We start from the raw sequence: 72,089 nt of genomic DNA, 5'->3' as shown, positions 1-72,089 counted from the left end.
AGCTCAACTCTAGAAATTATGGTCAAAGGCATTTCAAAGGCCTGAAAAAATGAACCCTTTAGTTCTTTTAAGACAGACCTTTCACTTTCTACCAGCACTAAGTATATTTTATAAGGAAAGACTGACAGCAGGAACAATGGCTGCGTAAGCTTGTCCACGTTACCTTGCCAATGTACCTGAGCAATCTTTAAGTGAGGGAAACTCAGGATGAATTGAGAAAGATTTCTTGAAAGAAAATTGCCGAGATGCCAGTCAAAATCACCAGCTGCGTAGCCAATCATTTGCATACAGAGATCATAATACATGCAGTGTTTGGAGATGTAAGAAGCTGCCGATTTCAGGAACTGGAAGATTCTAGATGCAAGCATGTTGTAAAAGAAACAGCGGAAACTCTTAGGAAGCTGTGAATTGCAACAGCAAGGACTGGAGTAGCTACTATTCTCCATTTGTGTAGTGACTAGCACAATGGGGACCCATTCTCCAATGGTTCCTAGGCATTACTGTAGTAAACACAAAAACAAACAACAATAGTAATAAATAATTCTAATACCGTTTCAGGGAATTAAGAACTGAGTGAACTATGATTATGGTACAAGTGCCAATCAGGGAAGATTATCTCTATAGAAAAATTGTGCATCTCATGATAAAACATTTTAGTGTGGAACTTTGTAATTTTACTTGATTATTTTTACTTTCTACACTTTTCCTATTATTAATGTTCATGTTTAAGGTGTAGGATTCCTTCTCTGATTTTAGTCACAAAGGAAATTTGAGCACTACCAGAAAAAAACACTAAGTCAAGGAGAAAGAGACTACAAACTGCTGGAGGGGTAAAGTTCAAATAGAAAAAAGATCTTTGAAATTAAAAAAAATATGAAAAAATATATTCATATTAGATTAAATAAAACCCCATTGCCTTTTATTCTGTTACCCCACAAAACCTATATTTTAGGATTGTACTATTTTATAGTGTGACTGAGTCAGATAGAATTGTGTTCCTCCATCAAAGAAAGTTGCAAAGTTAAAAACTGACTGTATTACACTTGGTCACTTTTGTTTGGTTCAGTTTCACTAAAATCTACCCTAAGTAATGAAAGGGCTGTAGCTCCTACTTCAGTGCAGGCAGTGAATACATTTTCATAGCTTACAGAGATAATAATAAATCATCTTAAAGTCCAGGTTTATTAGAAATGACTGAAATACATTACAGGCAGCAATAACTTCAATGGTTGGTTTACCAACCAGTGGGGTGGAATTAAAAATGCATTAAAATTTATACAAAGGAAAGTAAATAGCAGAGAGTTTAGATTGTCTTTGACATAGTTAAATGAACCATTATTTCTCTTTTTGTGGCTAATAAAATAAAACCCTATAAAATAGGAGAAACATTCCATTTTGGAAGCTGAGAGGTCCAAAAATCCATTATTAATTAAGTTTACTACTTGTTCCCACCACTGCACATCAGTGATGCATTTCAGAAAGAAGAGTCAGTGAAAGGTTCTTCTTTCTGCTCCCCTAGAAAATTAGCTACTCCCCTGGATTTCAGCAAATAGATTTTGTTCAGCCTTTTTAGGAGCAAGTGTAAAACAAAGAAACTCATCTGCACAGGAAAATGAGTTGACATACTGTAATAATAATGACATCTCACAATTATATAGCTCTTTGATTCCCGGAGGATTCCAAAGTGTGTTTCAAACCACGGGCCAAATTCTCTTTCACAGCCAGAGGTGCATAAGACAGAATGTAGAGAATGAACTGAAGGAGTCAGAGATATTTTGACTGTTTAGGGGAAATATGTTAACGAACACTGGGGACAAACTATTGCTCTCTAATAAACCTTTAAGTCCTAATCATCCTATTAGGCAAAGGCCCATATTGGAGGTGAAACTACACCATCTTTTGGGATAATTATGGGATTCATTGTAGCTCAGAGAGGAACAATGCCTCCAATAGCTGCTCAGCATATAGAGGGAGCATATTAGTGTGCCACTCCTTAGGAGGCTGTAGCATGCACTCTTTACTCCTTCGGAGGTGCCTTGCAACTCAGAGATGCTATAAGACAGTATATTGGCTGCCTCATGTATGGGTATTGTGATGGAGCAAGGCCGGATGGCTACAGGAAAGTACTCAGGAACAGGTATGTTAGCCCCAGGCTAAGCAAATCCCTAGTACCATGGGAACCAAAATGGCAGTTGCTCCAGGGTAATTAAGGCACCTGGGGCCAATTAAGAACTTTCTAGAAGGCACCGGAGAGAGCTACATTGATTGGAGCACCTGCAGCCAATCAGGGCAGGCTAATCTGGGCACCTGGTATAAAAAGGGGAGCTCAATCCAGTCAAGCAGGAAGAGCCAGAGGAGAGAAGTGTGTGTGAGGAGCTGGGAGCAAGAGGCATAAGGAGCTGAGACTGAGAGGGTGTGCTGCTGGAGGATTGAGGAATTATCATACAATCAAGCATTATCAGACACCAGGAGGAAGGACCTGTGGTGAGGATAAAGAAGGTGTTTGGAGGAGGCCATGGGGAAGTAGCCCAGGGAACTGTAGCTGTCATGCAGCTGTTATAAGAGGCACTATAGACAGCTGCATTCCACAGGGCCCTGGGCTGGAACCCGGAGTAGAGGGTGGGCCTGGGTTCCCCCCAAACCTCCCAACTCCTGATCAGACACAGGAGGAGTTGATCCAGACTGTGGGTTCCAACAGAGGGGAAGATCACTGAGGTGAGCAAATCCGCCAAGAAGCGCAGGACCCACCAAGGTAGAAGAGGGACTTTGTCACAACTGGTGTCAGGAGTGGGATATTTGGTGTGCACAGCGCGGCGGAAGAAGGAGGGTGATTTAAAAAACACACACACACAAAAAAAAAAGAGGGTGCATTTTTTTTGTGTCACCACAATGGATGACGTAGTGCGGGCACTGATACAAGCCACGGTGGCCCAGCAGGAGGCTACCCGTGTCCAGGCAGCCACCCAGCAAGAAGCAGTGCGGCTGCAGAAAGAGACTAATCGCCTGCTGATGGACCAAGCTGCTCAAGACCGAGCTATGTTGCAGGAACTGGTAAGCCAGGTAAAGACCCTTACAGAGCTGAACCGTGGCCATGATGGGACGCGGCTCATACGGGCTAGCCATTGGCTGCAGAAAATGACGCGGGAGGATGATGTAGAGGCATACCTTCTGGCCTTTGAGAGGACAGCCCTACGGGAGGCCTGGCCTCGAGATCAGTGGTCTAGCATCCTTGCCCCATTCCTGTATGGGGAGGCCCAGAAGGCCTACCATGATCTGCCTGAAGACGCTGCAGCAGACTACTCCCAGTTGAAGGCAGAGATCCTGGCCAGATCTGGGGTAACGACCGCAGTGCGGGCCCAGCGGTATCATGAGTGGAGGTACCAGGAAGACAAAACCCCACGGTCCCAATTGTATGACCTCATCCATCTCACATGAAAGTGGTTGCAAACAGAATCCCGGAGTCCGGAAGAGATACTAGAGGTTCTGGTCATCGACCGGTACATGAGGGCCCTGCCACCAGATCTCCGCAAATGGGTAGGCCAGAACGATCCATACACCTATGACGAGATGATCATGCTGGTAGAAAGACGCATGACAGCCAGAGAATTGACCCAACTACGCAAGGAAAGCCCCTTCCGTAGCAAACACCCAACCCCAACCTGGGAAGGAGGGACAGCCAAACCCCTGGGGAGTCCTAGGTGGAGGAAGAGGGGGGCTGAAAACCCACAGAGACTCCAGAAGGAAGGGATTGGCCTGAGTGGAGGAAACCCTGGGACTAAACCCCCTAGCCCACATGATGGGAGACTGACTAGAAACAGTTATAGATGTTATGCATGTGGGGAGTGGGGACACCTAGCAGCACAGTGTCCCAGCACCGAAGAACCTATGCAATGCAACTTGGGGGATTGGGAGGTCCCATGCTCCCTTATCCACCTTGCGGGCGTTGCATTAGCCCCACATAACTACACCAGGCCAGTGAAGATAAATGGAACAGAGACTACAGCACTGGTGGACTCAGGGAGTGCTATCACCCTTATATTGGGTAAGCTAGTAAAAAGTAGCCAGCTGCTACAAGCCAAACGTGTAGCAGTGACATGTGTGCATGGGGCCATGAGCCAATACTCCACCATCCCAGTGGAGATAGAGGTTCAGGGGAACCCCATTGAGGTGACAGTGGGCATTGTTCCTAAACTCCCATATCCTGTAGTTATTGGGAGAGACTATCCAGGGTTTGATAATTTACTTCCGCCGGAGAGGCTGCAGGGAAGTGGAGACCCTGTTGGCAGCGACTCATCATTGGGAGAATGTCAACCCCCCATGTTTTCTGAGTTTTCTCAGGATCTTTTCTCAGCCCCCCAAAAGGCCCGGAAGACAAAAAAAGAAAGGAGGGCTTTGGGAACCCAGATCCTGACCCAGGGCCAAAAGACTGCGCTAGTAGGCGGATGGGCACGAGCAGCCAACAGAGAAACTACCAACATGGAAGGTGAGCCAGAGGCTGGCCCCAGCCATGATGGCGACAGGCCATTGGAAGAAGCAGAAGCCGGCCCCTGGGAGCTCAGGCAGGGTAGTCCTGGGAGAGAGACATTTGGATGGGACCAGGCAGAGGACCCCAGATATGATAAAGTCAGGAAAGAGGTGGCTGAGATAGATGGGATAGCAGTGGAGGGGAAGGTCCGAGGTCCAGGACCCTACTTTATAGTGAAGAAAGATCTCCTGTACCGTGTGGTGCAAATGCAGGAGCAGGAGATACATCAACTTCTGATGCCACGAAAACATCAAAAAGCCATATTGAGCCTCGCCCACAGTCACCTGTTTGGAGGACACTTAGGGGTAGAGAAAACCCAGGCCAGGATCCTGCGGAGGTTCTTCTGGCCAGGAGTACATGAAGATGTCAGGCAATACTGCACCTCTTGTCCAGAGTGTCAGCTACATAGCCCTCGCCCACACTTACGGGCCCCTTTGATACCTCTTCCAATAATAGAGGTACCATTTGAACGCATAGCCATGGATCTGATTAGGCCCCTAGAGAAGACAGCCCGGGGCCACCAACATGTGCTGGTTGTACTAGACTATGCTACCCAATACCCAGAAGCCGTCCCCCTACGCAACACAGCTTCCAAGACAATAGCTAAGGAGCTAGTACAGATCTTTTCCCGGGTTGGGCTACCCAAGGAGATACTGACTGATCAAGGGACACCTTTCGTGTCTAAGTTGATGAAAGATCTCTGTTCATTGCTCCATGTACAAGCCCTACGGACCTCTGTATACCACCCACAAACAGACGGCCTTGTGGAAAGGTTCAATAGGACCCTCAAGGCCATGATCAGAAAAGTGGTGAGCCGGGATGGGAAAGACTGGGATACCCTATTGCCTTACCTCATGTTCGCCATCCGGTAAGTTCCACAAGCCTCCACAGGCTTCTCTCCATTCGAACTACTATATGGGTGCCACCCCCGAGGCATATTGGATATAGCCAGAGAAGCCTGGGAAGAGGAGCCAAATCCCGGAAGGAACATAGTCGAGCATGTAATACAGATGAGGGATCGGATAGCCCGAGTTACACCCATTGTACGAGAACATTTGGAGAAAGCACAGGAGACCCAACGGACCCATTATAACCACCAAGCAAAGCTTCGACGGTTCCAACCAGGGGATCGAGTAATGGTCCTGGTGCCCACAGCAGAAAGCAAGCTGTTGGCCCAGTGGCAGGGACCCTATGAAGTGATTGAAGCCGTGGGAGAGGTAAACTATAAGGTGCGGCAGCCAGGCCGCAGGAAACTGGAGCAAATTTACCACATCAATCTTCTAAAACCTTGGCATGATCAAGAGGCATGCTTAGTCACCCAGGAGACCCTTCCCCAGGAGGATAACTTACATGAGCAAGTGAAGATATCACCCGACTTGACGCCAATCCAAAAGATTGAGGCAGCCAACATGATTAATCGCAATTAAGATGTGTTCTCTACAAAACCGGGGCGGACGACTGAGACCTATCACCATATCCGCACGATCCCTGGAGCCAAGGTAACACTGAGACCCTACCGAATCCCAGCAGCCAAAAGAGAAGAAATCAAGGCCGAAGTAAAGAAAATGTTAGAATTAGGCGTTATTGAAGAATCCTACAGTCAGTGGTGCAGTCCAATCGTTCTAGTGCCCAAACCTGATGGTACCACGAGATTCTGTAATGACTTTCGCCGACTGAATGAAGTATCCCAATTTGATGCATACCCCATACCATGCATCGACAAACTGGTTGACCAACTGGGTAGTGCCCGATTCTTGACTACACTGGATCTGACAAAAGGGTATTGGCAGATTCCCCTGACCAAAGAAGCTAAAGAAAAGACAGCGTTCTCCACCCCTGACGGGCTATTCCAGTACACTGTTCTCCCTTTTGGGTTACACGGGGCCCCAGCCACATTTCAGCGCCTCATGGATAAGCTGCTGCGCCCCCATACTAGTTATGCAGCTGCATACCTAGATGATGTCATCATCCATACGCCAGACTGGGGAACCCACTTGGAGAAAGTTGAGGCAGTGCTACGCACCTTAAGGCGGGCTGGCCTCACCGCTAATCCTGCTAAGTGTGCCATAGGACTAGCAGAGGCTAGGTACCTGGGATATATTGTAGGAAGAGGTATAGTGAAGCCCCAAACTAATAAACTAGAAGCGATTCATTTGGCCCCGGCCGACCCGAAAGAAGCAGGTCCGTGCATTCCTAGGCGTGGTAGGCTACTACCGACGGTTTATTCCCCACTTCGCCAGTAGGGCAAGTCCTCTAACGGATCTGGTGAAGGCTCGAGGTCCAGACATGGTGAAGTGGACTGACGCTGCAGAAGGGGTGTTTGTAGACCTTCGGACAGCCCTCTGTAATGACCCCGTACTCATAGCCCCGGACTTTACCAAGGAATTTATTTTACAGACAGATGCCTCTGAGGTGGGGTTGGGGGCAGTTCTGTCCCAAATGATTGGAGAAGAAGAACACCCGATTCTCTACCTAAGCAGAAAGCTGCTCCCACGAGAACGGAAGTATGCAGTAGTTGAGAGAGAATGCCTTGCTGTCAAATGGGCCATGGAGACACTGCATTATTACCTCTTAGGCCGACGGTTTACTCTTGTGACGGACCATGCACCCCTTCAATGGATGCAGAGAAATAGGGAGAAGAATGCAAGGGTAACCAGGTGGTTCTTATCCCTCCAACCATTCCAGTTCCGCATACGGCATAGGGCTGGATGCCACCACGGCAATGCTGATGGTCTTTCGCGAGCACACTGCCTGGCGTCCCAAGTTGCCCAACCCTATGGTGTTGAGCAGAGGGGGGGGATATGTGATGGAGCAAGGCTGGATGGCTACAGGAAAGTACTCAGGAACAGGTATGTTAGCCCCAGGCTAAGCAAATCCCTAGTACCATGGGAACCAAAATGGCAGTTGCTCCAGGGTAATTAAGGCACCTGGGGCCAATTAAGAACTTTCTAGAAGGCACTGGAGAGAGCTACATTGATTGGAGCACCTGCAGCCAATCAGGGCAGGCTAATCAGGGCACCTGGTATAAAAAGGGGAGCTCACTCCAATCAAGCAGGAAGAGCCAGAGGAGAGAAGTGCGTGTGAGGAGCTGGGAGCAAGAGGCACAAGGAGCTGAGACTGAGAGGGTGTGCTGCTGGAGGATTGAGGAATTATCATACAATCAAGCATTATCAGACACCAGGGGGAAGGACCTGTGGTGAGGATAAAGAAGGTGTTTGGAGGAGGCCATGGGGAAGTAGCCCAGGGAATTGTAGCTGTCATGCAGCTGTTATAAGAGGCACTATAGACAGCTGCATTCCACAGGGCCCTGGGCTGGAACCCGGAGTAGCGGGTGGGTCCGGGTTCCCCCCAAACCTCCCAACTCCTGATCAGACACAGGAGGAGTTGATCCAGACTGTGGGTTCCACCAGAGGGGAAGATCACTGAGGTGAGCAAATCCGCCAAGAAGCGCAGGACCCACCAAGGTAGAAGAGGGACTTTGTCACAGTATGCTATATGTGGGGGAAAGAAGCCATCTCTCCTCCACTGGAGCATCTGCACATGGGTAGCACACCTCAGCTCATTAGATTTTTAGGAATTGTTTCAGCTGCCTCTGGGGTAGAACATGGAAACTGTTTAACACTGCACATCAGACAGCACTTAGGATAGAAAATGTGGGCCTGATTCTTCATTACCCTGCACCTAACACAGTCACTTACACCAATGCAATGGTAAAACACTACTGTTCTGATCTGGTAGCATTTCCACACTCACTTTGCACTGTGTAAATGAGTACACAAAGTGCAGGGCAACAGAGAATCAGGCTCACTATATACAGTGGAAACAGCAGGGCAATTCAGAGCAGCAGGATGTTATTAGCCAACTCAAATTTGGCCAGTATACTAAGGCTAATACCCTGACTTTTACAAAAAGCACCAGTGGATCTGTAATGACCAAAAGTTGTCAAGACCTTCTCTAACTTCATTTCCAGCTGCACAATACATTCTACCAATACGCTGGTGAATTAGCTCATACGGACTCAAAAGGAAAAATGTTACCTACAACATCACCATTACCATGTCTTCTAACAACCTGGAAACCTCCCATACAAGAATTGTTGAGGCTTGTGCCTATTTTGCTTGCGAGATTAGGCCTGGTGTATAAGAAAGCAATGTCTTCACTTTTGATAGTACCATAAGCCTGTATGAAAAACAGATTGCCAAATAATCAATTATACACCATTTCCAACAAAAGTTATCCAGAGATGTATCAAACCCTTCTTGCAGGTGAAGAAATTGTTACAACTCAGTATAATAATACATCTGTCAAAACTAGATCAGCCATTACTACTTAGTGGAGCCCCTTCTAACCCAAGTCAACACATGATCGTCCTCCAGGTTTCTGTAGCCCAGGCTCACTCAGGAGGCTGTAGACAACAGCTCAATTAGGTGAGTTAAAAGGGAAGTGCCTTGCACTGCCTGGATTAATAAAAGCTATGCTGTCAAGCTTGTCAACAGTACTAAAGAGCATGGGATGCTCTTACCAAGGGTCTGCCCTCCATAGAGTCCAATATATTTTCATTTTGTATCTCAGCTTAGATTCCAAATAGAGCAACTCCCATCCTTAGCACCAAATAGCAACACTTATATATTCCATATTAATATCTAATGGGTGACTCACTGATTTTTTTCCTCCCACACCCTCTCTGACTTTCCTTTGGCAAACAAGCAAACACGGACAGTTGTGAAAATTCTGACACAAAACAAGGCCTGTACCTTCCACTAATAAAACCAGTCTCATTGACACAGAGGACAGTGTTTGATCAAGAGAAGCTGTGATGTGAATACTGATGGGCTGGAAGATAGGATCTTTCACCCAGAGAAAGAGTAATGGATGAGGTGAAAGCCTGAACTACTGTACACACACCTACATAAATTAATGCACACACACCAGTACACACAAGCATTCATTCTCTTCACTACTGGAATACATCTACATAGTAGTGCCCAAATAAATTCAAATGAGGCATGAAATACTGCTACTGGTCAGCAGTACCCAGATCCTTAGAGATTGATTTAACATTGGAAATATAATCAAAAATAGTCACTGCATGTTTGTGTTGTTTTTGTTTAATTTCTTTGCAAAATCTGTAAGTATAGCAATAATAAAAAGGTTATATTTATGAGACAATTTATAGTTTCCCTGCAGAATTCAATCCACTGAAACAGATCTGCCAAACAAGGATTCTGAATGGAATGTTTATAAGAAACAAATAATTTTAAGACTTCTCATATGCCTGTAGCCATACTAACTAAGACAGTGGTAAGGGTCTTCTGGCCACTGTTGGAAGACTGGATACTCGGCTAGATGGATGATAGCTCTGACCCAAAATGGCCATTCTTATATTCTTAGGAGTAACTCATGTTTCAGGACATAAACTGATTAATCTGAGGAACTGTCTCAGATTGATATGTCAATAGAGGAGGTTTTGGAACAAATAAATAAATTCAACAGTAATAAGTCACCAGGACCAGATGGTATTCATCCAAGATTTCTGAACAAACTCAAATATGAAATTGCAGAAATACTAACTGTAGTATGTAACCTATCGTTTAAATTAGTTTCTATTTCAGATAACTGGAGGGTAGCTAATGTGACACCATTTAAAAAAAAAAAAGGCTCCAGGGGCAATCCTAGCAATTACAGGCCAGTAAGGATAATTTGAGTACCAGGCAAAACAGTTGAAACTATAGTAAAGAACAGAATTATCAGAAACATAGATTAACATGTTATGTTGGGGAAGAGTCAACACAGCTTTTGTAAAGGAAAATCATGCCTCACCAATCTATTAGAATTCTTTAAGGTTATCAACAAGCATGTGGGCAAGGGTGATCCAATGGATATAGTGCACTTGAAGAAAGTCCCTCACCAAATGCTTTAAAGCAAACTAAGCAATCATGGGGTAAGAGGGAAGGTCCTCTTATGAATCAGCAACTGGTTAGAAGACAGAATGGAGAAAGGTAAACAATGGTGTCCCCCAGGGATCTGTATTGGGATCAGTATTGTTCAATATATTCACTAATGATCTGGAAAAGGGGTAAATGGTGAGGTGTCAACATTTGCAGATGATACAAAATTACTCAAGAAAAATTAAGTCCAAAGCTGACTGCGAAGAGTTGCAAAAGGAGCTCACAAAACTGGATGAGTGGGCAACAAAATGGCAGATGAAATTCAATGTTGATAAATGCAAAGTAATGCACATTGGAAAATATAATTCCAACTATATATACAAAACGATGTGGTCTAAATTAGCTGTCATCACTCAAGAAAGGGATCTTGGAGTCATTGTGGATAATTGTCCGAAAACATTCACTCAATGTGCAGCAGCAGTAAAAAAAGCAAAAGAAATGTTAGGAACCATTAGGAAAGGGATAAATAAGAAGACAGAAAATATCATAATGTCACTATATAAGTCCATGGTACACCCACACCTTGAGTGCTGCATATAGTTGTGATCACCCCATCTCAAAAAAAAAAGATATATTATAATTGGAAAAGGTACACAGAAGGGCAAAAAAAATATTAAGGTTATGGAACAGCTTCTGTATGAGGAGAGATTAAAAAATTGGGACTTTTCTGCTTAGAAAAGAGAGGACTAAGAGGGTATATGATAGAGATCTATAATATCGTGACTGGTCTGGAGAAAGTGAATAAGGAAGTGTTATTTACTCCTTCCCATAACAAAAGAACCAGGGTCACCTAATGAAATTAATAGACAGCAGGTATTAAAGAAATAAAAGGAAGTACTTCTTCACACAAAGCACAGTCAACTTGTGGAACTCATTGCCAAGTGATGTTGTGAAGGCCAAAACTATAACAGGGTTAAAAAAGAACTAGATAGGTTCATTGAGGATGGGTCCATAAATGGCTATTAGCCAAAATGGTCAGGGATACAATCCCATGCTCTGGGCTAGATTGCTAGAAGCTGGGAATGGACAAAAGCAAGGGACTGGATGACACGATTCCTTGTTCTGTTCATTCCCTCAGAAGCACCTGGCATTGGTCACTGTCGGAAGACAGGATACTGGGCTAGATGGACCATTGGTCTGACTGAGTGTGGTCATTCTAATGTTTATGATTTTTATTAAATTAATTGATAGTTTTAATCCAGTTGCATCTTAGCAGACATCCACAAGGCATCCAGCACTTTTATGGGCAGTGTCAGAAGGCAGGGCTACCACTGAAATGGTCATGAAGTCCCTAAGAGGTGGCTCCTCCAGGCCATAACTGAGGCTCATTTTTTTTTATTTGGCCCTTTTAACAATATCAATGTCTTTTTCACAAGAGTGATTTTTCCATCTCCCTCTCTCAGCATCCTTAATATTCCCAAATAAAAATGAGCATTTAACTTTTGATTGAACAGCAAGGTCAGAAAGAATAAATGACTCTGTGAATAGTCATTACATTTTCTGTTATTGGACCAATTAAGATTTCCAGCTGTCAGTGTGTAATGTTGCTGCTATAGTAAAAAAAAAAAATGGATACTGAGTTGCACTGATCTGTGTCAGAACTATTTCAGAGGGGAAAAAATGGGAAGAAATTATGATAATTGTCATAGAATATCAAAGCATTAAATAAAAATATAAAAGGAGGAAAAGTTAAGAACATCCCCCAGTCAGAGTTGCCTTTCTACACTATGAGACCTCATTAAAGCTAAACAAGCTAACTGTTGCATTCACCTTCTATTACCTAGACCTCTGACCAAGTAACCCATCTTTGATCAGAAAAGGAAGACTTTGTAGAATAGCTAGAGAGCTCACAAATACTCCACCAAACCAAATGACTAAAAGGATCTGGATGCAATGATGGTACACAGGAAGGTGGGTTTTTTCCCTTTTACATTGTTTGAACAGAGACAAAGACAACAAACAAGCAAAAAAACCCAACACTGGAGAGTTGTTTAAAAAACTGCTTGAAAATGTAAACTAGAAAATACTCTGAGGGATTGGGAGTTGAGGGTACGCTGCATTGTCCAGAATTAAGCAATAATAGATTATACAGATAAAATACCTAGGTAAAGTTCCCTCTGGAATCTTGCAATAAAATGTGTAGGACTTTTATATTTCATTTTATTCTGCAAACTTTGCAATTCACCTTTAAAAGGACACCAGCTTAAAAATCACATCTCTGTGAAATTATTATTAGTAAACCTAAAATTATGTAGACAACCATTAAAAAAAATACTAGTTGCTTTCCTTTTCAGCTTGCTTAATTTGTGTATTTGATAGCATAATTTGTGTATTTTTTGTGTTGTCAGTTTCACCCCCTTCTCCCCTCCCCATATGTCAGTCGGTTGGTGAGTTCCCTCGTTGTTTATATGGAGTTTTCACACTGCTACGGGGAAAAGAAAGACAGGAGAATGTGGTTGTAAAACCATAAAAATGGTCCAGAAAACTTGGATGCAAGTAATCACTTAACTGTAATTACTGATTTACATAAAGACAATAGCGTCTTTTTAATATTGGAAATAAAAACATTTTAAATCAAACTAGATTAAGAGCATGCCCAAGTCCTCAACTCACAGGTCTTTGTTTCCCCTATAACAGTTGATGACATCACTACACCCAATTCAGAGCAGCACTCTTCAGTTTCCTTGCATTCCTTAGCTACATAGTGAACAATGTTTGGGCAGGGTGAGAACTGAGAATGCTACTTTTTACATGAAACATCTGCATTGTACTATAACTTCCTCCTTCCATGCATAATCTGAAGTTTGTTTGTTTTGGTGCGTCTTGTCATAAACCTGATTTATGAACTCTCTGATGCAGGGACTCACTTTCTATTATTTGTTTGTATAGTGTGAGGCACAAGGAGTCCCTGATCTTTGATTGAGGCCCCTAGGTACTACTATAATGCAAATACAAAAAAATAAATCTTGCATTCATTTAGCTGACTTTAAGAGTTAATGGTAGCAACAATAGAAGACACTCAGAAAGCTAAACTCCAGTCTTGCCAAGGGTAAACTTCTTGCACTTCAACTTAATTGAAATGGGAATAAGTGTTCAAATCATTGTTGTGACTTTAAATCAGAAAGAAAGAATTATTTCTGAGTACATTAAACAGTCTGAACATTAAAACATTCAGTCCTAATTAATATTGTCTATTTTCTCTTTTGGGGAAAAAACCTGAAAATAGAAAGAGAACAATCATCATGATCAGTTATTGGAGTGTCATTGACACAGCTGAAATAATAGATTTTCCATGTCTCCCTCTCAATAGAATTTTTATGCTGAGACTGTAATAATAATAAAAAAGCTGATAATTAAACCAAAATGTCCCTGAGAACAAACTGTGTTTAAAATCTATTTTGCTAATGCATTCTGACTGCATTCCTTCACTCCAGGGATAAGCAGCTAAGGAAATATTCTTCTAAGCAATCCTTTGATGAATACAGTAAAGTAAATCTTCAGTATTGGATGGGAACTGTCTGAAGGACTCTATCTTTGGTGAAAATGTATTAAAAGTTTAGCCCTTTATTGGCCATGACAATTACGGTGAAGAACAATCTTCCCAAGGTTTAGAGTTCCAATAACCTAAGGAAATGGGACTGTCTACACCCAGAGCTCAAGCAAAAGGACTTCTTGCAGACAAGGGGTAAACATTTCAAAAGTGCTTCAGTGACTTAGGAACATGAGTCCTATTTTCAAACCTGACTTAGACACTGAAGCGACTAAGACCCATTGACTTTCAGTAAGACTTGGGCTGAACTAAGTGACTAAGGACCAGATTTACAAAGTTTTTTAGACACCTACAGATGCAAAGGCATTTAGTGGGATTAACAAAAGCTCCAAAGAAGGTTAGGTATCTACCTCCCATTGAAAGTCAATGGGAGTTAGATGCTTAACTGATGTTTTTGAAAAATCTACTAGGAACCTATATGCATTTTTAGGCCTCTCAATACTTATGTAACTCTGGCCCTAAGTCATTTCTGAAAACAACTTAAGCTTCTAAATAACTTAGGTACTTCTGAATTCCTCCCTCCCCCGAAATTTGGACTTTTCACAGCCAGGATTTACTCAAAGTCTATAATTGCTCCTCACAGCCTACATTTATTTCCTCTCTTCTTGGTTGGGTCTAGCTTAGTTTGACCCACATCACAAGTTTTTGCCTATTGATCAGTAAAGCACTGGAAACCCCTCGAAGGCTATGCTAATTGTAATAACAAACAAATATGAATCCTGACACAGAATGTAGAGCATGTATTCAAAGTTTGTTGGATATACTTTATTAAGAGAGGACAGGTAATTTCCTGCTATGCCATAGTATTTTCTATTACTTCAGGATAGGTATCCTGACTCTACTGTCAAAATAATAAGCTACAATGTACTGAGACTTTGTATCCTCATGTTTCTGCAATAGTTACCAAAGAGAAATTATTTTATCATGTTAGATGCATGCTATACTTCACTTTAATGAGACAGATTTGAGAAGCATTGGGAGCTTAACCCAGAATTCCAATGGGTGGCGGAGACTGCGGAAACCGTGGGATAGCTACCCCAGTGCACCACTCTGTAAGTCGATGCTAGCCACGGTAGTGAGGATGCACTCTGCCGACTTAATGTGCTTAGTGTGGACATATGCAAACGACTGTATAAAATCGATTTCTAAAAATCAACCTCTATAAAATTGACCTAATTGCATAGTGTAGACATACTCTAAGTGACTAAGCTACAAACTTACAATCCCCCATTTTCACAAACATTTAAGTAAATGTCTGTCACTTTCTGTTCCTTATTTGGCAGAATGGTCCTTTAATGAACCACTAATAATCCCTTGCTAAGGAAATATTCTGTAATTTGTCCCTCCAAAAGCAGCAGCACCATCAAGCACTGGCAGAGGTGACATATCTTCACTTCAAGTGAATTGCAACTCAATACGCTTAGCAACCAAACAAGCAGAAGCCCTGCAGTGTACACCTCTTTTCTCACCTGCCATATATTTCCTCATCAGTAATGTTAGATATTTCAATACGCCTGCAAACATTGAATATTTAAAGTCTTTCTCCTGAAATCCAAGATATGAAGTAAAAATAATTTCTGCTTCCATTCAGTCATTGCCAGTTGGACTTCAGTTTCTTAGCAAGTATGAAGATGGCAGCCAAGCTGAAATCAGATTTGGAAGACCTGATCTGGTAAAAAAAAAATCACATCTTCATGGTAATATTACTATTCTATGTAGACATGCCACAACATATTCAATTCACTGTGATAAACCTAGAAGACTTGGTTATCTGACAGCAGGCTTTCTTTCATCATGATTAGATTTAGTGCTGGTTGGGAATTTTTCAACTTTTTTTTTTTTTTGTTAAAAATGTCTTGTTAAAAACTCACCCCAGAATAGCCTGGTGGTTAGGATACTTAATGGAGGTGAAGAAGATCCAGGTTCAAGTTGTTGCTTTGTCCGATTTGGAGCAGGCACTTGAACTCTGGTCTCTCATATCCCTGGTGAGTGCTCTAGCCACGAGGCTGTGCAGTCAGTCTCTCTTTTTCAATTTTCCTGTTGGAGTTGATCCACTTTGTATAATTAATTAAACATTTATTAGGCAAGAAACACTGACCTTGTAGCCTGGTAGTTAGGATCCTCATCTGGGATACAGAAGACCTGGATTCAAGTCCCTACTTCAAATCAGGCAAAGAGACTTGAAACTGGGTCTCAACATCCTAGGTGAGTGCCCTAGTAGCTTTTGACTAGTCTATGGGTCTGTCTCTCTGTTTCCTTCACAAAAATTCTGAAAGGGCTTGTGTCATAAGTAGTTAGTTAAGGGTTAAGTTCTACCTGTAAAGGGTTAACACAGACCTGGTGAAACACCTGACCAAAGGACCAATCAGGGAAGAGAATTTGAAAATCCCAGAGAGCGGGAACTTGGGTCTCTGTGTTCTTTGTTCTGAGTTCTTAGCCGTCTGGACCTACACCAGCCCAGACGCTTAACCAAGTCTGCTCATCTTTCTGAACTAATTTCTTCTATTCAAGCTAGTGAGTATTAGAAGAACTGGGTAATTTCATATAAGAATCCTGTGTCTGCAATTCTGTGTGTTTGCATTGATTATTCGTAATTTTGCCTGTATTGTTTGTACTGAGGAAAAGGGAGAAATTTCTCCAGGGATTAATAAGATTAGACCCTATGAATGTCTATCTTGGATTCATAGAGATTGTGTATTTTTTCTCTTCTTTCTTTTATTCTTTTAATAAACTCTTTTAAGTTCAGGACTTGGTTAAGTTCCTTACCTGTGGATTCAGGGGAAGGAAGCTAGGTGCCACTCTGTGGAGACAAGAGTTGTCTCCAAGCAGAGAGAGAGCAGGAGAGGGAGGGGGGAAGTGGGCTGCTTCCCTGTGGGTAGAGATTCAAGGGATTTGAATCTGGGTTCCCCAGGGGAAGCTTGGGGGACAGGCAGTGCGTCAGACACGTTAACCTGACTGGTGGCAGCGAGAAGGAATCCTACCCTAAGGGTTAGGGTGGGGGGAGAATACCTGCGGGTCCCCTCTTTGAACCCACAAGCTCAAAGTGGGGGTGAGATCCCATGACATGGTGGCAGCGGAGTTTCGAACCCATTGTTAGAAGAAATCTTCAGCCAGGTTGGCTGGAGGGAATTGAGTTTCCAGCAGGCTTTGTTGAAAGCAGTTTTCTTTCGGGTGGCATAGAAAAGCACCTTGGAGGAAAAGAAAGTGTGTGCATTCCTTAGGTGGGGGGAAGTGCCCTCACAGGTTTGCTGGGCAGATAAAGAATCTCAAGACAGAGGTTTTTAGCTCTGGTTGCAAGGAGGTGTGTCCCTTCTTTGTGTGATCAGGATTCCTTGGGTGGGGGGAGTGCTCCTCGGAGCTCATCCCGTCCAACAAGGAAAACAGGTTTGGCGAGGAGAGAAAGCTCCTGAAGCCAGTTTTTTTTTCCTGTGACTTTTGAAATGCAGAAGCCAGGAAGCCAGTGAGATTTTCACTAGTCTTTTCTCACAGAGAGTTTTTTAGATTTTCCCTGTTGCTCAGTACAGAACAATAGAGAGTTGCAACACACAATTTGCTATACACAGGATTAATTACCCTTTCTCTACTCAAGTTATCATAAACAGGGAGGGGTGTGGCCAGCACCCCAAGGCACAGATATGACGGAAACAAGTGACCAACTAGAGCTTGCTCGATTGCAAATAAAAATCCTGGAAGCCAAAGAGAGACAACACAAGATGGCCATGGCAGCCATGGAGGCAGAGCAGAAAGCCAGAGAGGCAGACCACATCAGACAAATGGAATTAAGAGAGAAAGATCTGGAAATCCAGAGGCAGGCTCTGGAAGTAGAACAGGCTAAGCAGCATAATCCACCACCCCATCCACCTACTGATCAAACTTTTCGGAAAAAATTTCCCGCCTACAAGGCAGGGGATGATGTTGAGGCCTTTTTAGAAAACTTTGAGAGGGCCTGTATTGGATACCGTCTTCCTAAAGACCAATACATGATGGAGCTGAGGTCACAGCTCAGCGGACAATTATCCCTTGTGGCAGCTGAAATGCCTAGAGACCAGATGGACGACTTTCCACTGTTCCTAACCAAGGCCAGACTCAGAATGGGCATCACCCTGATCACGCCCGTCAGCGTTTCAGAGCCCAGAAATGGAAACCAGAGATGTCATTTCCAGAGCACGCTGCTTACCTGGAAAAACACTATTTCTCATGGATATCAGGATCCAAGGTTAAGGAGCTAGACGACCTACACCTCCTGATGATGATGGAGCAGTTCCTAGATGGTGTTCCTGAGAACATTAGACGCTACATCCAAGATGGTAAACCAAAAACTCTCACTGAGGCAGGAGAGATTGGAGCCAGATGGATGGCATCGGTAGACAACACGAAAGCTACTGCCAAAGGGAGCGAATCACACAAGGTACCCACCGAGACTAAACCTTACCATCGAGGGCCAATCAAGCCCACACCTACAACCCAAGCACAGTCACACCCTACCTCTTCTTCTACCTCACCAGTTTCCAGTAAACCAACACAACCCCGTGACCCATCAAGTGGGCGATGTTTTGGATGCAATGAACTGGGGCATATCAAAGCCAAATGCCCAAAGAACCTGAACCGGGTCCAACTCCTTGCACCTGCACGCCAAGGAAACCCGGAATTAGATATCTCTCAAATACCCATATGCTTTAGGGAAACTTTGAGAGTGGACGGAAAGGAAGTTATCGCATGGAGAGACACTGCAGCACATGTGTCAGCTATCCACCGAACCTTCGTGGACCCCAAATTCATCAACCCGAAAACCAAAGTGACAGTTCGCCCCTTCATGTCAAAACCTGTAACATTACCTACAGTGCGTTTACCTGTCCAGTACAAGGGCTGGTCAGGGACGTGGACTTTTGCTGTCTATGACAATTATTCTGTCCCCATGATACTGGGCAACCACTTGGCCCATCACGTTGAGCCGCCAGAAACAGAGGGAGTGGTTACACGCAGCCAAGCCAGACGAGCTGCTGCACCCATCCCTGTTCCTGAGCCATCCACCAAGACCCCGTCTGTGTTACCAGAGACCCAGACAGAGGTGGTGGAACCGGATCCCAGGCCAACACCGACAGCAGCCATAGTTCATCCAGTCCCAGAACCGGAACTGGAAGGGCACCCAGCGCCAGCACCGGCGCCAGCTATTACAACTCCACCGCCAGAGGGCGACAACGGGCCTGAACTGGAAAAACCAGCAGACAACCCTACCCTAGAGGCTCAGCCGGAGCCTGAAATAACACCTCGTGGACCAGCGGAGAGCGGTTCACAGTCAACAGAAACAATCTCATCACCTACATCACTTCCAGAGGAACTGGTGTCTCCCGCCTCAAGGGAACAGTTCCAGACAGAGCAGGAAGCCGATGACAGCCTCAAGAAAGCATGGGCGGCACGCAGCAACCCACCGCCTCTCAGCTCCACTAACCGATCCCGGTTCGTTGTGGAGCAAGGACTGTTATACAAGGAAAGTCTTTATGGTGGACACCAAGAGGGCTGGCATCCTCAAAAAAGGTTGCTAGTTCCGACGAAGTACCGGGAAAAGCTCTTAAGCTTAGCCCATGATCATCCCAGTGGCCATGCTGGGGTGAACCGAAGCAAAGACAGGTTGGGAAGGTCCTTCGACTGGGAGGGGATGGGCAAGGACGTTGCCAAGTATGTCCGGTCTTGTGAGGTATGCCAAAAGGTAGGAAAACCTCAAGACCAGGTCAAGGCCCCTCTCCAGCCACTTCCCATAATTGAGGTCCCATTTCAGCGTGTAGCTGTGGATATTATGGGTCCTTTCCCAAAAAGACCCCAGAGGAAAGCAGTACATACTGACTTTTGTGGACTTTGCTACCAGATGGCCGGAAGCAGTAGCTCTAGGCAACACCAGGGCTCAAACGGTGTGCCAGGCCTTAACTGACATTTTTACCAGGGTGGGTTGGCCCTCTGAAATTCTTACAGATTCGGGAACAAATTTCCTATCAGGGACCATGAAAGACCTGGGGGAAACCCCACGGGTGCATCATTTGGTTGCCACCCCGTACCACCACCAAACTAATGGCCTAGTGGAAAGGTTTAATGGAACATTGGGGGCCATGATCCGCAAATTCGTCAATGAACACTCCAATAATTGGGATCTAGTGTTACAACAGTTGCTGTTTGCCTACAGGGCTGTTCCACATCCCAGTTTAGGATTCTCACCATTCGAGCTGGTATATGGCCATGAGGTTAAGGGGCCATTACAGCTGGTAAGCCAGCAATGGGAGGGGTTTACACCTCCTCCAGGGACTAACATTCTGGACTTTGTAAGCAACCTTCAAAACACCCTCCGAGACTCTTGGGCCCTTGCTCGAGAGAACTTAAGAGATGCTCAAGCGGAGCAAAAGGTCTGGTATGATCGACATGCCAAGGAGCGGTCCTTCAAGGTAGGAGACCAGGTCATGGTCTTGAAGGCGCAACAGGCCCATAAGATGGAAGCGTCCTGGGAAGGACCATACATGGTCCAGGAGCGCCTGGGAGCTGTTAACTACCTCATAACATTCCCTGATTCCTCTTTAAAGCCTAAAGTGTTTCATGTTAACTCTCTAAAGCCCTTTTATCCCAGAGAATTACAGGTCTGTCACTTTACAGTTCAGGAAGGAGATGACACCGAGTGGCCTGAAGGTGTCTACTACGACGGTAAACGAAATGGTGGTGTGGAAGAGGTGACCCTCACCACAACCCTGCAACGTCTGCAGCGTCAACAGATCAAGGAGCTGTGCACTCACTTCGCGCCCTTGTTCTCAGCCAACCCAGGACGGACTGAGCAAACCTGCCACTCCATTGACACAGGTAATGCTCACCCGATTAGGACCCCACCCTACAGGGTGTCACCTCATGCCAAAGTTGCTATTAAACAGGAGATTGACAACATGTTGGAGATGGGTATCATCCGCCCTTCTACCAGTGCATGGGCATCTCCAGTGGTTCTGGTTCCCAAACCAGATGGGGAAATACGCTTTTGTGTGGACTACCGTAAGCTCAATGCTGTAACTCGTCCAGACAACTATCCAATGCCACGCACTGATGAGCTATTGGAAAAGTTGGGACGTGCCCAGTTCATCTCTACCATTGATTTAACCAAGGGATACTGGCAGGTACCACTAGATGAACCCGCCAGGGAAAAATCTGCCTTCATCACCCATGCAGGGGTGTATGAGTTTACTGTGCTTCCATTCGGACTGCGGAATGCACCTGCCACCTTCCAAAGGCTGGTGGATGGTCTACTAGCAGGATTGGAAGACTGTGCAGTTGCATACCTCGATGATGTGGCCATTTTTCTGATTCATGGCCTGAACACCTAGAACATTTGAAAATGGTTTTTGAGCGCATCAGGCAGGCAGGACTAACTGTTAAGGCCAAAAAGTGTCAAATAGGCCAAAACAGAGTGACTTACTTAGGACACCAGGTGGGTCAAGGAACCATCAACCCCCTACAGGCCAAGGTGGAGGCTATCCAACAGTGGCCTGTCCCAAGGTCAAAGAAACAGGTCCAATCCTTCTTAGGTTTGGCCGGATATTACAGGCGATTTGTACCACACTACAGCCAAATCGCTGCTCCACTAACTGATCTGACCAGGAAAACCCAGCCAAATGCAGTTAAGTGGACTGATGAGTGTCAGGAAGCCTTTATCCAGCTTAAGGCGATGCTCATGTCTGACCCTGTATTAAGGGCCCCGGACTTTGACAAACCCTTCCTAGTTACCACTGATGCATCTGAACGTGGGGTAGGAGCGGTACTAATGCAGGAAGGACCGGATCACAACTTCCATCCTGTCGTGTTTCTCAGCAAGAAGCTGTCTGAGAGGGAAAGCCACTGGTCCGTCAGTGAAAAAGAGTGTTACGCCATTGTGTATGCCTTGGAAAAGCTACGCCCATACCTTTGGGGACGGCAGTTCCAGCTACAAACCGATCATGCTGCACTAAAGTGGCTTCATACTAACAAGGGAAACAACAAAAAACTTATCAGATGGAGTTTAGCTCTCCAAGACTTTGATTTTGAAATTCAACACATTTCAGGAGCTTCCAACAAAGTTGCTGATGCACTCTCTCGTGACAGTTTCCCAGAATCTAGTGGCTAAAAAGTGTTCTTTACATGTTATATGCTTAGTAGTATATGTAATAGTGCATGTCTTTATTACTCTATTGGTTTTGCAGTTTAGGAGGAAATCGCCGCCAGTGGATCCCACTGTGACGATTTGGGGGGCGTGTCATAAGTAGTTAGTTAAGGGTTAAGTTCTACCTGTAAAGGGTTAACACAGACCTGGTGAAACACCTGACCAAAGGACCAATCAGGGAAGAGAATTTGAAAATCCCAGAGAGCGGGAACTTGGGTCTCTGTGTTCTTTGTTCTGAGTTCTTAGCCGTCTGGACCTACACCAGCCCAGACGCTTAACCAAGTCTGCTCATCTTTCTGAACTAATTTCTTCTATTCAAGCTAGTGAGTATTAGAAGAACTGGGTAATTTCATATAAGAATCCTGTGTCTGCAATTCTGTGTGTTTGCATTGATTATTCGTAATTTTGCCTGTATTGTTTGTACTGAGGAAAAGGGAGAAATTTCTCCAGGGATTAATAAGATTAGACCCTATGAATGTCTATCTTGGATTCATAGAGATTGTGTATTTTTTCTCTTCTTTCTTTTATTCTTTTAATAAACTCTTTTAAGTTCAGGACTTGGTTAAGTTCCTTACCTGTGGATTCAGGGGAAGGAAGCTAGGCGCCACTCTGTGGAGACAAGAGTTGTCTCCAAGCAGAGAGAGAGCAGGAGAGGGAGGGGGGAAGTGGGCTGCTTCCCTGTGGGTAGAGATTCAAGGGATTTGAATCTGGGTTCCCCAGGGGAAGCTTGGGGGACAGGCAGTGCGTCAGACACGTTAACCTGACTGGTGGCAGCGAGAAGGAATCCTACCCTAAGGATTAGGGTGGGGGGAGAATACCTGCGGGTCCCCTCTTTGAACCCACAAGCTCAAAGTGGGGGTGAGATCCCATGACAGCTTGGTTTCGTCCTAGTGTGGAATAGTAAATAAAACTGAAATCTCAATAATTTTCATGCAACAGAAAAAACATTTCCTGGTCAGCATTAGTTGTGTTTTAAAATGCATTTAATGCTCTTAAAAAGATAGGATATTGAGTGAAAGACGCTCAGGGCACAGACTTGGTCTTCATAAAAGTCTACAAAGTGTCTAGAACTTCATTGGTGCTACACAAATAAAAATAATAAAACTGAAAAAAATAATACTAATCAAACTAATAGTTATAGATTTGGTGTAATGAACGGGTACAACATGGTTAACCATATAGGGAGCTTCTATTATGCCTCAATCCTGCCTTACATGTCTGATATTTAGAGAGTGAAAAGATCTTCCAGTATCCATGGGGTGTCTAATTCTTGGTGGTTTCTGTGAGAAAGGCAATATGGTGCCACCTACAGATGTTAGGGACAGCATCACTGGAGACAATTGGTGAATAAGTCTATTTGTTTTCTTTTTGTCCTGTTTTGGAAATCTGAACCTGATCATGGACCATCACACTGCTGCCCAACCCAACAAAAACAAACAAAAACAGACAGACAAACAAAAGACAACTAGACTAGTTGTCACATTGGAGAGGATATATGCCATACAAATTACTGTAAAAAAATATGAGGGTTGTCTATGTCTTTGTGAATGCACCGGTGGAATGTAGCACAATATAATGTATACATTTCACATAAATATAAAAAGCTGCATACTTCATTCTCCAGGTTTTTTACACATTTGTTCATTGGACAAGCTGTAAAACCCAAGTCCTGACAATTAGTAGTTTTTATAAATTCCACAGTGCCTTTGGTAAAGCACTGCAACTAATGTCCTGACTAGTTTCTAGAATTGATGGATATATTTTGATAACCTACATTCTCTCCTTCCCCTTCTATTTTTTTCAACTGGAGAAGTTATTCACTTCCCTTCCTAAATCTTGTTCTGTAGTTGAGTGGAATGTGTAATTTGTTTTACTGTGCCCAGCAGAAATAGTTCCTTGCTCCTTGCTGTGGTCTGGCCATTTTGCACAGCTCAATACCAACAAATTGACCCTGAAGCCAAATGGCTATGGGAGGATCACAACTTTTGAGGACATACCAGGCCATTCCCCGTATCCCTGCATTCTTTTGTTGCTATAAAAACCCACTGGGGCCTTTGACAGCCAGAATAAAATAAGGCACCCCCAAGGTTGCATTAATTTATACTGGTGGACCGGTCCAGTGCACAGCCAATCTAGGATCAAAGTAGTGCCTAAAGTGAACTTTGCATGATCCTAGTCTCTTGGATTATGCTCTGTGTTTTTCTTGGCTACCATGAACCCCTTTATACAGGAAATAGAAGCCCACAGCAGAGAGTCTCAGAGCTTGGATCTACAGTCCTGGACTTGTGCTCTGGCACTAAAAATAGCTTTGTAGACATTTGGGCTTGGGCTAGAGCTCAGACTCTCTGCCACAGGCTGCTGCTTGTTGTGTAGACATCACCCATACCTATAATATGTGAAAGCCTCACAGCCTTAAATGTATTTATTCTCATAATTTCCCTGTGAGGTAGGCAATATTGTTATCCACATTTTATAGAAGTGAGCCAGAGAAAGACAAAGTGATTCACCCAAGGTCATTCAGGAAGCATTTGGCAGACCATGGAATTGAATTTGGGTCTTTTAAGCCCTCAGACCCCAGCAGTTTAACCCCGGACAATCCTTCCTCTCCTCCTAGCCTGCTTGGCCTCAGCCAAGGTTCAGGGCCAGAGTCTGCCAAGTCACTCAGAATCTTCCTAGAGTAAGAGTACTATAGCAATCATTATATTATTATATCTACCAGTAATAAGTTCTATGCAATATAATGGACAGACCCGTCTTTTTTTGCTATTTGACTTCTATAACAGAGTGAATAGCCAAGTTGACTTGTGGTTTTCAGCATTTCAGGGCCTTGTTTATTGCCAGACATACTCAGCATGCCATTATGGTTCTTACTATTTTTTGAGGTGATGTGAAAACAAAAGGCAGCTGAATGATAGCGTTATTATTCAGTTTATTCATTTTTTCCACCTTCTGTAAAGGACATGAAGTGGTATCAAAGTAACCTGAAAGGATACTGACCATCTGTGCTAGTCTTTCCTCACAATTTTGCCCAAAAATAACTGTAAAAAAGCAATTGCATGAAACAGACACCTTCTTTTTATCGTACATGCTGAGCATGACAGAAGCTTTCATATCAGACGGAGATGTATTGTCCTGTGGGCACCCTGGCAGAAATCACATTAACATAAAGCGGAGTCATCTCTACACTTTGGGAGGAGAAATTTCCCTTTCAGCTTAACTGTGAGTATAAGATTGTTTTAATATAAGGGATGTTCTTTTGGGGAAAGCAAAGGAGATTTCAAAGATTATTAAAAAAAATCATTTTAAAATAGTAATAGTGTGTGTGGGGATGGGGGTGGGTTAATTTGATATACTTTGCGCCTCTTTTTTCTCAAATGCAGAGCATCTGCCACTCCCGTTGACTTCAGCTAGAGTTGTAGGTGCTCACCAACTCTGCAAATAAGTGTGCCTGGCCACTTTTGAAAATCTGGACTTTGTGCTCTTGTGGGGGAAAATTCAGTCCTGTGCAGAGGGCAAGCGTAAGAAATGCATTCCACTTAAGTCCCAGTTGTGAGTTTGAGTGGTGCATAGGCCTTGTGTGGATGGTATGGCCAAAGGTGAATTTCATCCTTTGTGACACATTTGATCCATGTGCAAATCCAAGGTAAATAATTACCTCTCTGGGCTGTGATGAAGTTTACTCCTTTAATGTAGAAGTGATTTGAGGTTCTCACATGAAACAAACTATCTAAATGCAAAGGACAATTGTTATAAATATACCTAGAAAATTAAAGCTCAGTTGTGGGTTTTGCCATGAGCCTGATGGGTGTGGCCACTGGCCCAGCAGCTGACCACCAGGTAGAGTCTGACTCAAGAGTCATGGAAGGTGTACCCTTCCTCAGCCCTAGGTGGTACAGTGTACAGCCCCCAGCTTGCCAGCCAGCCAACCAGAGCCCTAACCACATGAAAGAGGAGAGGGGGCATAGTGGAATCACAGAAGCAGCTCTCCCCACTGCACAACTACTGATGGCACAGGCAGCCACTGCAGAAGGGTAAGGTTCAGGGAGTAAGGAGGCTGGGTCACACACTGGTCCTAAACTCCTCATTGTTTCATTATTTGCAGGAAAACATCATTCAACTCTTCCGTCATTGTTCAATAATTATGTGTTTTTGTGTTTTGGAAAAAATCCCTTAAATGACTGAAATAATCATTTTAAAATCCTCAGGCTCTAAAGCTAGTGGGGCAGTGCTGTGATTCTCTCTTTCCATTCTGTTTCATCACTCGCTGCATTGGGTTATTAGTTCACATTGTTGTCATTTGAATAAGGGCTGCTGGACAGAAAAGCCACCACAGCCTTTAAATGTTTACACTTAGATGAGCCTGGGAGCACAATGCAGTATTATCTGAGCCTGGGCCTTGGTCCGTTTCTGCTCTACAGAGTAAAGATACACCCTCAAGGCAAAAGGCCTAGGATGTTGTGATAATGAGAAAAATGATAAATGTGGCTATTTATCTGTCTTCCCTTAACATTTCAAGAAAACTTGCTTTGCTTGAACTTGAGCCATGGCAATGGATCACACAGTGGCATAGGGTTTTGGTATCACCACGTATTTTTCAAGAAGGAATAAAGCACTATTGCAATATATGCCCCATGACCAGCTGGATGGACTACTGAGAGCTCACACAGGCAACAGTAGTAATAATAGCTAATAGCTGAAATAGCTAATGTACTGGGCATTCAGCTTCCAGCAATTCCTCTTACATACCAGTCTGAATTTGCATCATCCATAAAAATAATCTATAATTCTGTTTATCTTCCTTGTAAAAGAGATAAACATAATAAGGCAGGGTATTTTCTGGGGATCAGTCAGTGGGACATTGAGCTCCCAGATTGTCATTATTCTTAAGGAAAGGGCAAAGCAACACATTTTGGTTGAAGAGCCCCAGAAGCCCTTTTGTCTAATCACACATGTAGAGCTGTGTGAAATTTTTCAGTAAAGACTTTTTTTCTGCCAAAAAATGCAAATACAGGTTGTCTGAAATGATTTGCGAATTCAGGTCAAATTCACCATTTTTTGTTTGTTTGTTTATTTGTTTACATATTCCAGGACAACTGAAATGTTTTATTTTGATATTTTCAAAAGTAAATGCTTTGACTTTTCAGTTCACTTTTTGTTTAGAATTTTACTGGTTTTATTTTAAAAAACCTGTAAAAACATTGAAAACAAAATTAAAAGTTTTGCTTCAGTTTGAACAAAATGTTTTGTTAACTCAAAACTATTTTTTCAAACTTTTTTTCCAGTTTGCAAATAAATTTAAAAAAAAATTCAGGTTGACCCCAAACAATTTTTATTATTTTTACTTTTTTGTTTGCCCATCACACCAAAATAAGAATTATTCACACAATCTACTCATCAAGACTATCACAATCTTGTTGGGGTGCAGAGTTCCTGCTTCCAGCTTCCACCCCTGTGTCTTCACCCTACATACACATCCAGGTGGAGATCATGCTTTGCCTTTCCAAAAGTTGTTGAGACTATTACTCGGATGTGTTCCCCCCTGGAATTATTTTTTGTTAAAAATAATCTTTGAAAATTCAAAGGTGGCTTATTATATTTTAGTAAAAAGTGTATCCTTCCTCCAGTATCTCATTCTCATACCACCCTCATATCAGTAATGAATTCTTGGCTGCATCCATGATCATCAGTGGGGATAGAAATCAGGATCTGTTGCCCCAGGATCACAAGCACTTGAGCTAAAGGACATTCACCATAACACCATTTACTAGCTATCATAGTTCTAGGGCTTATATCATCTATGTACTGCAGCCACTACAGGGCATTATGATTTGATAGTGTTACTTCTACTTTAATTTCCTGGGCTCTGTGTTGCTCCCAATCCTCTTCAGTATGATATTCTTCACCATGCTTACAGATGCTTTTTTTTGACTCTGACACTGAGATTGGCATCAGATACCAGACTGATGGTCAGCTCTTCAATTTGAGGAGACTACAGGCAAAGACAAGGCACAGGAAGTGACTGTTCATGATCTTCTCTTTGCTGATGACTGTTACCTGAATGCCAAACCTGAGTCTGTCAGGCAGTGGAGTATTGACTATTTCTCTTCAATTTGTGACAACTTTGGTCTCACAACCATAGGCACCAACTTCTAATGGTGCCAGTGGGTGCTCAACTCCCCTCTGCCACCGGCCCCACCCTGACTCCACCCCTTCCCCGCCTCCTCTCATCCCCATTCAACCCCTCTCAACCCCGCCCCCTCCCTGCCCCTATTCGACTCCTTCCCTAAATCCCCGCCCCGGCCGTGCCTCCTCTCCTGAGCGCGCCATGTTCCCGCTCCTCCCCCATGTCTCTCGGAGCTTGCTACAGCTGTTTGGTGGTGGCAAGCACTGGGAGGTAGGTGGAGGAGCTGAGACGCAGCGCGCTCACGGGAGGAGATGGAGGCGGAGATGAGGTGAAGCAGGGCGGAGAGCTTGGCTGCCGGTGGGCACTGAGCATCCACTAATTTTTCCATGTGGCTGCTCCAGCCCTGGAGCACCCACGGAGTCAACACCTATGCTCACAACTAACATCAAGGTGACAGAAGTGATGTACCAACCTGCACCAGGAAAACTTTGTGTAGAGCCTACTGTCACAGTGAATGGTCAAACCCTCCAAGCAGTGGGTAAGTTTACCTACTTTGGCAATACACTGTCACATTCAGTTCACATTGATGATGAAACCAATGCCAGAATTGCCAAAGCAAGTGCGCCTTTTGGCAGACTATGTGCAAATGTGTGGGAGAGTAGAGGCATTAGTCATCAACAAAACTGAAGGTCTAAAACACCATTGTGTTGTCAACTCTGATGTGTACATGCAAAATGAGGATGCATACAGACGCTAGGCTATGAAGCTGAATCACTTTGACCCAGAGTTTTGGGAGAATCTCGCTAATGATCGTTCTACCTGGTGAAGCCTCCTCCATACTGGAACTACAATTTATGAGCAGAGAAGAACTGCCGAGGCAGTGGAGAGATACGAGCAGCGTAAAACTCACAACAACAGTATATCTGCTGTTAATCAAGTAACCCATAACGGCATCTCTTGTTCAGTGTGCTACAGACAGTTCAAAACTGAAATTGTCCTGATCAGCCACTCACGTGTTCACAGAAATCAAACCAACCAGTGATGTCATAGTCATCTTTGAACTTGAAGGACAAACAATAATTCATTTTACACTGGTAGAAAGGATTGCAAAAAGTGTAACCCAATAGAGATTAGGGTATGCAAAACCCCTTCTGGAGAGACAAGGGTTGAGGAACTGCTCTGGGCTCAGGCAGTCCTGTTCTGCCACATCTGCAGTGCATGCACTGACTGAAGAGGAGCTTAATAGGAGAAAAGAGTAGCTCATTTGTAGGCAGCCAGTGGATATGCTCAGATTTATGCTCTAAAGCTCTGCAAAAGGAGCACTATGGGAGGCCCAAATGCTGGGGCATTGATTATTGATGATCGACCAGACCTGCTAAGGGAAAAAGACTCTGGACTTTTGCAAGGCTGGAGACTCATTCTTTGATTTATTTTGTTTACATGCCTTTGCTGTTCTTTCTTGTACAGGGAGGGCAGAAGGAAGTGATCTAGGGAGACAGCTGCATAGCACTTCAAGGTACAAGACTTAGCTGCCTACCCTTTGGGCCTTGGATTGGAATCCAATGGAGAGGGTGGGCCTAGGTTCCCCTACCCACGTCCTGATAAGATGAAAAGCCTATACCTGATATCAGAGACCCAGGTCTAGGAAGACCCCATAGCATAGAGAGTGCTGACATTGGAACTTTGGCCAGGTGAGGCCTGAAACCCCTTGCCAGACAATGGAACTAGCCTTGGCTGGATTCTTTGGGTACCCTTCAATGGGTGGATGCAACTCATGGCTCAGCTGAAGGGCTGAGTCACAGAAAATGGGACAGACCACTGCAGGGCAGGAATGACTGTAAACTAGTGGCACTAATAATGAAGAGCACCTAACACTTCCTTCCCTGATCACTTAGTGGTGCCAGAAGCCCTCCCCGTCCTTCACAGCCAAACTCCACCAAAGTTAAAATACAGGCCAAACTTGGTGAACAGCACACAGCAACACTGACAGTTAAGGACAGAAAATGAAGCCACATAGGTTTCCCACTTGAAAAAACAGAAGAAATTTTTGAAGGGAGTCAGAATATAACTATTAACCAAGATGGAATTTGGCCAGGACAATGGCATTAACATTATTAAAAACACCATAAAATCTTTAACGTGCTAAGATGGTGGTTCAAGGGCTTGGTTTTATGTCCCATCCAGAAGACACACATTTACTAATATTTAAAAGAGAAATGATTTAATAAAACCACAGAATATTTATTTTTAGTCTTGTAATTTAACATTCCAGAGCATCAAATATGAATCAAACCTGCTTGATGTCATGAATCTTCCACAGAATCTCATATTCTTGAAGGAAGGGCTGAATCAGAACTAATTTTCTGGCTAAAATATAAATTAAAATCTGAATACCTAGCAATCCAACACCATATGTTGTAACAAAATGTCAAGGCCCATCAATCACCAACCAGCTTTATTTATTCAGCACAGTAATGAACAACTTCACTGTGGCCAGGCAGCAGATCAGCAACATATGTTGCCACATTGATGCCATGACAGAACATGGCATGCATATATACATGTAAGCTGGGTCTGATCTACTGATCAATGTCATTAACTGATTAAGGTCACAGGGTATTTTAAAAAGGAAATTCTTCCACTTCTTATATGGAAACCTGCAACTTTTTTCTGTCTTTTTTTTTGGGGGGGGAGGGTGGAATGTATCTTATGGCTCTCACAGATCACTATTTAACCTCTTGCATACTTTGAGGAATATACCATAGGCATTGTTCCTTTAAAAAAATAAAGGATGATCCTGGATGTGAAACAGAGCATGATGCTTATGTGCCTGATTTTGTAGCAGCCCCTCTCTGGTATCATGATTAACCCGATGTTTTTTTAATTATTATTATTTCTACAGAACAACATTTTCCTGCCTGAACAGTTAAGTGCATGCTTTCAGCATGTTTGGTGTTGTAAAAAAGCAAAGAAGACATTGAAGACTTGGGGACCTCAGAGAGGTCACAGGGCTAACGTTTGTGGCCATCTTGTAAAAGATAAGCTTTGAGGTGTAGGAGAGAGCATAGATGACAGAGTAAAGATAAGAGTGAGAAGGAGACTCAGAGGTCATATTTGCCCTCTTGAAAAATGTAGCATTGGAGGTGGTAAGAAACTGGGATATTGTCATTTTTGAGCAAGGATGTCTAAGTTACAATTGAGACTTTACCAACACAAGTAATAGCATCTAGGCCAATTAGATAAGAGAATAATAGAAAAATTGAAACAATTAATCTAATCTAATTCTGAACACAAATTTGTTCTCAAATGTAGGAATCTAAATCCTGTTGCAGCTAAAGGAGGGTAAAACATGAATGGAAGGGGCAGGGCATGAGGAGTCAGGAACTAAAAATGGTATTTTTTTTCCTAATAGCTCAATGAAGCTAAGAGAAGAGGACAAGACAAATTTTAAAGTATGGTCATAGCCCATAAAATGACATTGAGTCTGATCCAGTTCCCATAGGAGTCAATGGAAAGCTTTCAATAGGAGCTCAGTCAATCCCACTGTGAGCTTCCATATTATAAGTATTCTCTCCCAATGACACCCACTGAAAAGTCTGCTCAGTTTTCAAGTGGGAAGGTGATTTTTCTATCTGTAGTCATTACAAATCCCGCCTACGGTCTGAAAATCTGTGTTCACCTGTGTTCTTTCTACTATGTACTACTTCCCTTGCAGCAAATATTCTGCAATGTGAATTTAATGGATACTTTTCTTAGTGCATGAGACAGAATAGAGCCCAGTTCACTGTCAAATAACTATTTGCTATGCAGAACTAGCAAGAATGAACACTTGCATCAGTAAAATGCTGACAAATAAAGATGACTTCAAGATGCACTTGGAACAGTTTAGTTAAGCTGAGCATTTTTACATATTTTTTAACAATAACCATATTTCACTTGGCTCCATTCTTTTAGCATCAAAAAGGTGGAGGAACAGCACGGACAAAGCTATGTATTGTTCACAACCTTCCTCCATAGTCTCCAGTTACATAAGAACATAAAAAAGGCCGTACCGGGTCAGACCAAAGGTCCATCTAGCCCAGTATCTGTCTACCGACAGTGGCCAATGCCAGGTGCTCCTTAGGGAGTGAACCTAACAGGCAATGATCAAGTGATCTCTCTCCTGCCATCCATCTCCATCCTCTGACGAACAGAGGCTAGAGACACCATTCTTACCCATCCTGGTTAATAGCCATTTATGGACTTAGCCACCATGAATTTATCCAGTCCCCTTTTAAACATTGTTATAGTCCTAGCCTTCACAACCTCCTCAGGTAAGGAGTTTGACAAGTTGACTGTGCGCTGCGTGAAGAAGAACTTCCTTTTATTTGTTTTAATCCTGCTGCCTATTCATTTCATTTGGTGACGCCTAGTTCTTGTATTATGGGAATAAGTAAATAACTTTTCCTTATCCACTTTCTCAACATCACTCATGATTTTATATACCTCTATCATGTCCCCCCTTAGTCTTCTCTTTTCCAAACTGAAGAGTCCTAGCCTCTTTAATCTTGCCTCATATGGGACCCTCTCTAAACCCCTAATCATTTTAGTTGCTCTTTTCTGAACCTTTTCTAGTGCTAGAATATCTTTTGAGTATTTCCTCAGTTTGGCTTGTATTGAATTTACTGAAATGGAGTTAATCTGTATATACCTTTAATATGGTCTTTCAGATTTGAACAAGATGTGCTAGATGAGGGAAACATGTTTCAAACCAAAATGGGCTGCCCCATCAAAAAGCAATTTCCCCGTCTGTTTATTACAAACTTGTTTTCAACAACATTTCCAACACAAGAAAATGTCCTGAGTCTGACCAAGTGGAAGTTGTTCTTTAACAACATGTACAACACCTGACTATCATTAATTCCCCAATACCATTACAAAGAATCATCAAAGGCTACACAACTCATTATTATCCTACAAAGGAGTGCTGGAATTACTCTGATTTTAAAGATGCTGGAAAAATAACAAATAATTCTGGATTTATAGTTTTTAGACTTTTATATAATTTCTTCCAGGATATATCCTATGTCTTCCCTGAGCCTCAATAGAAGCCCATAGCTAGGATATTTTGTACAATGTTTTGGGGGTGATACATGCTTGTCTAACATATTTTAAACTGTTAATCTGTGGAGTAAAACATCCCAGAATCAGCACTATTTATCTGAGGGATTCCCAACCAGATCCAATACTCTTGTCTCTGACATGCTATTGAAGTGGACTTGCTGAGCCACTTGAAACAGTCATCCTCAGAATAACTTATCTCCTCGTAAATCAATTCACCAGGTCCTACAAAAGATTCCTAGGAAATACTGCAGGAAGTAATGGTAAGGGTTCTGAGGTCACTCTGAAGAGGAGCTGATTGTAAGTGGTTAAAGTTCATGCCTTGGAATGAAAAAGTTTATGAACCTTTAAGTCAATAGCATTAGGACTCAATAGTAGCTCAGGCTCCATGTGTATGAAATAGGCTCCCTTATTTTGGGGGTAATAGAGGCCAAACAAGGACTTGGTAAGATTCAGAGCCAAAATAAGAAGGTGCAAAAGAAAAAAAATGTTACAAATACACACACTGAATATTGTATACATGCAAGAGAATGTGTCACTTCCACATTGACCAGAACTAACTGAAAAAGGAGGTAGAAGGCATAGCTTTCTACTAAAAAGAAGCGCAGTAATGGTAGATGACTTGCATTAACATATGATTTTCATCTGAACTCTAGAATGTCCTGCTGAACCAGTTGATTTGAAATGTTCTTCCTGCCTTCAATCTAGCACTGACATCAAAGAAAAGGGCAACAACCTTTAGTGTAAAGAAGATGACATCCTGATAAAAGATCTTGGCTGCTCCTTGGATTCAAGTTCCCTTTTTAGACAGACAGTACAGAATGCCATGAGTCCCCCCTGGAGAGACACTTTGGCCTACCACAACATTGTTATGCAGTAAGGTTATCCCTCCAGTTAGCAGAGAGTAAAGGAGAGAAAGGAAACCTGAGAGGGGAAAAACGTTATGAGAACTTTAGCTTCCTTTCCTCCAGGAAACTTCTCCTTAGTTCCCCATCAAAGAAACTGGAGCATAACTAGCTGCATAGTTTTGAGGTCTGTTAGATGGCCAAACACAGTACAAAGGAGACCAACATTTACACTAAGCTGCCAAGATAAAGGAGGGATAAGCTGAAAAAAACATTCTGCTTTACTCCTGTGGGGATGGCAGAGTAATAATAGGGCCTATTAATAATTCAGCAGGTCTCTTGTGCTATTTAGTAGCTGGCTACATCTCTGCTAGTTTCCAAGGCTCATTCTCTTTCCCACACAGGTCCTTGAGTATCAAGACTGCTTCAATTTTCTCTATTCCAACATCATTAAAACAAGATAAATCTTTCAGGGGAAACAAAATCTAAATCCAAGCATATTAGATCTTTGCAGTGAAAATTAGACCAACAAGTTTATTGTTGACTTACTGATAGCTAGTCTAAGTATATAGGTGTGTATATACATGGCAGAATACAAGGTGAATACAAATGACCACCACAGTTTTGTTTTTAACTAGCACAGAGGAAAGCTTCAGGCTGGACAGACTGAAGACCTCCTGTACATCAACTACATGGATACGGTACAGACAGTTACAGTGCCTCCTTTAGGGACAAGAAACTTTATTCATTATCCATGGATCAATCAATCCAGGCCTGTTTAATGATAATGACAAGAAGGGTGCCAGTTATGACTGAAGTGTGTGTTTGTGTGTGCTTTTTTTGTTTTGTTTTGTTTTAATATTGCAACATGGATACCAGTTCACTACAAACTAAACTACAATCACCAAATCATTACACATACTATACGACATGAGTTCATGGGACTTTTCCTGTCTACCTGGCCAGTGCATCTAAGTTGAGAGCGCTATCCAGAGCGGAGCGGAGCAGAGCGGAGCACTCTGGGATAGCTCCTGGAGGCCAATACCATCAAATTGCATCCACACTACCCCAAATTCAACCCGGCAAGGCCGATTTCAGACTAATCCCCTTGTTGGAGGTGGAGTAAAGAAATCAATTTTAAGAGCCCTTTCAGTCATAAAAAGGGCTTTGTCGTGTGGATGGGTGCAGGGTTAAATCGAGGTAATGCTGCTAAATTCGACCTAAAATCATAGTGTAGACCAGGCCTTAGAGCAGGGATCCCCACGCGGTGCCCGCATCTAAATGCACCCGCATCCTGGCCGGCGGTTGAGCATGCTCCGAAATGCCACTGAAATTTGGCGGCATTTCGGTGGTGACACCTCTGGATGACGCCGCTTGCCGTTGACAAGCGACGTCATCCAGAGGCGTTGCCGCCGAAATGCCGCTATTTCGGTGGCATTTTGGTGGATGCTTGACCGCCGCCACGGTCCTTAGTCTGGCGCCCGCCAGATGAAAAAGGTTGGGAACCACTGCCTTAGAGACTATCACTTTTCCTGTTACAGAGATTGAGTGAGGAATTTGTTATTAATTAGAAATGTGATCTGAAATATTTAGTGCAATGTCCCTGACTGTGTGCCCCATCAGAGTCATCAGAATCAATTTGTTTATTTTCAGAGTTTTTCATGAGGCACATCTTTCTGGTTTTACTATGACTCATGGCTAAGGACAGGCCATAAGTAGCACTGTTTATTTGGGGGATTTCAATTGTTACATTTTTATGATTTAAAGTGGTGATTAAAGTATTGAAATGGATTCTAAATATACAGTAACAGAAGGTAAACCAAGAGGTTTTGAACATGTGGCTTTCTCCCGAAAAGATCCTTTAAGGAAAAAAGTTATAGAAGAGGTTTTCAATTGCTGGGTTATATTCTACTGACAGAGAATCCTAAAATGAAAAACACATTTTCTTACTTTCTTGTACCATATTACCTGATACAGACACTGTACTTTTGTGCCTGGGGATCCTAGTTACTACCACAATATAAAAAAAAATCATTATAATAATCTTAGAAACCATCCTTATTTCTACTTTAACTGCTTCTAAAAGCTTATTCTAAAATGAAAAGGATGACAAAATAAATGAAGAACAATGGTTATGTAGAAGACGTGATGAGTTCCATAATGTGATGAGAGTCAGGCCCAGAGAACCCTCATAATGAAGAATCTAGCTACAATTATTAGCTTTTTCAAATCCCAGTTTTCAGTATAACATTATGTCCTATTAACTGTGAGAAGTGTGCACTTGTGATTATCATCACCTCTGAGCTATAATTCCATGCCACTGGATTCTGGACAAGGGACACAGCTACAAGGTAAACCAATGAGCACCAAGTTTAGTGATGTATTTACATGCTCCTCAGGGAATTCTGTGCCAAAAAAATAAAAATTCTGTGCTAAAAAAATAAAAATTATGTGTACAATATTTTAAAATTCTGCAAAATTCTGCAAATGTTATTTGTCAATAAACAAATGTGGCTCCAGCACAGTAGTAGTGAGCACAGGCCACTGACTGCATTGAGGTGGGAGATCACCATGAAGCCCCCCACCTCACCCAGTACAGGGACTCGGCAATGAGGCTGCACCTGACCCTGACACAGGCTGGTCTTGCCCCAGAAACACCCTGTAGCCCTGCCCCTCTGCACCAGGTGCACCAGATGTGGGTGGGCAGGCTCAGCCCAACAGGATCCAAGTATGGAGAGGTTTAGTGTTGGGGGGATGCAGGTGTGGGGTGAGAGTTTTCTATGTGGGGCAATCTGGGTGCAGGCAGCTCAGTGGGAGATCTGGATGCACAGGAGCTCATGGGGGGGGTGGTTCCAGGTGCAGAGGCAATGGGACTCTGCAGGGGATCCAGATAAAGGTGGTTCGGGCTCAGCAGTGGGGGTATCTGGGTTGTCTGGGTGCTGGGGGAGTGGGGCTTGATGGGGTGAGGGTCCAGGTGCAGTTGACTGGGGATCAGTGGGGTGGGAGTCTGGGTGTGGAGGGCTCGTCAGAAGGGTCCAGGTGTAGGTGGGTAGGGTTTGTCAGGGTGAGGGTTTGATGGGCCTGCTTAACAGGGGAGCCTCAGCTGCTGCCGAGGGGACACTGCATGCTGTGCTCCCACTTCCCCCCATGATTCTCCTATCCTCTTTTCATCTCCATCCCCTCCCCTCACTCCACATTCCTCTCCCTCTGTTCTATTCCACCATTTTCCTTCCCCACTGCCTCTTCCCCACCCCACCCCCTTCCCTCATTTCCTCTGCCCCCCTTTACCCAGCCCCACTGCGGGCACTCACTGTTGCACCAAAAACAGGAAGGCTCTCAGCACAGAAGGGGAACACGACTAGCACTAGGACCCAGGAAGCAGCGTTCAGCTGCAGAGTCAGCAGAGCCCAGAAGCAGCCTCCTTCAGCTGGTCAGCTCTGCACTTGCAGAAATGGGGGTGGGTGGGGCAGTAGCATGTAACCCTATGTGCCCCACATGCCTCACCTCTGTTGCCCCCCCCCAAACAACAACAAACTGCACCCATGGTCGTCGTCCCCGCTTAACTTCCCTTTGCTTCCCTTCTGTTTTATGTAGAGAAGCACAGGAATTTTGTGGCGTGGGGAGGCAGTCTCTGTGGGCAGAATCATGCAGAGTTCCCCCAGGAGTAATTTAGGCCATTCTTTACAGGAAATAAGAGGGGTTTTAGTTATTCTCTGTCTCCAGCTGATTTGTTTTGTTTGAGGGATGAATGACATTCAGCTGATGTTGACTACTCTTTAGAGACTCCCAAGTAAAAGAGAGGGTTATCAACAGGCTATTTAATGTGTGTACCCCACATATCACCTGCTAAATTCTTCTTGGCATAATTAACAGACATCATCTTCTGCAGTGATATCCATGATTTAGCAATAATATTCAGGCACTTTTGTGGAATCATCTTCACTCACCAGCTGAGCATCCAGATCTGCAGCCATTTCCAAGAGGGAACTAGGCACTATGAAAATGAATGTCTGGGCAAATACTTCAGGACCTACAGAGTAGGGCAATCTGATCAAACAGAACATTGCCATGTAACGTACATGCTTAAGGAAATGAATCACACACATTCTGAAAGTTCTGCTAATGTTGATTATCTCAAGGGATCTATTCTTGGAGATTGTGAAACCCATGCCTACTCTCTGCTGGATTAATTATCTCAGGCCCTTGCTGAACTCTGGTTATCATGTCTAAGTGCTTTTTTTTTTTTTTTTTTTTTAAGTGAGCTCCCCGCCGCCTTTCCCAAGCTTGTATTGAAGAAAATGCATAGTGCACCAGGAACAAGAGGATCCAGGACTATGGGGATGAGAAACAATCGTTATTGTCTACCAATCCTTCCCTCCATCTTGACACACACTGCCACCCCAATAGTGCTGTTCCATATAGTGCGTCACTTAGCAACCAGTTCACCCAAGACTATATCAAGATAGATGAATATGGGAAGAATCAATGTGCCTCTTCAAATTAATGAACTGTCTGCGTGGGAAGTGTTTTCATTCTTAGAAAGTTTCAGAGGAAATCCTGTCATCCCCCATACTAGGCCATCATTAGGCCTCATACTAAACTACAGTAGTATCACTGTTTTCAACAGATTCATTCTTCAGGTAGCAGCTGCTGTGTTTAAATATTCATCAGAACTTTCTATGAGTTCCATCTGAAACTCCTCTTAGAAACCTTTTCTCTTTGAAATGGCAGTGCTCTTTCCTCAGACCTGTAATTGAAATAAATAGTGCAGAACTATACTTGGGGTGTATTTTTTGTCTCTGCTGGCCAATTCATTTAATCTGCAAATTTAAAGCAGGATAGTGATGAATATTAATGGTACTATTAGTATGTAGAGGTGGCACTGATATTGATGCATGGATAAATGTATAGAATAAGGAGGGTGGGATTTTCCATCTCTTCTGTTAATTCCATTCTTTGAATACCCAATTATCCCCCCCCCCACACACACACATAGAGTGACCAGATGTCCCGGTTTTATAAGGACAGTCCTGATATTTGGGGCTTTTTTTTAATATGGAATCCTATTACCTCCCCACCCCCTGTCCCGATTTTTCACACTTGCTATCTGGTCACCCTACTCCCACACACACTGTTTTGGATCTATGTCCTTATTTTTATAAGTGGCTTGGTATCTATTAAATCTATACTATGACAATTCACTATAGCATGCTAGCTAATCCTTAGAGTACATATCTTGACATCCTTCACTCTGTAGGCATGTATGACCTGAGGAGCAAGGTGAGTGATTTGGGTTGTTTGTTTCATGTGGTAGATTTTACACATTATATACAAGTTTATTTTGTGCTGGTAATTCAGGGCATATTATGTTATTAAATGGACCACCTAACTGGCATATTTTAGTTTGGCTGAGAGCACTTGCATTTTTAATTTAATTGTTTTCAGGATTGAGGATATTGTTCCTGCTTGTGATTTAAAATTTTTACTATGTCCAGAGCTCAGATAGACATTAGATTTTATTTAAAGAAATAAAATTTGCATGTCTACCTGCCACCCCCATTCCTCAAATTCAGGGGTGGCTCCAGGCATTAGCACGCCAAGCGCGTGCTTGGGGCAGCAAGCCACTGGGGGCGCTCTGCCGGTCGCCGCGAGGGCGGCAGGCAGGCTGCCTTTGGCAGCTTGCCTGTGGAGGGTCCGCTGGTCCCGCGGCTTTGGCAGACCTCCTGCAGGCGTGCCTGCAGAGGATCCTCTGGTCCCGCGGCTTTGGCAGGAGGTCCGCCGAAGCCGCAGGACCAGCGGACCCTCCGCAGGCAAGCCGCCGAAGGCAGCCTGCCTGCCGTGCTTGGGGCAGCAAAATGCCTAGAGCCGCCCCTGCTCAAATTACATCATGCAAGGTACACCATCTTCATTTTGTTAGTTCTGTATTAGTTGAATGCAGCATCTTTTTCAGAGGCATAGGAGATCGTTCCACATATAATTATTATACCTTTCTCATTTAAATGCATGTGAAATAATTTTGCTGGGAAAGAGAAGTGGCATCTGATAGGGAGATTATTTACACTAACAACATTTCATTTATATACCCTTCTTATGACTATAAAATAGAGATACCATTTGACTGCCTATGCATGTACTTAGAAGAATTCAAGATGTCCCCTTATCTTTTATATGGCAATCTCTTAAAAGCTGCTAGCTGAGTGAATACTATCTAGGCAGGTTCAGAGGATGATTTCTTTTTTCAGTGTCTCCAAAAGAATCCCTAACCATATGTAATTGGATATAAGTTATGGTGCTAATACAGAATTGTTTGATAAATGGATTAGCAAGCATAGACTTGGAGTGTACTACTCTTTATGAGTGGTGACTGGAAGTCAGGACTCCTGGGTTCTGTTTTCAACTTTATTACTAACTTACTACAAAGCCTCAGGGAAGATACTCATGTATGCCTCAGTTTCCCCAATTTACAAACAGGATAAGCACTTTATCATTCTCACACACGTTTTGACTAGAAATTGTAAATCAGTTCAAGGTCTTTGCATGAAAGGTAGCAAACAAATGCAAAGCACCATTAACAGTAGTAAAGGCCAATATGTTCTAGGTGACCACTGTTTTTTGGGTGCTCAACATGAGACACCTGGGACTTGAACATCCGAGGAGCTCAGCATTCTCAGTTCCCGGTGATTTCTTCTACAATTGAGCTCATCTCTGAAAAAAGGGACCAAGGCAGCTAAAGTTAGACACTCAAAGTTAGTGGCTACTTTAGGCCAAATTGGTCACAACTCTTTATCGGTAGTTAGATACACCCTTCTCTTTTATATTTTCCCCATTTCAAATTGTGATACCTGCCTGTTGGCTGAGAGAGAGAATCTTTAATCAGATTAAAATAGTCAATTACATCCCTTTAGAAAATGTCATGGAATTGACTTTAAATGTCTGCCATTTTTATTGACACAAGATTGAAGCATAATTCTGTTCATCCTCATTTACCCAAATGTTGATTGTCATTTCTCAGAAACAATCATTCTTGTTCAGTTTCCCAGGCTTTGTCAGAAATGACAAAAGGAAGCATGATGTCTCATTAAAACACGTTACAAATGGCACTTTCCTCTAAATCTATAATTTAAATTAACTTAAAAATAAGACAAGTAATGGCTTCCCGTGGCTTTTCAAGCACCTTCCTATTTATACATAATCATAAGCAAGCCAGTGGTGGCATTTTTACAGCCATCCACAATGGAATAAATAAATCTCTCGACACTTAGAAATAGATCACAGACAACTATAGGACCCAATCCTGCAACAGACTCACCGGGGTGGACTCCTCTGCTCACATGGATACTACACTGCAGTCAGTGGGGATCTGCACTGGTGTAACAGTCTCAGAGATCCTTGTGCAGGATTGGGACATTAGGGACAAAGTGAATAGATATCTAAAGCAGATTGCAGAACAAGACATTTTACATTAAAGGGAGTCTAGCCATAGTTTATTTTCTCAACTAGCAGACAAGGAATCCCACAAAAAACTACCCCACCACAATTATCTCCCTTGAGAGCAGTGACTTGGTTGGGAAATTATGACCCAACAAAACTCAAGCAAAGGAAGTGATTTTTTCTAACATTTTTGTGATTTTTCCCAATCCCTGACCCATTTTCTAACCAGCTCAGTTTGACACTCAGTTAAAGGAAATTAGGCACTCTCTACCCCTGCACACACTATCCACACTTATGCTGTATATATACTTCAAGTACATACACACTCAGGGTACGTCTACACTACGGGATTATTCTGAATTTACATAAACCGGTTTAACAAAACAGACTGTATAAAATCGAGTGTGCGCGGCCACATTAAACACATTAAATCGGTGGTGTGCGTCCACGGTCCGAGGCTAGTGTCGATTTCTGGAGCATTGCACTGTGGGTAGCTATTCCGTAGCTATCCCATAGTTCCCGCAGCCTCCCCCGCCCCTTGGAATTTCCGGGTTGAGATCCCAGTGCCTGATGCGGCAAAAATCATTGTCGCGAGTGGTTCTGGGTAAATGTCGTCAGTCACTCCTTCCGCTGGGAAAGCAACGGCAGACAAGCATTTCGTGCCTTTTTTCCCTGGATTGCCCTGGCAGATGCCATAGCATGGCAATCATGGAGCCTGTTTAGCCTTTTGTGACTGTCACCGTATGTGTACTAGATGCCGCTCACAGAGGCGATTCAGCAGCGCTACACAGCAGCATGCTTTTGCTTTTGCATGATAGCAGAGATGGTTACCAGCCATATTGTACCATCTACCATGCCATAAATTGGTAATAAGATGATCGTGACTACCAGTCCTTTTGCACTGCACCATCTGTTGCTGTCATAAGTGCCCCTGGCTGTTCTTAGCCAGGGGCGCAAAAGCCAAAATGGGAATGACTCCCTGAGTCAATCCCTCCTTTTTGGTATCTAAAAATAGAATCAGTCCTGCCTAGAATATGGGCAAGTGCACTAGAGAACCACTGTATCATAGAACCAGAGAGCACAGCTGCTCTGTGTCAGATCCTGCAGAAATTATGAGCTGTATTCTATTCACAGGGGGTGCTCCTGCAACAACCCCACCTGTTGATTCCATTCTTCCCCCAGCCTTCCTGGGCTACCGTAGCATTGTCCCCCCACTTGTGTGATGAAGTAATAAAGAATGCAGGAATAAGACACAGTGACTTGTTAGTGAGATATGAGTGGAAGGCAGCCTCCAGCTGCTATGATAGTCCAGACAGGACAGTAAGGAGTGTGTAGGAGAGGAGCCCAGCATCCCTCTGCTAGTCCAGGGGCAATTGAATCTTTTCTTTACACATGAAGGGTGGGGGCTGATGGAGCTCAGCCCCCTGTTGCTATGATGACGATGGTTATCAGCCATACTGTACCATCTACCAGGAAAAATTAGGGCCAGGCGCCCTTGATCGACCTAACAGATGCTAGTCAGCATGGTTACCAGTCCTTTTGCACTGCCCCATGTGCCAATAGGCTGATGATGAGGACGGATACCAGCCATATTGTACCATCAGCCATCCATAGCGTGGGGGGAGCAAGGATGTTGGTGTTGAGTGCTGCACCATCGCGTCTATCTGCAGCATTCAGTAAAGATAGGGTGACATGTAAAAGAGTCAAGAGAGGATTGTTTTCCCTTTCACTTCTGGAGGTGGGGGGGGGGTGCGTAAATTGCTGAGCTATGCCCTGACCCACCGCGGACACTGTGTTTGACCCTAGAAGCATTTGGAGCTCAGCCAAGAATGCAAATGCTTTTCAGAGACTGCAGGAACTGTGGGATAGCTTGAATCCTCCAGTCCATGAGCGTCCATTTGATTCTTTGGCTTTCCGTTACGCTTGTCATGCAGCAGTGCGCTGACTCCCTGCTATGGCGTCTGTCTGGAGATTTTTTAGAAATGATTTTGAATTTCGTCTTCTGTAATGGAGCGCTGATAGAACAGATTTGCCTGCCCTTACAGCGATCACGTCCGCATCGTCCATGCGGGAGCTCTTTCTTTATTTTGATTTTTAATTGCATCACCACACGTGCTGATCGGAGCTCCACGCTGGGCAAACAGGAAATATTCAAAAGTTCGCGGGGCTTTTCCTGTCTACCTGGCCACTGCATCCGAGTTCAGATTGCTGTCCAGAGCGGTCAGTGGTTCACTGTGGGATACCGCCCGGAGGGCAATACCGTCGATCTGCGGCCACACTAACCCCAATCCGATATAGTAATACCGATATTAGCGCTACTCCTCTCGTTAGGGAGGAGTACAGAAACCGGTTTAAAGAGCCCTTTATACCGATATAAAGGGCCTCTTAGTGTGGACGGGTGTGGCGTTAAATCGGTTTTACGCTCCTAAAACTGGTTTAAACGCCTAGTGTAGACCAGGCTTCACTCACAGCATGTATACACACAGGTATTTCCAGCTTTACTGCATAGGAAGAGTGGAATGGTTATGAGAACTTCAGACAGGCTGTTGGATAACTGGAAGTGGTGAAAGTTGGAGCAGTTTTCCTACTCTGACTTGAGGAGTAAGAGTGCTGTGTGAGGAACATTCAGTCTGGATTCCCTCTGAGGACTGCCCCAATCATATCAAGAAGCTGATGTGGGAGAAACTACCAGCCCTGATCCCCACAGGGGGATTGTCTCATTTTTCTAGTTGCAGCTCCCACTCTCTTCACTTGGGTCATTGAAGCTTGTCCTGGGATGGTAAGCACTGGCGCTCACTTGGACGTGGATAGTATTTCCTACTCTATGCACTCTGGCCTCCTGCCTGGTATTGGGAACCCCACACCTCAGGGCCATCTGCAGCAGTACAGATTGCAAGAGGCAGCAAAAAGCATAATAACTGATAATGCTTTGGTTCTCATCTCCTCTCATGACTCAGTGCACTTTGGGCAGCTTTTTTCTTCAGACTCTACTGCTGCCGCCACGAGCTACACAGCAGGGGGTTACAGTGAAAAAAGACATCTTATGGGCCACCCAGTTGCCCATGGAATGGACTGGCAAACTGGGCAGTTGCCTGTCAGCCCAATCCAGACCTCCCCTTCCTTCCCTTCTTGATCTCTCCTATTCAGCATTGCCACACTTTCAAAAATTACATGATAGGTCCCCCCCAAGACTACGAGATTATCTTAAAAATCATGAATTTTTAAAAATAAACTTCAGGTTCTTTTTAATTTTGTTTTGGTTTTGAGCCTTTAGGATACATTCACCTCACATTTTCAAGCTTTTCCTTGCAACCACAAGGACCAGAATCTTACGTCAACAAAATCCAACTAAACCCATGAGCTCTTATCTAATCACTTGACTCCTGGAGTTGCGCCTCTAAGAAAGAACGCCAAATATCACAAAACTAGCAATAAAAATAACAAGAACTAGTAACACTGCTTACTTCTGTGTCTGTGTTCCTCCATCTAAACCTTTTCATCCACTTTCTCTCTCTCCATGTTAGATTTTTTACTACACTGTAGAAAAAGTCATGAAGTCCCCCCTCCCACCCTTATCAACCCAACTCCTAAACTACTGAGCCAGATTTCTATAAGACAATCATTTTGTATGTGTTTGTTGTATCCTGCTTCACTCAGATGCTGTGAGGAGCCTCACACATCTCAATCTTTCCCTTAGACCTTTTATCTACTCCTACTCTTTTCATCTGGGAGAGCAAATCATGGACTTGACCTGGGATCACTATCAATGTTTCACCACCAGTGCGGGAAGGATGAAAGACCTCCTCATGTCCTCAGGATCATTTTCATGTAATCTATGGACACATTTATTAAAGCTATTTATGTGCCTGAGGAGATAGGCACCTTCAAAAATCCCAGTGGGCACCTAACGCCCATAGATTTTAATAGGTGCATTGGTGTTTTTGAAAAACCCACTATCTGCCTCTTGGGACACATAAATAGCATTAAAAACCTGCCCCCTAGTGCCAAACTTAATCCCAATCTAGTGTTCCTGCGCCTTGCATTCTGAAGGCCTCCTGCTATGCAACATGACAAGATGACTTTATTTCTGTATACAACATTCCTTGCTCTTTTCCTCCTACCCCCAGATTTTCCTCTCTTTTGCACTGTAACTCTTTCAAGTCACAACCCTGAAAGTGTCATATTTAATTTACCTAATACACATATGATAATTTATGTCTTCATAGTCTTCCCTGTTGCTTGATGGAGCATTAACAGTCAGATAGAATCACATCAGCTGCAATTTGTTTTCAAGGAAAAGATAGTCCAGCCTTGTAGTTATTGAGGAAACTCACAGCACATTCATGAGCACGGCATCTCCAAGGCAGTGAGATGCATTTCTAACTTCTACTTTGGAAAGTCCTCCCATTTATTTGAATCAGCAGCTTTGCAGACACAAAGCACAAAAGTTATTATGAAATAATATGGGGTAGTTCCGTCTCTGTGTGTGGTATTTTCACCATATTTTCACAGGTAATAAATGAACCTGAAAAGGCATAAATAGGGTAGTTTATGTAAATTATGAAACAGTGAACACACTGCTGGTGTACTGCACCTTTCCATTTCTAAGGATTCTGCCTGCCTGCAGAGACAGGAACTGTTTTGATCATGAAGTTACTGCAGTCTTTTACGGAGAAGACACAGATACACACTGCTCTCTTATGGAGATTTTGCTTTGCTTGTCTCTTTTTTGTTGTTTTCCTTAATATAAAATAAAATTGATTGCGCGTAAAAATAGGTGGTTGTGATTTGTGTATGGAAACTATAATAAGCTAAGTACATGGAAAGTTCAGATGTTTATCTGAACTGCTTCAGTCTAGAAATACAAAGTTGGAAATCACATGAAAACAGACCTTTCCATGTGAGATTTATGGTACTTTCTGCTCTGGACAGAACAAAATACTATGAATATATCTTGTCCTGGTGTTACATTGCTTCCACTCTCATTCCTCTCTGGTACCCGTAAGTGGAGAAGAGTAAGAAAAGGAAAAAAATACTGAGGGTAAATTTAGCTAGTTTGACATTTTAGAGGTTGTATTCTAGAAATGGTCAAAGTCTTCCTACCTCTAACCACATCAGAATCAAGTCAATATCACCTACAAAACCTTACATAATTTGCCTCCGCCAATGACTGTCCTCATTTTCTTCAACTTGCCCACTTACTTCCTACACTCTTCCCAGTCACTTTTGCTCTACTCTTCTCTTCAACTCCTTTCCCCACTCAGTTCTGTGTGTGCTATTGTATGATCAGTGTGTGTTACATGTGTGTGCCCAATCCACAGAGGATTGCTTGGAGCAAAGTGGCCTGATCCTTTAAGAGCCACAGGACTGGGGCTAGCCAGCCCTGGTCACTTATCACACACAGATGGAAAGACAGTATGTGATTATAAAAGTTAGCAAGTGGCTCAGTTGGGACAGGGAGTGAACTGGACTGCAGAGTGAAGACTCCAGTTTAATGAGCACTGGGACTAGTAGCTGAGAAAAAAAACCCAGCTGGAAGTTGTTTTCTGTTTGTATTCAATTGGACAATCAGACTGGTGAGGACAGCTGCCTTATCACTGTGCTACTCTTTCGTAGTCCATAGGTACAGAACCCGACTCTATTGCTCAAACTGTGAAGACTAATATACTTCCAAGGTCTCCAGTTCAATCCTGGTTTTGGCTAATATCATGGCTGTCACATAGGTGAGGGCTTGCCTGATGTGGGCCTCACATCCCTGGGAAAAGAGTCCTCTGTCCAATGGAAATAAGTAAACCACTAATCAGCTTGCTAGTAGGGGTCCTTGTCAGTGCCTGATCCACAGAGGATGTGACTGTTATAGCCCGCTAGAAAGCCTGGTGTTTAAACTGACAAAAGCTGTGTTTTTAGCTCTGAACATCCCTGTGTTGGCAACTATCACAGTACATACGTGCTTTATAAAAATAATTGATAGATACCAAGGCCAGAAGGGACCATTGTGATCATCTAGGATGAACTCCTGTAACACAGGTCATAGAACTTTCCCAGAATAATTCCTAGTGCATAGCTTTTGGGGAAAAAAAATCCAGTCATGATTTAAAAATGGACAGTGATAGAGAATCCACCACGACCCTTGGTAAATTGTTCTAAATGGTTAATTACTCTCACTGTGAAAAATTAATTTCTTATTTCCAGTCTTAACATAGATACTAGAGAGAAGGATTCTTTTTTCTGGACCAGTTTCCCTTCACTAAATTTATTGTAATTGATTAAAGAATTACACAGGGATGCCTCTACCAATCAAGTTGCGAAGAAAAATGTTTAAGCAGAGTATTACTCCATCTTCAGCATGTCCTTGAGATAGGAGAGTCAGAAATACTTCAAGCAAACTCCCAAAAAGATACAAGTAACTCAGGGATACATGGAGGAAAGTGTTTTCAGAATCATAGTGGCATGTTCCATAACAACCAATCAGGACACCTGGCAATCAGAATCATGATTCACAAATGATTCTTGTGGGTCAGAACATTTTATTCTTCTGAAGACAGATGGACCATGCTGGTCACTGAACAGGTTCCTCAAATGAAGAAAAAAAAAGGATGCCAAATATAGTACAGGAAGACAGTCTTGGATGAGTCTCAAAAAGGTGTCATCAGACCATCAAGGTCTAGAGCTGTCAGTTATATTTATACAATACCTTTCGCCTTGAAGGATCCCAAAGTACTTCATACTACAGCACCTTTAATTTAAAAAGCACTAGCCAGATATTAGTTAATCTTTGTGTAAGGACAAACACAAAGGGCCATTTTTAAGCAGCAACTAGAGACCCCTCTAGCCAAGCAGTTCTTATGTTTATTAAGTGCACCACTGCAACACGTTCTGCTCATCTATGGTAACTGTGGAGGACCAGGAACTCTATAACCACTCCACTCCACAATCCTTGAACAGTCCTGTGAGGTAGGCTCTTGTAAGTATTATTACCTCACTTTAAAGATGGGGAGACCGAGGCTTCATCTTAAAAGTTACCCCGCTATAGAAGTACAGAATCTCTCAACCAATCACTAAAATACAGCTACCTTAGAGACAAAATAATATTATTGTTTAACAATTCAGTGTGCCATACTCATCATTACTGAAGCTACACAGGAATGAAGGGAGCTAGAATACAATTATCAGGATTAGAAATTGGTCTGGAGATAGGGCACCAATACTCTCTGAAAAAGTCCCATGGTGTTTCACTCTGCAGTGACCACACATGGTCCCGAATGTGCCATCAGTTCCATTCCAACTCAGAGGGGAAAGTGACAGCTATTGAACCACCAGCAGCACTTCCTGCATCACCTGAGGTTTCCTTGGAGGTATCCCATTCAAGACCAGCAACTCAGCTGGCATGACACATAATAACTCTGTTACTACAGTACCTTCCTTTAATGCCAGTATTTTGTCTTTATGATATCATATGCCAAAACTAATAGTTTGGTTATAATGAATTGTTCTGCAGTCTCTATTCGGTATCAGCTAGGCGGTGGAGTTGGACTTTCTTATTTTTCTTTCTAACTTTTTTTTTTAAGACAAAGTTATAATCAAATGTTAACATACTACATCTTGCATTCATTACTTATTCAGGATCAGGTTAACATTCAAAGAACCTGACTAAAGATTCTGGCTTGCTGGCTGGGGAGCCATTCTCCTCTGAGTACGCTAAAGAGGGAGACCAAATTTCTAAACCTACCGTCATTCTGGTGCTTCTCTTGCATATGAATTTGGTGAGAAGGATTTCCATTACATAGCTGGTCTGACTGTTGGTTTCTTAAATATTTGGTCCTACTTAATGCTTTGGTAACATTTAACATTCTTCATTTCAATGTCCAAGTCCCATCCCAACTCTAAGAGAAGCTCAGAACGTGCATGACAGCCACCTTCCAAACATCCTATTTACAGTGTGAATTCAATTAGCGTACATCTAAGGAGTATCAATAGTCTACAGATACCCACATACGTTCCTTTTGATTCCATGCTGTTGTTTGTAGTCTAGAAAGAGTCATCACACCATTGACACAATGATCTTTGGGAGTCTTTAAATCCTTTAAGTACCTCTCCACCCAGTAGGTCTTGTTCTCCATTGCCTTGCATTATGTGGAGTCATTTATAATGGGACATAAACAATCTTATTCTCCACTCCGTTATATCAGTTTTATGCTAGTCTAATGTTATTTATTTTATAGTATTACACTAACATATGGAGTAAGTGCAAGTGCAAAATAGATGCAAATCCCTACTACTGGTGCAAATGAGTAGAGAATTTTGGTTTAGTAGCATTTTAGACTCAGTCTGCACTCACCTTGCTATGTTTAGATTACAACACATGGTGAAGTGGACAGAGATTTAGGCCCAGAATAACCATTTGAGATAGAAAGATCTAGTGGTTATGGCAGAAGTCTGGGAGTGAGTCCTATTCCTCATTCTACCACAAATTCAGGGTGATGACTTCAGCAACTTATGAAGCCTCTCCATGACTAAGTTTTCCTATTCCTATATGTAAATGGAGATAATATCATCTACTTTGCAGGAGTATTTTAAGTCTTAATTAAGCATTTCAAAATCAGTGCAGAAAAGATGCCAAATATGTGCAGGCCAGATGTGTAATAGGCATAAAGCCTACTGGTGAACCAAACTCCCAAGATGCTTTTAAGAAGGCTGTTGATTGCTGTAGGATGTGGAAATGCCAGATTGTGAAACCTTTAGTCCAGTATCATGTTGTTTGAGTTACAAAATGATTTTGCAAGGAATGTACTAATCACAAAAACAAACAGAAAGGCACAAATAATAATTATAACCTTTACCGTTAGTGTAAGCAACAGATGTGTGATCACGAACTTGGAAATTTATGATATGTACCAGGCAAACATATATTTTTATTCTTATGACAGCAAAGAGGAAGTTGTAAATTGTAAACAAGTTAGCTGTAAGTAGTCCAAGAAATATGTAAACAGCGGAACTAGACAGAACTGAGATCAGTCTGTCATCTTTGTCATTGTCTACAAGTTTTGGTTCCACAGACTTGGTAACGTATATATCTTTCTGTTATGTTCTGTACTAATAATTGATGAATAAATACCATTCACGTGTAGGTATTGGAGGTCTCCTTAATTATTAAACCAGATTAAACCTGAATTGGTAACAAATTGGCACCCTGAGTGGGCCTCATATCCATGCTATTGACTGAAACCTGACAGAGCAGGGTTGCAAACTACCTATCGGGGGAAAAGCTAACAGTGTTAGAGGTCTAGACTCTGTCTGGCACAGTTCAGCTGTACAAAGCACCACAGAGCCCTTGCAGCATGGAGCCTTTGGGGTGGGGGAAAGCTGGAAAATAAGAATGTTAAAAAAGAAAGCTTGAATAAGAAATGCAAGAACAAAAAGAGAAAAATACTACTGAATAAGGAATATAAGAAAAAATATAATAAATTGAAATGCTAATTAGACTAAATACCATAAAGAATAAAATACTAGCTAATAGGAGTAATACTAATAAATAAATAATAAAGAGAGTATTGAATTGTTTGTAAATATACAGTTGAACAATGAAGGGGTTCAATTGTGCTGGTCAGGGTCCAAGACTCTGACCTGTGGAGTCATATGTGTTTATTGTTTGCATCCAAGGTAGGAAAAAAGTCAAAGACAAAGATAAAAGGTATGACTGTACAATGTTGGTTTATTGCCTTTAAAGCCTTAGATTATACAGTTACAGATATGGAAAAAGGTCTCAAGAAAGTAAAGGAGAACCTTGAAAGGGAGAAAGGACAGAATGTGGAATTAAGATTATAGTTTGAAAATACAAGTAGGTTAAATGCATCTCTAGCACATAGCTTAAAAGAAATAAAGAAGAAAATAGTAGAGAAAATAAAGGATCCGGATCCAATACAACAAAGAGAACAGACAGAGATTGACCTGGCAGAAGCAAGCAGAAGAGTACGAAGGTGCTTACCTGGTAGCCAGGGGGGAGTTGAACAAGGCAAATCACCATACACCATGTAGAAAGGAACAGGAGATTATAAAAGAGGAGTCTCGTGCATTCAAGAGACAGATGGTGGCACTGAAGCTTGAAAATACATGGCCTTCCATGCCTCCTTATCCAAATTCCCCTTATGGGGATGACAAGGAACATGCCTATGAATGGGATGAACCCTAGTTAGATAATAAAGAGCCAAACATAGAAGAGGAAAAGGAGATTAAAATTCCTGTAGCTCTATTAAATAGGAGGCAAAGGGCAGCAATAAGTGAGGCAGAGAAAAAGAGGAGGGAACTACATGCCAGGAGGGGTACTGAAAATCCAAGAGAGGATGATAGAAATTGTCCTGACTTGGATGATGAGGCCTCCCCTCCCAAAAAAACAACAACAACAACAACAACAACAAAAACACCCACCTGACTCTGCCCCAGATAAGTAACAAGAAAAGGGAGATACACTTTCATCCACTGATATAAAGAAGTTGGGTTTAGTACCAAAAAGGGTGAGGATAATAAAAAGGGTGATCTAGTGGCAGTGCACGCGACTAGGACTGCACAACAGGCACAGATGTTTGATTTAGAGGATACAGACTTAGTTAAGGTAGTGCAGATGACAAGAGACAAACCACATGGAATGCTCTTCTTCACGTCTACAAAATAGTAGAGATGAGTTTTAGTGGCACCATATCTCAGCTCTAAAACATATTGCAGTCCGGACAAGTATGCATTACCTTAGTAGCCAAACTGAAACAAAAGCCAGGAGAAGTCCCCAGGAGTTATCATGAATAGTTGGCTTCAGTGTGGCTAAGAAATTGAATGGACAATAGAGCAAATGATATTAATTATATTATCCTGTTAGTGAAGAATTTAATTGCTGCCACAACGAACTAGGTGGAGCTGTTGTTTTGACTGGATTGCAGAGTAAATGATGTTTTGGAATTAATCACTCGGACATATCACAGCATAATAGCAGAAAAGGCCAAAGTAGAAAGAAAAAGGGTAGCGATAGCTGCTGCTGCGGTTACACTTGGAAGTCCTGGGGGAAAGATGGCAGGCATTTCCCAGCTGGGGGAAATATAGTTGTGAGAGTTGTCAAAATGAAAACTTTCAGGCTAGAAGAGAAGGATTTTTCAATTATGGCTCAAATAGAGGGCAGCAATATGATCGGTCTGGCAAAGGACCGCTATCATTCTCTAACCCTCCTTGCTACCCATGGCCAGCTCATGCACTTCCTCCTCCCTACCCCAAGTCACTGACTCCACAAGACTATCAGGAATTGGAGTGATTATCTGCCCAACTTAATGCTGTCACTTAAATAAAAAAATATTGGGAGGTAGGAGACCAGGTCATGGTTCTGTCATACGCTGTATCAGAGCATAACTTATGTCACAAATAGCTTGGTCCATGCTATATTAGGGCTAAACGAAGCTCATCAGTGTATAATATTAGAATTATGAGAAACAAAAAGGTTGATAACATCTATTATGCCAATCAAATGACTCTGTTCAAAAGACAATGTCCATATGCAGAAATCGTGTGGAGGCTTCTGCTTAGGAGCAGCATTCTCCAGTGCTGCCCAGGACAAGGCATTTTCCTACTAATTGATTAAAAGTGGAATGTCATGAAGAAGAAACAATGAATGGACAGACAAAGCAATTAAATAACCCAACTGTATTATAATGGTGTGGGGTAAGGCAAGTGACCTGTATGAATCTCAATGCTAACTGTTGCTCTACCAAATTCACGGCCATGAAAAATGCGTCATGGACACCGCCACCTCCCTCTGTGAAAACTGGTCTTTTGTGTACTTTTACAATATACTATAAAATGCCCTATACTACAGGGTACTATAGGATAAAATTATACAAAGGAACACAGGTTTTTTTTTCAAACTGGGGGTCTCCACCCGAAAGAGGGTTGCAAGACTACTGTAGAGGGGCTACAGTATTGCCATCTTGTGCTGCTGCTGGTTGAAGTGCTGCTTTCAGAGCTGGACACCTAGCCAGCAGCTGCTGCTCCCCAGCCACCTAGCTCTGAAGGCAGCACAGAAGTAAGGGTGGCAATACCATGTGCCCCCGACAATAGCCTAGTCCTTTTGGTTCAGGACCCCCAGTTTAAGAAATTCTGAGTCTTAAAGGCTTTACAAGTTTATATTTTGCCATTTTAAAATACATATTCATGTTTGTTACAACACCGTGAAATTTAAGATTTAAATATCTGAAAACATGACATTCAAAATTTGTAAAATGTCATGACTGTGAAATTGATGAAAATGGACTGTGAATTTGGTAGGGGCCTAGCTATAACATCATTATGGCCTGGAGATACACCCTAAAGAATGTTATCTGCAGGAAGATCATCCATACATATGAGTTCCTGAACTTTCCAGGCTGGTCTAAGGACACTACTCTAATTATATACGATGTCACACCCAAGCCACAAGAATTGTACCAAACACATATCAGAATGGACACTGGGGAACAAACATGATTTGTAATGTTTAAACATATATGGTAAATGTGATCTCACATGCCCAGCTGTTGAAGGGAACCTGCATAAAGGCACTGGAGTCAAGGCTAACCAGAGGGAAAAGGAGTACTACTGACCACTTTAGTAGGTTATGTGGGCAGAAATGGTACTTTAGAGGGGTAATTTTTATGTAATGTGAGACTCCAACCAATTGTATTATGGTATAGATGGCCAGGACAACAGGATAGGCTGGAGTATCACATAGTTGGAAAAGTTTTGTATAAAAAAAAGAGGTGGAAAGGATTGGGAGAATAGGAACACTGAGGTACGTGGTTGAATGGTCAAGTAAAAAGTACTGTTACCTTGATGCAGCTAAAAGTCACTGACACCAGAAACTGTGATCTGTGATTAATTTATTACTATTGTTGCAGTCGCATCTAATCACAAGCCTATGGTTCAGGTCTTAGATATATTAATTCTGGTGCTCTTTTTGCTAGCTTCATTCCATCAGTTTCTGTACTATTTCATTTCTTCTTGGATTTGAAAGGGTTGGCACAGACTTCAACACATAGAAGTGAAAGTTCACTTTATTTGACACCTATTTATAACTGTTACGGTGGAGGTTATGTCCCTCACAGCCTGCTTTTATTGCTTACTACTGGGACTGGTTTTTGATCAGGTGACTAACTGACAGTCTATCTGTCAATTTCCAGCTGATCAGCTACCTTCAACTCTGCACTATTTTAGAAAAGCCAGACCCAACTTCTAAACCAACATTGTCTGACTTCTCATACTAGATTCTCAGCTCTTGCTCTCTATTTACTGCAGACATTTTAATACACCAATTACTGTAGTATCTAGACACCAATATTTATATAGTCTTACTAGATACATCTGATGGTAAATACAATAGTACATTTTTCAGTTAAACATTACTGTAGTGTTCTTTTTATCTTTTACTTGCCTATTTGTATTCTATTTCTCTATATATATCCCTTTTATATCATATTAATTAACTAGCAATTTGGTAAACATTAACATTTGCTTTGTAGCATTAGCACCCTCTGTAATTAATACCCATTAAAAGTGGTATAACGAAACTCACTTACGTAGCCAGTAGGAGGGAGTGGTGCACATTGTGACCCTTTGTGCCATATTCTTCAGAGAGATATGCTTATGATATGAATATGAAATAACTAAGATATGCTTTATGGAAGATGGGACATGTGAGGTATTATTGAAAAGGTTATGATTTACTGCATGTGATTATCCAATTTGTATGCATGTATCATTTCTCTATCTGAAGTTAGAAATATTGACTATGTAATAATTACAACTGTGTTTTCACTAGGGGAATGCCCACCAGACAGTATGCAATCAGCCTGGAATGGGCCATTAGGAAGAACAATAGGACTTTGAAGATACTAATCTCCCTCCTTCCTGAGAATTTTCCTGGGATGCTGCTTGGACACTGCAGGGTCAGGTGCAGGGCTGCCCAGAGGATTCAGGGGGCCTGGGGCAAAGCGGGGGAGCTGCGGCGATTGTACTCACCCCGCGGCAGTCCGGGTCTTCATCAGCATTTTGGTGGCTGGGGGCCCTTCAGTCGCTACGTGTCTTTGGCAGCCCTGCTGCCAAAATGCCGCTGAAGATCTGGACTGCTGCCGGGCCAGGGCTTGCAGGGCTCTTGCGGGGCCCGGGGCAAATTGCCCCACTTGCCCCCCCCCCCCGGGCAGCCCTGGTCAAGTGATTGTGTCACCTGGTACTAGACCCCATCTTGGACGTCTAGTGTTTTTCCATTAAGAGGGAGTGGTGGGCAAACTAGAAAACAAAGGATTCCCGTCATCTGCAACTCCTATTTAAGGCTGAGAAGTGAGTTAGGCCTTGTCGACACTGCCACTTTACAGTGCTGCAACTTTCTCGCTCAGAGGTGTGCAAAAACACCCCCCTGGGTGATGCAAGTTTCAGTGCTGTAAAGTGGAAGTGTAAACAGTGCACTAGTGCTGGGAACCTACTGGTAGCTTCTACCCTCGTGGGAGTGGCTTTTTTACAGTGCTTTAACATTGGTAGTGAAGACATACCCTTAATCTTGGGTCTTCTGCACTGCATCCCTGCCCAAGAAAGAAGACTGATGAAAACACTGAAGAAACAAAGGAACTAAGCTGGGGGGAAGCAGGCAGGGGCTGAACCCAGGGGAGAAAGGTCAGCATGTGACCTGGAGATTAAAGCTGCAAGCAGTGCAGTTTACCTTCAAGAAACTCTGTAACCTGCATAAAACAACATTTACGGTAAGAAATTACTATTTGTAGCCAATTTCTTTAATGTATTAAGCCTAGTTTGCGTGTTTGTTTTATTTGCTCAGTAAGCTGCTTTAATCTGTTTGCTCTCCCTTATAATCACTTAAAATCTACCTTTTGTAGCTAATAAACTTATTTTTTGTTTATTCTAAAACCCAGTTTGTGCAATTGATAACTGGTGTGTGTGTGTGAGGGGGCGGGGGGAACTGTGCATATCTTCCTCAACATTGAGGAAGGGAGTGAATTTCATGAGCTTACACTGTATTTCTCTGTATAGAGCAAGCCAATATAATTTTGGGTTTACACTCCAGAGGGTGTGTGCACCTGAGTGCTGGGAAATTCCCTGAGCTGAGTTTTCCCACACAGAGCTGATTGTAGACTGCGTGTGATTCTACAGCTGGGTGTGTCGCTGTCTGTGCGTGTGTGTGTGAAGCAGGATGGGGTGAGGGAGCACAGGCTGGTGGAATGGGCGGGCTTAGTGGGACCCCAATACATCAGGTGGCACCCCGAAAGGGGATACAACCTGTCACACACATATACCTTGTAGGAGGAGAGAGACCCACATAGTTTACTATTACAGAGATTTTTCATATATATAGAATTCTTCACTCCAAAGGAACCAAAGCATTTAACAAATGGTATACTAGGTATACAGCATCACTGAAAAATAGCCAGTTATGAGTTGGAGGGCAGTGACTAACCACTGGTTCACACATTTAGGCAAATGAGGGTACCACATCCCACCAATTTCTTACTATCCTACTAAAATTCCCCTCTGTTGCTGCAGGATACATTAATTTTTACCCTTTATCCACTCTTCCACTCATCAGCTCCCCCATCCCATCCCCACAGTGTAACTGCACCTTTGCAAGTATCCATTGAATAGCACACAGTATAAGACTAGGGAGAAAGAGAATATTATCCTTTATGTTTACAAAAAGTGCCAAGACACCTTTAATGCCCCTGTAGAGCAGACAGAACTTCATTTTGTCACTTCTCAGAAATACCCACACTCTGGGTAGAATTTGGATTATCTACCTCAGGAGAATGAAGAGCTGCGTCTGACCTGCCTAGATTTGAACCTGTGGTTATACGGAATCTAGGGGTGAGATCCCCATGCTGCTCTGGCCTCCTTTATGTCAGATTAAAAGGCCACAGTGGTGAAAAGGGGCTCTAAAAGACCTGGAATCAAGGTGAAGGAGGATTCCCATCCCCTAACTTCTGAGGCCCCCCCCTCACAAGCCCAGAAGTAAAGAGGACATAGCAGGGACAGAGCTTAGGGTAGAGTCACAAATATAGCACTGCAGAGATTCTAGAGCCATGGACTACTAGATACAGGGACAGATCTTTCACAGGGAAATTATTGACATCAAAGGAAGCTTGAAGTAGGTGCTATAACTTAGACAGGTCCCCAGATCTGTGTAAATTCTGCTGTGGGCCCTGGAGCAGCCCAGCATCTGGAGGACACACAGATGGATTAAAGAGCCACATGAGTGCTGCCTCCCTCCCCTCAACTCCCTTCTGAGCTATGCTTCTTTGGGTACGTCTTCGCTACCCGCCGGATCGGTAGGTAGCAATCGATTTCTCGTAGTTCGATATATTGCGTCTCATCTAGACGCGATATATCGAACCCCGAACGCGCTCCCGTCGACTCCGGAACTCCACCGGAGCGAGTGGCGGTAGCGGAGTCAACGGGGGAGCTGTGGACGTCGATCCCGCGCCGTGAGGACGGGTAAGTAATTCGAGCTAAGGTACTTCGACTTCAGCTACGCTATTCACGTAGCTGAAGTTGCGTACCTTAGATCGACCCCCCCCCCCAGTGTAGACCAGGCCTTGGAGTCACAATACAGAATCTCACCCTGAGGTGGAGGCTGATGCTTTGATTGCTAAGCCTTTGCTTGTTGCTGATTTTTTTTGCTCTAACCAGCCAAAGGCATGTGGAACATTTGATGCCACTGGTAAATGGTTTAGGGGTTAAAAGAAAAAGACAAGGTTATGTAACATAGCTTTGGGTAATTTTGTTGAACTTATTGCACACTATGTGGCTTGAACCTTCATAGACTTGGGCTTCCAGCTTTACTGCCTTTTAAAACTGATGGACATACTACAGCAGGCAAGGAGTGGGCTCACGGAGAAAGAAGTTGCAGAGAAGAGCCCTGGACTCCTAAAACCTTCAGAGCTATTTTCTGCTGCCCTACTACATTCCCTTGAACATGGGAGCTAACAGTGCTGTGTGATGAGGTTGATGTTGTGTCGACAGTTCACAATTTTCTTGTGGCTATACCCTGAATACAGGCCACTTTGAATCAGTTTCCACTAACTGTTATCCCAATTTCAGATACAGAATATGTCCTACAGAGAACAACACCGAGGCTAAACTTGTGCCAACCAGAAACCACAGCCAAAAGTGTGGACTCCATCAAAATCATTGAATGTGTTTGTCCCCAGGCAACTAGCAGTTGGAGTATAATTACAGCTGGCTGCTTTCCTTGGATACAGAGTAGGAGAGATTTCCTAGCAGTTCTTTTCTATGTCACTCTTTAAAAAAATACAAAGAGGAGTGGGTTGTTTTGTTTTAGTTTTTAACAGGTTTAATCTGCATGGTTTATTTATGTAGTTAGTTTTTTATGTAGATAAGATCAGGAATGTGAACAAAATTGGAGCGAAAACGTAAATCAAAAAGATGGGGAGAGTAGAAAAAAGGATGAGAGGTAGATGCCAAAAGAGAAGAGAGAATTGAAAAGTTACAAAGACCCTCCAAACAACATTATATTTGACTGAGTTTGTAACCAGCAAGCAACATAGTCAAGTCTAAACATGTTTGTTTCTACAAACACAGTTAACGTGTTAGTATGTAAATACATAGTTTACCTGTAGTTAGTAACCATGGTGGGTAAAAATGTTTTCCCGATGCTATTAGCATAGCAAGGTATATAAATGGTTTGGCACAGTGCTTTACCACCCCCCCCCCAATATAAACAACAAATTAGACAGAACCCTAGAACAATACCTTTTACTATTTCTTCTTCCAGTGCAGCAGGACATTTCAAAGTACCCCACATGACACGTTGAATTGGGGTCAGAGTACATTACCTCTGATCACTTTATTGAGGCACTCTGAGAAACCTGGTCTGTTTTTCCCAGAGCATATTCAAACAGATTGAGGTAGTATGGTAGCTGTAGATGCACAAACATAGCTGTCACATGGCTGCACTAGGAAGAAAGATGCTGTGTGGGAAATTTTAAGAAAAGTACTAATGTGTCCAAGATCCAATTTTGTGACAAGGCTGGGCTGAAATTCTCATACAGACAGGATGGAGGCCTCTCGGCTTGGGAACCCAGATACCAAAAGTGTATAAAAATGACATATAATTTTTTAAAAAATTGAAAATGTCCAACTTCAGAAAGATTTAAGTAAATCCTTATTTCATCAAAACCACCTTGTGCATGCATTCCTACTGAAAATATGACACAATTTAGACCCTTTGTGGCTTTAAAATTCTTGACTCTCCCTGGGCCTCTAAGATGAATAGTGCTACTAAGATCCTAGTCTACATTAAAAACATGAACGAGGTTAAATTTTACCTACATGGCTACAGATACAGAATGTTTCACATAGCTCCACTGAAAACTAGCCATTTCCACATTCACCTCCCACCCAGAACTTCCATTAAGTAGTTAGTGCCTCTCCTGTGTGAAATTAGTTAGGGAAGGATGGTTTCAAACTCAGCTGCATGCTCTTTTGAAGACTGAGACCTAGTCATACACATTACAGTGGCACACTTGTGCCCTCTGATTTCTTTGTTGTTCTCATTTCTCTTTATGCTCCTATCAAGCTGTTAAGTCTTTTTTTCCAGTTTACCACAAAATGTTACTCTGCTTACTCTTTTTAGGTGTAATTTAGAGAAAACTCAAGATATTAACTAAAATCAGCCATTGAAATAGACTGTGTAGTAGTGTACTGTGTTTCTGTGCATAGATAGATAGATAACTACAATTAAGTCCTTTGATGCATCCGATCCCTGTTTGGGACCTTTATATGCTACTGTAATCATCATGATAATTGAAACTCCCTTTAAAGTCAGTGGAAAATGTGTCCATATTTGAAGGCAAAATTGAGCTCACTGTCTTTCAGAATATTTCATATGGAGGATGATTTTCAAAAGCACCATAGGGAGTTAGGAGCACAAATCCCATTGAAAGTCAGTAGAATTTGTAAACCTAAATTCTTTAGGTGCTTTTGAAAATCTCCCCATATGTGCAATGTGGGCAACTGAAAGTTATCTCTTCACTTAGATTACCTCTTTAGGGCAAAGACCATCAATTTGGTATGCTTGGACAGCACCTTGTGCAATGGAGTTGAAGGTGCTTCATGCTTCTGCAATACAAATAATAAATAATCATCAACATCATCCAAGGAGCCTTACTTTTTGCATTTCCTGACTCCTTAATGTAATGGAAACTTTTCACAAGAATAAGCTGATACATCCCAAATCCTTGCCAAAATTCACATACAGATATTAGCTGCCTATGAAGTGCAGAGTGGAGGTAGAAAGTGGCAGTACATAGCAACCTTACAGAAAACTTTTAAGAAATAAATGCAGAAGAATCCTGTATTCATCTAAAAACTATGGAAGGAATTTAGGTAGGCAGAATGTTTTACCTAAATTGGAATTTGGCAAGGATTTGAGATTAACAATTTATCCTAGTGAAAAGCTGTGCACAATGTGGGAAAATTAAAATTATCTTTTTACTTAGATTACCTCTTTGGGGCAGGGACCATCACTTTGTTATCTTCATACAGCACCTTGCACAGCAAGGTGAAAGTAGTCTGATTTCCAGAGGTGCTGAAGACTTGTACTCCTGTGAACTTCAATAAGATTTGTGGTTTCTGAGAACTTCAGAGATGTGAAGCAGGACATCCAGTATTCCCTGTCTGACTACAAAGTTTTATAGAGATATAAATGTCTTAAAATACTGCAAGTTGTCTTAACACCACCATTTTTGGACAGAAGTATGTTCTGCAATTTATTCAGCAAATAGAAATTCTTCAATCACTGCTTAGTGTAAATATAACAATAGATTTTCTTTTTTTTAATTTAAACCTTGTTGCAAAATATGATCAAATTAATGTCTCAGTACTGTAAAGAGAAATTGCTTTGCATTTAACTTTATATCATGTATCAAAGGGCTTCATTCTTCTGTCACTTACACTGGTTTTATACTGGGGTAGCTCTACTGACTTCTGTGGAGTTACTTCTGGTTTGCACCACAGTGCAAGTGAAAAGAGAATCTGATTGTGGTAAGTATTTCAAAAGTGATGAGAGTCATGACCATACTGGGATGAATCGCAAGCCAGGGTAAGAGTTTTGGAGTCACCTGAACTCATCTTCTAAGAACAAGAGGACGAAACTGAGAAAAATAAAAATAGGGTAAAATCTTGGCCACATTGAAGGCAATGGTAAAACTCACATTGATTTCAGTATGGCCAGGATGTCATCCCAAGCTTCCAAATCAGGAAAGTTTATGTTGAATATCAGGAAAAATAATGGGCAAGAATCTGTTTCCATTGGTGTAAATCATCAGTAATTCAACTGATGTCAATGGAGTTAAAATGAAGTTAAATGAGAGGAATATCAGGTGTAGATCAATCTAATTAGAATGTGGAATAGTTTCCCAAGTCATAATTCCTATTATCTGGGTGATTTAGAAGTAGACTGGGCAAAATGCTGGAGGATGTGTATTTCTATGGAGAAATCCTGTCCTAACAGGGAGATAGATTGCCTTATAAGTACAGCAAGTCAGGAATTTTCCAACAGAAATGTCCTTTTTGCAAAATTAGAGTTTTCCATGGGAAAACTGAAAGTGGAATTGACAAGAGCTACCCAGGCAGGAAGCCAAAGAGCTGCAGCTGGGCTGCAGGGCTGGGAGGCGGGCAGGCTGAGCACCCTGGCTCTCTGCCTGCTCTGCAACCCAGCTGCTTTTTCAGCAGCTGGGCTGGGCAGGAGGAGGGAAGCCTAGGTGCACAACCCACAGCAACCCAGCTGGAAGGCTCTTGTTAAATTTCAGTATCTTTCCGCAGGGAGAAAGTAAAATTGAGAAAAACCTTCCAGGAGGGCAGCCAGCAACTTGAAAAATACTGTTTTGACTCTTCTAAAATAGAATGTTTACGGAAAAGCCTTTGGGGGGAGGGCAGTGGGAGGAGGGGCATATTTGTGACTTTCCCCCCCAATTCAGGAAAGAAAAGAAAAATTAAAAATGGATTTCCCCCCCCCCTCCCACAGGAAGGGATTTCCATTTTCTGGCCAGCTCTACTTACAAATCTTCCCCATCTCTGCCTCTGCCTGATAAACATTTTATAAGAGATAGATGGTTGACTATTAATAAAATATCTTAATCATAACAATGTTACCAAGTGCCACAGTAATATAAGACCTTGACAGGTTAAAATCCTTATTAAACAATACATTCCACTTCCACTGAGAGCTAAAGACATATTTTGCATGTTGCTCTCAGCAAGCATGGTTGGAATTTTACCGTTAAAATGTGAAGAAAGAGGTTTTAGAAATGCTTTAGAAATACATCCTGAGGTCTTGTCGTTGCTGTTTCGTACTGTAACTAGAGATATGTGCACAGGTCGTATATTCATCACTAGGTACTGAAAAACTTATGTTTAAAATGACCTTACTCTTGTGTCGGATTCTATATCCACAAATAATACCACTTACAACGTAGTACGTTTGATGACAATTAAATACATAACTACCTGAATTACACTTGAAATCAGGTAGTTAGATGTCTAAATGCTACCATTTGCATTTTCTGTTAATTGTTGGTACAAAGTTGCACCCACAATAATTAAAGCTTGTTTCTGAAAAATCAGACCTTAACGGTGATGTGAAAATTTTTCTATTTGTTATGATCTGAGTTTGCGGTTATGTGTTTCTAACAGCTGTTATCAATACGCAACACTGAAAATCAGGGAAAGGGAGGTGTACACTTTACAGTGCCTTAAGTCATTAGTGATGATGTTAACCTGTTAAAGGGAAAGCAGAGAATTCTGGACTCTGCAAAGAAAAAAAGGAAGATCTGACTTTCAGCTGATTTATTTTACCCTGAAGGAAACTGCAGAGGTATCTAAAGCAGGTAATCTGCAGCACTAGATCTAGTCTGGAAATCACATCCTGTGCAATTTCCAGTACTTTCTACTTATCTTGCTTCTGACTGGGCTGTAAATACCTCTGCTATGGTATTTCAGCTGCTCTTACCCTGATCAGAGCTCAGAAGTGCAGAGGAGCAGGAGAATAAACAACACTGGGGAAACATTTACTGGATACTTTAGAGCCCATTTAAGTGTTCAGATATTGAAATGAGCAAAGTTTCTAGTGGAAATAAGGTTGTTGTTTCTTTGGAACCATTTTACCTATTCCTAATCTACATCACAATACACATCTGGCAGTTTGGGGAAAATCAGATGTGAATAAAGGATTCCAGGAAATGGCCTGTCACTCAGGCTCATCATCTGGATGTTATCATTGACTCAGCTCTCTCTATAGTTGACTGGAAGATGACAATTTTGTTTCATAGAGAGACAAGGTTGGTGAGGGAATATCTTTATTCAAGGCATCTTTATTAAATATCTTTTATTAAAGATATTACCTTATCCACCTCATCTCTCTAATATTCTGGGACCAACACAGCTACAACAGCACTGCATACAATTCTGCTTCGCTGCAACTGGAATGAAATAAAAACTTTTAGAATGTTTTCATGAAAAAGAAAATGTGTGTACGTGTCACTCTATAGCCTGGCAGTTAAGGTACTGGTCTGGGTTATGGGAGACCCACATTCAAGTTCTATCTGATTAAGAGCAGTGCTTTCATCCTAGATGACTCCAAATCAGGGGCTTGCAGCTGTCTCTCCCACATCCCACACAGTACCCTAGCTACCCAGCAATAATGTCTCCCTCTCCCTACCTTTCTCAAAATCTTCCCAACAAAAGTTTTGTGAAAAGCAATACATCTTCATGAAACATTTCAGCTTCAATGAAACAGCATACGCTGGCAAAATGTCATTTGTCAAAAATGTTTCCACTGGCTCTAGCCCTCATCCCTGGATATAAGACTGTATCTATATCTTGCTGCTTCTTCCTCTATAGCATCTCAAGATCTGGCTGTTTGTGTCTATATGGGCTACTAACACTTTTATCTAGGCCCTTATCTCACACTTTGATCACATGCATCCGACGAAGTGGGTATTCACCCACGAAAGCTCATGCTCCAATATGTCTGTTAGTCTATAAGGTGCCACAGGATTCTTTGCTGCTTTTACTTTGATCACAGTAATCTCTTCCTCTTTGAGCTGGATGCCTCCAACTTTGCCACTAAGCCCATTCAAAATGTATTCCTTCAAGAATCAACTCCCTGGCTTTTTGTTTTGACTACCTCATTCCCCCCCATCTCTGTGTACCTCCATTGTCACCTGCTTTTATACTGCATCAAGTGCAAGCTCCTCATCTTCACATTTTAGCGACCCCCCCACCATAAAGCCCTCCCTATATTTCAAATCTAATTTCTTATCACAATATCAGCACCTGATTTTACTCCCCCAATGATGCTGGCTTTAATCAAACCTTTCCCATAAACACCCTCATGCTTTTTCCCAACTCACCCTTTATACTTGGGAAAAACTCCCTCTCAGAATTCACAAAGCCACCACCTTATCCTCTTTTAAACCCTTCTTTAATACCCACCTCTGGCATGATGCCTATAGATCACTACCATCTGGCACCGCTTAGGCTGGTGCCGCTTGTGCCTATTGAGACCATTGTTATGAGTAATTTATGAATACACCCCGTCACTATTATAATTTCTTCTCCTCTTTCCTATCCACTTGTCTGTCTGTTTATTCACCCATCGTGTTTTGCCTAAATCTTAGACTGTGCGTTCTCTGGTGCAGGGACCGTTTTTTTGTGTCTGTATGGTAACCAGTAAAATGGCACCCTCATCCCTAACTGGGATTTTTAGTTAGTACCGCAATAGAAATAATAATAATGGCTCTTCTAAATTAGTTGTGAATAAGAATCTAATGCTTAATTCATCAGAATGTATTTATAATCATTAACAGCATGGAGAAAGTGAATAAGAAAATATTATTTACTCATTCACATAACACATGAACCTGGGGTCACCCAATGAAATTAATAGGAAGCAGGTTTAAAAATGAACATAAGGAAGTACTTTGTCACACAATGCACAGTCAACCAATGGAGAATAGGTCTATCTATGGCTATTAGCCAAGATGGTCAAGGATGCAACCCCTAAGCCTCTGACTGCCAGAAGGTAGGACTGGACAACAGGGGTTGGATCACTCCATAATTGCCCTGTTTCATTCACTCCATCTGACATGGGCCACTGTGGATGAGAGGATACTGGGCTAGATGACCCTGTACAGGGCTGCCGGGGGGTGAGGAGGCAAGAGGGGCAATTTGCCCCAGGCCCTGGGCCCCACAGGGGCCCCCACGAGAATATAGTATTTTATAGTATTGCAATTTTTTTTAATGGAAGGGGCCCCTGAAATTGCTTTGCCCCAGGCCCCCTGAATCCTCTGGGTGGCCCTGACCCAGTATGGCCATTCCTATGTTCTTATAGATTTAGTCTCTCTTAGGGTAGGTGCCTTCACTGCTTAGGTGATCCTTTATAAGATATGTCAATAAAAAACAGATCATAGCACTTCCAGATGGGAGGCAATTAAATGTAATAATTAATTCTGCCTGATGCCGGCATTACCAAAAATGCAAACTCTGAAACAGGTGCTGAGATTTGAAGAAACTGCAGGAATCTTCAGCTTGTTCTAGAGACTGCTTGCAAGGAAGGATTCAATAAATAGTTCCTGAGCTTATTCAACATCATCACAAGGATGAAAGGAAGAAACTGGAGTAGGGAGGAGAACCAGCCACTAAAAATGTATCCAAAGGGCTTAACTACCCCACTCTTGGGAATGATGTGGAGCTGCCCCATCCCAGGCCCCCAGAGTATGTTCACCATTCTATCCCATAGAATAGTACAGTACGTGCTCCCCTGCACATGCACCAATTCTGATATTCAGCTCTAGGATGGTGTTATGGCACCTTATCCTCCCAGCACCCTTTGGAGTGGCTAAAGGCTATGGTGATGCTGAGTGGCAGAGATAACAGGGACTGAGGCCTGGTCTACACTACGCGTTTAAACCGGTTTAAGGAGCGTAAAACCGATTTAACGCCACACCCGTCCACACTAAGAGGCCCTTTATATCGATATAAAGGGATCTTTAAATCGATTTCTGTACTCCTCCCTAACGAGAGGAGTAGCCCTAGTATCGGAATTACCATATCGGATTAGGGTTAGTGTGGCCGCAGATCGACGGTATTGGCCTCCGGGTGGTATCCCACAGTGCACCACTGACCGCTCTGGACAGCAATCTGAACTTGGATGCAGTGGCCAGGTAGACAGGAAAAGCCCCGCGAACTTTTGAATATTTCCTGTTTGCCCAGCGTGGAGCTCCGATCAGCACGTGTGGCGATGCAGTTAAAAATCAAAATAAAAAAAGAGCTCCAGCATGGACCATGCGGATGTGAACGCTGTAAGGGCAGGCAAATGTGTTCTATCAGCGCTCCGTTACAGAAGACGAAATTCAAAATCATTTTTAAAAATTCTCCACACAGTCGCCATAGCAGGGACTCAGCGCACTGCTGCGTGACAAGCATAATGGAAAGCCAAAGAATCAAATGGACGCTCATGGAGGGAGGGAGCGGGGACTGGAGGACTCAAGCAATCCCACAGTTCCTGCAGTCTCCGAAAAGCATTTGCATTCCTGGCTGAGCTCCAAATGCTTCTAGGGTCAAACACAGTGTCCGCGGTGGTTCAGGGCATAGCTCGGCAATTTACGCCCCCACCCACCCACCCAGAAGTGAAAGGAAAAACAATCCTCTCTTGACTCTTTTACATGTCACCCTATCTTTACTGAATGCTGCAGATAGACGCGATGCTGCAGCAGTCAACACCAACATCCTCACTCCCCCCCCGCCATGGGTGGCTGATGGTGCAATATGGCTGATATCCATCGTCATCATCAGCCTTTTGGCACATGGGGCAGTGCAAAAGGACTGGTAACCATGCTGACTAGCATCCAGTGAGGTCGACCATGGGGCCTGTGTAAAAAACTCTTGATTTTTTATGGTACATGGTGCAATATGGCTGGTAACTGTCTTCATCATAGCAACAGGGGGCTGAGCTCCATCAGCCCCCACCCTTCATGTGTAAAGAAAAGATTCAATTGTCCCTGGACTAGCAGCGGGATGCTGGGCTCCTCTCCCCCACACTGCTTAATGTCCTGTCTGGACTATCATAGCAGCTGGAGGCTGCCTTCCACTCATTTCTCACTAACAAGTCACTGTGTCTTATTCCTGCATTCTTTATTACTTCATCACACAAGTGGGGGGGACACTGCTACGGTAGCCCAGGAAGGCTGGGGGAGAACGGAATCAACAGGTGGGGTTGTTGCAGGATGACCCCCTGTGAATAGCATACAGCTCATAATTTCTGCGGGATCTGACACAGATCAGCTGTGCTCTCTGGTTCTATGATACACTGGTTCTCTAGTACACTTGCCCCATATTGCTTGTCTGCTGTTGCTTTCCCAGAGGAAGGAGTGACTGACGACATTTACCCAGAACCACCCGCGACAATGATTTTTGCCCCATCAGGCACTGGGATCTCAACCCGGAAATTCCAAGGGGCGGGGGAGGCTGCGGGAACTATGGGATAGCTAGGGAATAGCTACCCACAGTGCAACGCTCCAGAAATCGACGCTAGCCTCGGACCGTGGACGCACACCACCGATTTAATGTGATTAGTGTGGCCACGCGCACTCGATTTTATACAATCTGTTTTGCTAAACCGGTTTATGTAAATTTGGAATAATCCCGTAGTGTAGACGTACCCTAAGATGGTGCACTGTGGGTGCAGAAGGATGATGCAATCTTTCAAGTTTACATCCCCTTGTGTGTGGTGTGCGGTGGCTGGAGCTCAAAATGATTTCTGATCCAATGGATGCAGGAAGATCCTACTTTGACTGGAAAAAGCAAATTGTAGTTTCCTTGTATTGTATTATATCACTGCAGACTTTAGAGATGGAGAAGAGCTATTTGATCATGCAGTCCATTTCCCTGAAAATACAGGATTGTTCCCTAGTGTATATTTTAAAGTGTTTTGTTCACCTGAACACTTTTGTATTTCTTTTCTAATAGGAAAAAAAAAGAGAGAGAAAGAGAGATTCAAAATAGATCAAAGATTCAAGTCAGGAAAATGCAGCTTCGTAATACACAGTTGCGGATACATTTTTGTCTCTCTCTTTCAGCAGTGTTTGGCCAAACTCCCATTGATCTCCCGGTTATTATTAGATAAAACATTCATCTGCCTTTTCACCACTCCTACAGCCACAGGCATCACCTTAAATAAGCTGCAATTGAACATGACATTTAATGTCAAGCTCAGCACTGCTAATGCAATTGCAATTGTCTCTGGGACAACCTGTAGCCTGACCTCCTTTTCTGATGTATGTGTGCCATGCATTCCCCTTTCCATCCCCATTCTGCATTACTGTCTCAGACATTCTACATGGCTAATACTGAACATTTGTATCTCCCTTTTTCTCCCCCAAACTAGGTTTTCTTCTATTTCCTCGCCAGCTCTTTCTCCCTCTACAGTGTTTGACAGAAACAGACCACGTTTGCAGAATCTCAGGTGAGATCACCATGCACCCAGGGTGTGCTTCATCAGTTCTACTGCTGAATCCGACAACCGGGGTGAAGTTTATTGCTGGCTTGCTGAGACTTTTATTTTTTTATTTATTTATTTAAGAGAAGAATGAAGCAGACTTCATCCTGCCCCCGTGAATGCTTCATATTATATTATACACTCAGTACTATTACCAGATTGAAGTGCATTTATTTATATATAAATCTGGCAGCAATAGTACTGAATGTGTTTCAGTGCATACAAAGGAGATGGATTACACAAATGAAGAGCAAAAAGCAAAAGAATGAGTTCATTGCACAGCGGCAGCTCTACAACTCCTGTTTCACAGGCACACACAAGCAAACCTTACGGAACCAGTATCTTATTTCCGAGTGGATTTGTCTGTATGAAAATATGAACTCCATTTTGTAGTATGTGTTGAACACACGACTAAACTTGCCTGAGGACAGCTTATTGCATTGCATTCCAGAGAGTTGCCTTACCTGGGAAAGGTGCTTAAAATCTCCTCAAAAGACTGTCACAGAAAAGCCATGGAGATTGCAATTGCAAGTCATTGACTTTGATTGTCTCTCAATTACTGGCCACCTCATGGAACCATTTTTTTTCCCTACACAAGAGCCAGAACATCTGAAAGGAGCACACGTAGAGCTGGATTAACCATCACTGGCTCCTCGGCAAACATACACTTATTGGCCCCATCCTCTAATTTGAAGGAGGAGAGATGGAAGGAAAGAAGTGGAAAGATGGGGGAAAATGCATTTCAGTTATGTTCCTCCTATACTTTCCAGTGCAGCAAATCCCCATCCCAGCCTGTTCTCTTACTGCTGTTGGAGAAGAAAATGGTTTCTTTACCCAGTGTCCTCCTCTATCAGTGGCTCTGCTGGGAATGGCGAAGTGAGTCTCAGCTGGGTATGAGGACTACCTCTCCCCTTTCATCTGCTGGTGTGGATTTACACACAAACTGAAAGAACTTCTCTCATCGAGTTCGTGGCATTGCAATCTGGCACATATGATCACAGCACCACTTACATTTGGCTTAGCCACCCTACATCATGAAGGAGGGGTGTGCTGGGCAAATTTAAGGGGCATTGAAACCGTATGCACCAGATTGGAATGCAGCAATAGTACTAAAAATAAATAAATAAATAAATAATAAATAAATAATAATAATAATAAATAATAAATAATAATAAATAAATAAATAAAAATAAATAAAATAAAAATAAATAAAATGAAAATGTAGGGTCCTCCCACAAATTGGGCCCTGGACATGTGCCTCATTTGCCTATGCATTGAACCAGCCCTGAGAAAATGGAAAAAGAGAGGTACTACTTAAGAGCATGGTGCTGCTCTGAGAAGAGATCAATCATTGCTAAACTTCAGGAGGACATGCAAAAGAGAGAGGGCAGGAGGGACACTGCTCAGTCTGAAATTCTTACAAATCTCTGACTCATAGAACAGGTGAGATCAGACATGAAGAGTCGCGTCTCAAGAATTTGTTGTTTTCAAAGATCTATAACTCTCAAGCACTTTAAAAATAAAGTAAGCATGGTTAAGACATTCCTTTGCTAAACCTGTCTTTCTTTCTCTCTTGACACATCGTCCCCATAAGGGGTTAAACTAGAAGGTCTGACTGGAGCTGTGGTGAAGCATGTGGAAGCAACTGAGGGGCTTGTGAGGACTCAGACATCGGTTTTCAGGGTCTAGGCTGGGAAGTGGCATCTGACATCCCAAGAAAAGGAATCAGTAAAAGAGATCGGCACCTGGGAGTGTGCTCTAAAGCCCCAGAGCCCCAGAAACAGTGACTAGTCTCTAACCACACCCAGTTGGCTTGAAAGCATGTGGGACCCAGTGACTGGGTCCATTTGTAATAGACTGGTACAGAGTACCCAGGCCAGGTTGTGACACACCGTTTTTATTAACATATATAGTAAATAACTTTGTGAGCAAGACTACAACAATCTGGTGTTTGATCCTAAGCCTGGTAAAGTAAGCAGAAGTACACCAACCGATTGCATTGGATCAGGCCCACAGTGAATATGATTAAAACCTTTTAATTATTGAAACCATACAAAAATAATTATAAACTAAGCTCAAATAATGTTCAAGGTCTCACTAACATCAATAGATGCAGAGCAATTTCAGAGCTATAGTTAAAAGGTAACTCCTCTCACTGATAGCAGTGCTCACTTTGAGCCATATGGTCCAGCTGGTAAAAAACACCCTTCGACAATATGTAAAAAAAGAATCAAGAAGTTCAGGACCCAAACGTAAACTAACATAAATGTCAGGATTTTTTAAGATTGAAAATATGTTCCCTGATTTAATCAGTGTTGGGAACCTAGTGTATGAGCTACAGCAAGCAAAACTGGCTAGGAAGTAGAACATCATAGTTACAGATAATTCCAATTATGTATCTCATTGTCTCAATATTTTATAGGTCATATTTTGCCAATTTTATTCATGAAGAGCTTCCCACGGTTCCCATTGGCCTGGAACAGCGAACCGCGTCCACTGTGAGCTGCAAGCGGCCATACCTGCGGACACTCAGGTAAACAAAGCGTCTTGTGGCCCGCGAGGGCCTTACCCTGAACAAGCCATGAACCAAGTTTGGGAACCGCTAAGGTAAAATAACTTATTTAATCCTGTTTGAGATTCCCCTATTTATGCATTCAAGGATTGCATTAGCCCTTTTAACCACAATATTGCACTGGGACCTCATGTTGAGCTGATTATCTACGATGACTCCCAAATCTTTTTCAGTTACTGCTTCCCGGGATAGAGACCCCCATCATGTAATTCTGGCCAACATTCTTTGTTCTCAGATGTATACATTC

This window comes from Mauremys reevesii, linkage group 4, assembly GCF_016161935.1.
Source record: "Mauremys reevesii isolate NIE-2019 linkage group 4, ASM1616193v1, whole genome shotgun sequence".
In the NCBI taxonomy this organism is placed as follows: Eukaryota; Metazoa; Chordata; order Testudines; family Geoemydidae; genus Mauremys; species Mauremys reevesii.
This window is presented reverse-complemented; position numbering follows the sequence as displayed.